Here is a 72089-nt window from a genome sequence, read left to right on the forward strand (position 1 = left end):
GACACAGAGGCATTCTGAACTCAGAACAAGCCATCCGCAAAAACTTTAAGAGGCACAGTGGTCCTGATGATCATTTGAAAAAGTGTAGTGTGAGAAAACAGGGCTGATTGCAGAGGCCCCATAACTTTCTTCCCCCATTTTCAACTTTTTGCTGGTGTTTTCCTGACTCTGATTGTGCTCTGGGTACTGCCAACCAGTCCCAGGGCCTGTGCCCGCTATAAAAAAAGTATGTCAATTAAGCGAATTATAATTGGCTATGTCAACCTACCTATAAGTTCCTGGTATATGGTAGGGCATGTATGTTTAGGGACCCCAGCATGGATAGTGCATCCATAGGTGCACTGCTGAGGTGCCCAGTGTTATGTTAAAGGCAGGCCTGCATTGCTGGCTGCTTTTAAATTAAAGTTATATGCAAATTCGACTTTGGAATTAGAAGTATTTCCAAAGCCTTAAACTACCTTATTTTTACATATAAGTCACCCCTAAGGTTTGTCCTATGTGCCCCTAGGGTTGGGTGCCATGTAACTATCAGTAGGCACCTTATAAAAATAGTTTTATAAGCCCTGGTGAGGTAAAACAGCCAAATTCATTTTTCCCTCATTGTAATGAATAGCCTCCATAGGCTAGAATAGGAAGATGTTATTTTAATTTATAAACTCCCCTTAAGTGTCAGATACATCAAGTTTGGTATCAAATTAATTGTTATACTAAATCCAACAACTTACAATTGCTGGATTTACTATAACTTGTTCAGGTAAAGAGTTTTAAACTCTACTTAAAAAGTTGCCAACTTCAGCTGTGTAGTGCTCTGCTCTGATTGGCCAGCCTCTAACCGCCTTGCCAGGCTGCCTTGATGAGGTGTGAAGTAGCCAGGGCTAAACACAAAGAGATGTGTCTGGGGAAGGAGAACTTCCTCCAGCAGATGGAGAAGCAGGAAGGGGTAGAGGGCTGCCAAACTGGTCTTCAGAGGCAGGGATGGACATTTGGAGCAAACCAGCACCTCCCTCACATCCTGCAACCCAGACAATTAGGTGCCCCCTTGATTAGATTAGGAGAGGGCAGGTGAAGGGTGTGTTTAAGATTTTTAGCCACACCAGTGGGTGGGCTCAGCCAGATGTAACCTCCAAAAATCAGTTTGATCCATGATGGATTTCTGGAGAATGTTGCTCCCTGGGATTGATTTTTGCCACACTTCCTAGGAAGTGGTCATCACAGGGGGGAGGACCCTGCATCTGATTGGAGAACAAGGACACTACTATTTTTCACCCAGGAGCAAGGATAAAACTGGCAAACCTGCACCCACACCTCTACCACATTCCAACAAGGAAGAACTACAGAAGAGAAAGGATTGCCCTGCTGGACCCCTAATCTGTACCTGACACTGCACTCTGGGGACTGCACCAGCTGCACACTTGGGCTTCACCACAAGAAGGACTTTGCCTGGCTTCAACTGGTTCAAGGAGGGACTCCCTGTTTGCTAAAGGTGAAAAATTGCTAACCAGAGACCCCTGCACAAACTCCTTGAAGAAACTGACCAGCTGAGCACAGTCCAGGGGCTGTTTTGGAGTTTGCACCAGTTGCATTCTGGGGGTTGTAGTCTGCACACTCAAGGAGCATCTCAGAGATTCTGGAACCTTGGAGTGAGCTGTGGACCTGGAAGAAAATCCAGAGGTCTGGAGAAGTTTGGAGAACTTTTGGAAAAAAGTTCCATAAAGGGACCGACTCACTGCAGCAGCTCTAGCCAGCTTGCCTCAACTGCGACCCAGCCTGACTTGCAGGTTCGTCCTGGTGAAAAAAATCTCCCAAAAACTGACTAAGTCTGAATGTAGCAGTATATCCGAAGAGGGCTCCAAGAACGCTGGATCAAGATTCAGGTCTGCCCCGGTCGCAGGATTTTCATCTCAAACAAATGACTAAGGGGGTCATTCTGACCCTGGCGGTAAAAGGCAGTTACCGCCGGTCAGAAGACCGCCATAACACCGCCGCGGTAACCCGCCAGGGTCATTCTGACCCACAACTGCCAAACCGCCAAAAACCGGACCTCCACTGAAGGCCGCCACATCAGCGGTCAGCGATAAACTGGAGATGACCAAACCTCCACCGTCACGCCAACAGAAATACACCAATGCCAATACGACCCACGAATCCACGCGGCGGTCTTTCAACCGCGGTATCCCATTGGCGGTACACACCGCCGCGGTCAAAATACACACACCTTTACAAAACACAGCCACATTGGATAATTCAAAATACACACACCTGATACACATACAAACACCACTCCCTCACAATCAATACAATATAAAACACACACCCACATCACCCACAAACCCCCACAAATCGAAATTCAGAGACAAGGCGCAATACACAGAGAGAGAGCACAGGGAACGCAAACCACAACACACACAGGAACCCAACATCATCCCCCACACTACATCTACGCACAAAACACCACACACCACTACACTCATCACCACAAACACCACCACACACCTCATCCACACCACCCCATGGGACCCCAAAGACACCCCAGGTTCTCGGACCAAGAACTCAGGGTCATGGTGGAGGAAATAATTAGGGTAGAGCCCCAGCTCTTCGGCACACAGGTGCAGCACACCACAATAGCCAGGAAGGCGGAGCTATGGCAAAGGATCGTCGACAAGTCAACGCTGTGGGACAGCATCCCAGAAATCGGGAAGACATCCGAAAGTGCTGGAACGACCTACGGGGGAAGGTGCGGGCGATGGTGTCAAGACACAACATCGCTGTGCAGAAGACTGGCGGCGGACCCCCACCCACTCCACCCGAATTCACAGCATGGGAGCAAGAGGTCTTGAACATCCTGCATCCTGAGGGCCTCGCTGGAGTAGGCGGAGGAATGGACTCTGGTAAGTCTAATCTCAACTACTTCCCCCCCCAACCACCAGCATGCCAACTCCCACCCCCACCCTCACCCCCAACCCCCGAGCACATATCCTCCCTGCTAATGTCTCACCAGCACAACCCACCCAAACCAACACCAACCCCTGAATGCCAACACAAACCATGGACACCCATCACCTAAGCATGACAACTGCACATACCCATCCCCCCCAAACCACCCTCACAACTCCTCCCACAAGGGAATGCCAGCACTGGGGGACAAGGGCACCCACAATTCGCACGCCATGGCACACACAGAAGCAATAACCATACTCTTTTACCTCTGCAGGGCCCGAACGCCAACACACCGGCCCGGAGGGTCCAGAAATGTCCATCCCACCCCCAGAACAGGCCCCCAGTGATGACAGCAGCTCTGTCGACCTAGAACCTGATGACCAGCCCGGACCATCGGGGACCTCTGGACAGTCGGGGCCCCTCAGGCAGCCACAGGCCACAGCAGACCTACCCCCCTCTGGAAACCCCAGCACAGCACCCACCCAGCGGGCCCATGCCTCTGTCTCCAGGACAGGTCAAGCAGCGGTGTGTCTACCACTACAGGGCACCCAGGGCAACCCACCACCCCAACAACAACAGGGACCTGGGGGCAGTGGTAGTGGGCACACCGTCCAGGGGACAGAGGCCCAGGAACAAAGGGGAACTGGGAGGGCTGCTGTGCGACAGAGGGAGGACAGGCCTAGGGAACCCACTGTCCAAGAGGCCCTCACCACCATCATGGGAGCGTACCACCACTCCCAAGAGACGATGGCGACGGTCCTGGCCAGGTTCCAGGAGATCCAGGCCATGCAGGAGGGCCAGTACATGGGGTTCCGGGAAGAACTGCGCAGCATCAGTTCTGCAATGGGTACAATCGTGGTGGCACTCAACCAGATTGTCACCACATTGCGGGACCATGTGCCCCCCAAAGGGCCCCTGCCACTAGCATGGAGGAAGAACAGCCCACCACCTCCGCCGGCGCTAGTGGTCAGGAGGCCCGACACAACAGCAACGGCCCACCCGGACCCAACCCCCTGCAGAACATGAACCACCCCGCAAGAAAGGCCTGAGATCGAGGAAGAAGACAGAGTAGGATGTCAAGACCCCCACCATGCACGGATCCCCCCGGATGTCATCCCACTGTCCCACTTGTTCACCCTGTCCAACCTTGAACTGCCCCTGCTCCACCTTCCACAGGCATATGGACAATGCACCTGTGCGAACGTGAGTCTGGACTCTGCCATGGACATGCCTCCACCATCACCCATCACCCTTTTTGAACTATACACCAATTTTTGCACTTCAATAAACACAATTATTGCACAAAAACCATCTGGATTCTGCTATTTATTTTTTTAAACCAAATGTATTCGATATAACCAACCAAAAATGTCCAAATACATTGTGATGACAACATACCAGTGTCACACAGCGGTAGTCCATGGGGAAATAAACCAGAGGGCACTCCGTGGGGACCACATCACTGAAATAGGAAGGCAAATTCACAACTAAGTTACCATACATTGGGGTGAAAGGTCAGACAGTAGAGAGCCAGTACTGTTACAGATATAATAAAATGCAGGAGTAGATTCTTACCTGTGTGTTACTTGAAATACTGCAGTATCACTCTGTCCCTGTTGTCTGCGTCGTCCTCTTCGTCTTCCTCCTCTTCACTCTCCGCAGGCTCCACAGTGGCCACAATACCACCATCTGGACCATCCTCCTTCAGGAAAGGCACCTGGCGTCGCAAAGCCAGATTGTGAAGCATGCAGCAGGCCACGATGATATGACACACCTTCTTTGGTGAGTACATTAGGGATCCACCTGTCATATGCAGGCACCTAAACCTGGCCTTCAGGAGGCCGAAGGTCCGCTCGATCACCCTCCTAGTACGCCCATGGGCCTCATTGTACCGTTCCTCTGCCCTTGTCCTGGGATTCCTCACTGGGGTCAATAGCCAAGGCAGGTTGGGGTAACCAGAGTCACCAATTAGCCACACACGCTGTCTCTGTAGCTGTTCCATCACATAAGGGATGCTGCTATTTCGCATGACGTACGCGTCATGCACTGACCCTGGGAACTTGGCATTTACATGGGAGATGTACTGGTCAGCCAAACAGACCACCTGGACATTCATGGAATGATAACTTTTTCGGTTCCTGTATACCTGTTCATTGTCTTTTGGGGGGACCAAAGCCACATGGGTACCATCAATGGCACCAATGATATTGGGAATGTGTCCAAGGGCATAGAAATCACCCTTCACTGTAGGCAAGTCACCCACATCAGGGAAAATGATGTAGCTCCGCATGTATTTCATCAGAGCAGACAACACTCTGGACAACACCCTTGAAAACATAGGCTGAGACATCCCAGATGAAATGGCCACTGTAGTTTGAAATGATCCACTAGCCAAAAAATGGAGTACTGACAGCACCTGCACTAGAGGCGGAATCCCTGTGGGTTGGCGGATGGGTGACATCAGGTCTGGCTCCAGCTGGGCACACAGTTCCTGTATAGTGGCACTGTTGAGTCTGTAGGTGAGTATGACATGCCGTTCTTCCATTGTCGACAGGTCCACCAGCGGTCTGTACACGGGAACATTCCTCCGTCTCCTCGCAAGTCCCAGCGGACGGTGCCTAGGAAGCACAACATGGAGCACAGAGTCAATCAACCCACAGGTAAGTTCCCACAGCCTGCACAGTACACGAATCTCTCTGGATTGAATAGCTTGTATGAGTGTCGATGCAAGGCCTAGCCATGTGTGACGCAGTAGGAATTAAGCCATGTGGGCCCTTGAAATGGCAGCTGCCTGACCTGTGAAGTGTGACAATGTGAAGTGAGGTCATTGCGCTGGCGTGGCACGCCGCGGCGGTAGGCGGTCGAAGACCGCGGTGCAAAGCAGCATTGGTTAACATTGAACCCTATGGGTTTCAGGAGCCAATGACGATGTGCGCCGGTGGTCGCGGTACGCACTGCCGCGGTACGCACCGCCGCGGGCGTGACCGCCATTTTCTCTCTGCTTAATCACACGAGACCTGAGCATCCACAGGAGAGGACCTATACTGCAAGTGCTGCTGTGACCTCGGTCTGGAAGTGACAATGGCTGCTGCGACTGGGGAAAGGGCCCCCGCCTTCAGTTCCGAAGACTTGGAGAAGCTCGTGGACGGGGTCCTCCCCCAGTATGCGCTACTCTACGGTCCTCCAGACCAACAGGTGAGTACACGGGGGCCAATGCATAGTGGGCAATGCCTGTGATGAGTGGGGTGGATGTACGATGGAGGGGAGGGGAGCGAATTACGAATGCATGGCACGACAGATGAGAGCATGTGCCACCTGGCAAGTTTGGGGAGGGGGGGCCACTCACATCGAGCATGCAGAAAAGTGATGATGTTTCTTTTCCCCCCCTGTACATGTCACATAGGTCAGCGCCCATCAAAAGATCGATATTTGGTGTGCCATTGCCAAGGACGTCCGGGCCCTGGGGGTCCATAACAGACGGGGCACCCACTGCCGCAAGAGGTGGGAGGACATCCGCCGCGGGAGCAGGAAGACCGCCGAGGCTCTGCTGGGGATGGCCTCCCAACCTAGGAGGGGTGCCAGTCGTACCTTGATCCCCCTGATATCCCGGATCCTGGCGGTGGCCTACCCCGATTTAGATGGGCGCTTGAGGACATTACAGCAGACACAAGGGGGTGAGTACCAGCACATTCAGCTATATTTTCACGCAGTGGAGGTGCCTGGGTGGGGGAGGAGGGCTGTGGGTATCCCTAGGCCAGGGTGATTTCTGTAGGCTAGGCCCCTCCGTGAGGTATGGTCCTGTGCCCCCGCCCCCCACCTCTGTAGGGTGCCTAGAAACGCTATTCATGGACCTGTGTATTCTGTGTGGGCAGTTGTCGCCCATAGGCTTGTAGGGCATGTCCCAGGGAATGAGTAGTGTACCCCAAGTGCGCAGCGTAGTGCAGGGGGCTTCTGTGTCTGTCCTCTCCGCCAACGGTGTCCCCAATGCATGCACTCAACTTGTCTTTATTTCTCCATCCCCCCCCCCCATTTTCTTTGTTTTTCGGTGAATGTGTGCATTAGCATCATCAGGCGGAGGAGAAGTGGCATCGGCGCAAGAGGGAGCTGCATCTCACATGGCCCCGGAGGGCCATGCAACGGACTACGACATGACCAGTGAGACGGAGGGCGAGGGGGGCTCCACCACGGGGACCCGTGCAGATGTCAGTGACACCAATACGTCCTCGGATGGGAGCTCCCTTGCGGTGGCGGCAACATCCGTGCCCACCGATACTAAAGGTACAGCCGCCACCCAGCGCACCAGCTCCGCCTTCCCAGCAGCCCCTCGGCCTTCGGCCCGTGCCCGCACGGCCAGGAAGGCGGCCTTCTCCTTCGCCCCAGGCACCTCAGGCCCTGCCCCAGTCACCCCTGCTGCCCTCAGTGAGGAGGTCATTGACCTCCTGAGGACCATCATTGTTGGGCAGTCTACCCTTTTGAATGCCATCCAGGGTGTGGAGAGGGAGGTGCATCAAAGCAATGGATACCTGGAGGGCCTTCATTCGGGTCAGGCTGCCCATCAGCGATCGTTCAACGCTCTGGCCTCAGCACTGACGGCAGCGATTGTCCCTGTCTCCAGCCTCCCTCTTCTAACTCCCTCCACCCAGTCCCACTCCCCTGTTCCTCTGCCTATCCCATCCACACCTACAGACCAGCCTGCACACACCTCAACACCCAAGGGAAGCTCATCCAGACATAAGCACCACAGAACACACAAGCATTCACACAAGCAACATACAGATGCAGACATGCCAACAGCCACTACCTCCTCTGTGTCCCCCACCTCCTTGTCTCCCTCCTTCCTCCCTGTGACGTCTACACTCACACCTGCATGCACACCACCATCAGCCAGTACACCCATCACCAGCACACCCTCCACACCAGTCCGCACACGTGCAGTCACCACCCCCACTGCCATGTACACGTCCCCTGTGTCCTCTCCCAGTGTGTCTGTCACCCCCGCTTCCAAACCACACAAACGCAGGCAGGCACCAAACCAACAGCCATCCACCTCACGTCAGCCTCCAGCCCAAGCACCTGCACCCAAAGACACCAGACTTCACTCTCCTACAACCACATCCTCTTCCTCAACTCCCATACCCACTCCAGCTACCCTTCCCATGGCTCCTGTAAAACGAATCCTCTATAAACTGGACCTCTTTTCCTCACCTGACCCACCCCCTTCATCTCGTAAGAGTTCCAAAAACACCTCAGCCACCACCAGCCCAGCAACTCCCAAGAACGTCGTGGCTGGTTTTTGGAGTCCGCCCTTTCCTTGTGCAGGGACATCGGCCAGCAGCAAAGGCACAGCCAGCCCCCCCGCTGGGAAGAGGAGCAAAAAACTGAAGGGCAGGCGCGACAGGCCTGATACGCCTGCCCCCAAGGAGGGAAGCCTTGCACCGTCACCTGCCACATCGGGTAAGGGAGCCAAGGGCCACGGAGAGTCTGCCAAGGAGGGCAAGGGCAGCAAAGCGCAAAAGGCAGGGAGCAGCCGACCTGGCCATGAGGGCCCCACCAGCCCCATCCCAGGGGTATCGGAGGAGACCCAGGGCCCCAGAACTCCATCACAGGAGGGCCCGCAACAGAAAGGTCCGATGCTGACTGAGCAGGAAGTATTGGCCAGGTGTGGTTCACTCGAAACACAAGACAGGCACCGCTGAACAGGGCCCCGCCAAGACAGGCACCGCTGAACAGGTCCCCGCCGTGAGAAGCACCGCTGAACAGGTCCCCGCCGTGAGGAGCACCGCTGAACAGGGCCCCGCCGTGAGGAGCACCGCTGAACAGGTCCCCGCCGTGAGAAGCACCGCTGAACAGGGCCCCGCCGTGAGGAGCACCGCTGAACAGGCCCCCCCGCTGTGAGAAGCACCGCTGAACAGGGCCCTGCCGTGAGAAGCACCGCTGAACAGGGCCCCACCAAGACAGGCACCGCTGAACAGGGCCCCGCCGTGAGAAGCACCGCTGATCAGGTCCCCGCCGTGAGAAGCACCGCTGAACAGGGCCCCGCCAAGACAGGCACCGCTGAACAGGGCCCCGCCGTGAGAAGCACCGCTGAACAGGGCCCTGCCAAGACAGGCACCGCTGAACAGGTCCCCGCCGTGAGAAGCACTGCTGAACAGGTCCCCGCCGTGAGGAGCACCGCTGAACAGGGCCCCGCCTTGAGGAGCACCACTGAACAGGGCCCCGCCGTGAGGAGCACCGCTGAACAGGTCCCCGCGGTGAGAAGCACCGCTGAACAGGGCCCCGCCGTGAGAAGCACCGCTGAACAGGGCCCGCCAAGACAGGCACCGCTGAACAGGGCCCCGCCGTGAGAAGCACCGCTGAACAGGGCCCCGCCAAGACAGGCACCGCTGAACAGGTCCCCGCCGTGAGAAGCACCGCTGAACAGGTCCCCGCCGTGAGGAGCACCGCTGAACAGGGCCCCACCGTGAGGAGCACCGCTGAACAGGTCCCCGCCGTGAGAAGCACCGCTGAACAGGGCCCCGCCGTGAGGAGCACCGCTGAACAGGGCCCCGCCGTGAGGAGCACCGCTGAACAGCGCCCGCCGTGAGAAGCACCGCTGAACAGGGCCCCGCCAAGACAGGCACCGCTGAACAGGGCCCCGCCGTGAGAAGCACCGCTGAACAGGTCCCCGCCGTGAGAAGCACCGCTGAACAGGGCCCTGCCAAGACAGGCACTGCTGAACAGGGCCCGCCGTGAGAAGCACCGCTGAACAGGTCCCCGCCGTGAGAAGCACCGCTGAACAGGTCCCCGCCGTGAGAAGCACCGCTGAACAGGGCCCCGCCAAGACAGGCACCGCTGAACAGGGCCCTCCTGTCAAGCACCGCTCCGCTGGGCCCTCCTGTCAAGCACTGCTCCGCTGGGCCCTCCTGTCAAGCACCGCTCTGCTGGGCCCTCATCTCAAGCACCCCTCTGCTGGGCCCTCCTGTCAAGCACCGCTCCGCTGGGCCCTCCTGTCAAGCACCGCTCCGCTGGGGCCTCCTGTCAAGCACCGCTCCGCTGGGCCCTCATCTCAAGCACCGCTCCGCTGGGCCCTCCTGTCAAGCACCGCTCCGCTGGGCCCTTCATCTCAAGCACCGCTCTGCTGGGCCCTCCTGTCAAGCACCGCTCCGCTGGGCCCTCCTGTCAAGCACCGCTCCGCTGGGGCCTCCTGTCAAGCACCGCTCCGCTGGGCCCTCATCTCAAGCACCGCTCCGCTGGGGCCTCCTGTCAAGCACCGCTCCGCTGGGCCCTTCATCTCAAGCACCGCTCCGCTGGGCCCTTCATCTCAAGCACAGCTCCGCTGGGCCCTCCTGTCAAGCACCGCTCCGCTGGGCCCTCCTGTCAAGCACCGCTCCGCTGGGCCCTCCTGTCAAGCACCGCTGGCCCATTGGCAGGCCCGGTTCTGTGTCGGGCAGGGCTTCAAGAGGCACTCTGCCCACTATGCCTCCTCCATGACCAGTGGACTCTGTAATCCACCTGATGGACTGTGGCTTTGCACCCCCCAGGATGGCACAGTGGGCAATCCACCCACTGTAGAGACTTGAGAGACTGTGGCTTTGCACTCCCCAGGATGGCACAGTGGGCATGGAGGCCCTTCGTGGATCTGGCGTCGTGGACTCATGTGGCTGAGGTGCCCCCACTTCCCTTCCCCCTGAGGTGCCAGTATTTTATTTTTGTGATGCCCAAGCAGTGTTCTCTCCAATGGACTCGATCTCGTGTGTGGGCTTTGCCCATGTGTTGCTGCACATTGGCCCACGGACATTTGGACTTTGCAAAACTGTGCCGGACTTTTGCTACTTGTATATATATAGCTCTAGATGTGTAATAATTCTTTATATATTGCTAAGTTCGCTATACTTAATTATTGCTATAATATAGTTCTATTTTTACAATCATTGCCTTTTGTCTTTGCATTTTTGTTTTGGGGGTTTGGGGGTGTCACTCTGACTTTTCAATCTGCATTGGTGTGTAGGTATTTCGGTGGGGGTGAGGGTGGGGGTGGGTGTGTGGCGTATGTGTGTGCCCGTAACCTTTCCTCCTCCCCTCTCCCCTGTGTCGTAGGTGCAGTACTCACCGTTGTCGTCTGCGGCGACGTTCGTGATCCTGGAAGAAGAGCAGGAAGGCAATGGCTGGGAGGATGTGGAGTCCCGGTTCCATGCTGTCCCGATTCCGCGTGGAGTGTGTCGAGGTGAGCGTTTTCCATTGGAAATGTCTATTTCCGCCGTGTTTTTATCGGCGGGGCTCCCGCCCCGGAAAAGGTGGCGGATTGGTGAGTCGTGATAGGGTGGGCGTTACATTGTCTGCCGTCTGGCTGTTGGCAGTGACCGCCGCGCTGTTTGTTTGTGCCGCCGTGGCGGTCGGAGTGTTAAAGCGGCGGCCTGTGTTGACGGTTTCCACCAGGGTCAGGATTCAATTTTTTGGACCGCCAGTCTGTTGGCGGGTTGGCCGCCGCTTTAACACTGACCGCCAGGGTCAGAATGACCCCCTAAGTCTGAAAGTAAAAATTTCCACCGAGGGCTCCTGCAACGTGTATCCAGGGAAGAGTTCCAGGAGGTCGGATTGGACTGGCGACTTGGCCCTGCTGAAGAAAATCTTCAAGAAAACAACTAAGTCCAGAGGCAAACTTTTGATCGAGGCCTCCTGCGGGCTGTAGCCGAGCAGGGCTCCATCGTGGTCGGCCTTAAACTCGACATTGCCCCGGCTGAGGTGCGACCAGATGACCAAATTGGCGCTATTAGTTTCTAAGCGCCAAAAAGCATTAATTCTTTAAAAATATATATCTCCGTTTCCCCTTCTCTGATTTTAATTATTTTGGTGTCATTTTAAAGATAAAAATATAATCCATTTTTATAAATTTGTGTTGGATTTTTATTGTGTTTTGTAGTTTACTTTTTGACTGTTTTGTGATTTTTAAATGCTTCACACATATGTCTCCTAAGTTAAGCCTTGTCGCTCATTGCCAAGCTACCATGGGTTGAGCTGGGTTTAATTTATTGAGACCTACCTTGACCTAAGTGGAGGTTAGTGGCCTATTGCTAAGTGTATGTACCTACCTGCCCTTACCAATAATCAATTTTCCAACATGCAATAAATTAATGTAAAGACTCCCTGGTAAGTAGTATTGAGCCAGAGAAGGGTAGGAAAACTGGTAAATGTGGTAATATTTGCCAACATTAACATGACTATTCATATTAAATAGGTAAGCCCAATGCTTGAGAGTAATCACTTGACACTAATTTCAGATCCATTGGGGAGCTCTGAAGAAGATACCCGGGTGACTGAAATAATTGAGATGATTTATTGAGAGGACACTGGTTATCTCTTTCTTTCTCTTTCCATTCCCTTTGCTTTCTAAAAGAACTGCCACTGCTTGATTTACTGACCAGACAGACGTGTTGAGAGCTGTTCTTAAAGAGGTAGGATGGATAATCATTGCTCCTCTGAATGTTCTGTACATCAGTTGCAGGACAGGCATAACACTGATGATGTGTTTTTCATTATCACAGCCTGCTATATTACTATTCCAGTTTTTTTCTAATAAATAGATTATAATGTTAAAGTTTCTCGATACATTCTACACATAAATACAGCTAGTTTCTTTTTGTTAAATGTATATTGTACTCTAAATATGTAGAATAATAATTGTATTATATGGAGAACAGAGAAACATAAACATTTTGGAATTGTGTTTTCAAATAGTACTAAGGATAACGTTTCTCTTAATGGTAAATATATAATCTAAAAAAATAGAGAAAAAATTATTAATATTCATATTTACATATGATATGATAGGGGGAAATTGCATCTATAATAATGGTTGTTGTTCCACAAATATTATACATACTTTTTTATTCAACTTCACAATTATCAACAGTTTACAACAAATGTATATGAATTATAAAACTCCAAGGATTGTATTTAGTAAGTTTCAAATATACAAAACCAATGATGAAATGACATTCCAGATTTTGATAAATACCATAATTTTTTTATAACTAAGGGCCTCATTATGAGTCTGCTGTTCTGAAACCACTAATTCGTATGAATTCCATACGTTGATCGGAAGTGCTACCGCGTAGAGACTCTGCAAGAGAACAAATAGATATTGGAATTTTTGTTTTGGAATATGGTAACAAATATTCCTAGTGATTTATGAAGGCAAGTAGTGGATTTGAGCCTTAAGGAAGTCAATGCGAGTACTGTTGGCTGGATTTTCTGGAATTTCAAGAAAACATTGAATAAAACAAGCGGATTTGCTGTATTACAAGATACGGACAATGGCCATGCTTACTTGACATTTGTGCCTTGAATTGTGTATTGCTTTATCTCATTTGAGGTTATGTAGAGGAGTGGGGTAGGTCCTCCTTCCGAGAGCACGGTGGGGATACTCTCTTTATTTCTTAGTGACGAGTGGTGGAATAGTTGTGAGCGCCATTCCTATAAACACACCCCTCTGATAAACTATGACCATAACAGGACTCTGAAAGGTCTAGCAGTATCAACAGCATTTGATAACTGATGGGACATTTTAGAATTATTAGCTCAAAGCTGGATGCAGTCTTCTACTCGCTCATAAAACTGCAAATCTCCCCAATGGGGGCCACATATTCTTTTCTCCTAGGAAACTGCTGGCTCATAGTATTCATCAGCCGTAGTATCCTGGTCCATCGTTAGTCTGCGACCTTCCAGTCACAGGTGGGCTCTGCTAAAGAGACCTGCACTAAATGGACATTCCCTGACATCCTCCTATGAGAAGAGGAGATACAGACTGTTCACATCTGGTTATTATCTATTGCCAAGGATCACTGCTCACTGGCCCAGGATAGTATCCGGGAAAACCACAAGGCACCTACGCATGACATATGTGGTCTCCCAATCTAAATCTTTGTTGCCTCAGCAAGGATCTTCGTAGACCATAAAGGACCTGATCGTCAAGGAGATACCTTTTGTGGATCACAGCTTGGAGATGATGGATGCAAAAATGACTGACCTCATCACTGAGACAAAGTCAGTTTGTGCTGAAATATCTGGTTTTCATGACAAGGTGGAGAAGTTGGATTACTGCTGGTCTTCTCTTGAATCCCGTGTCGAGCTCCATCCAGTTAGAGACCTGGAAATTCATGCAGTGCATGACAAAATAGTGGAGCTTGAAGACCAATGGCATAGGAAAAAGGTACACTTCTTTGGGATCCCTGAAAAAGCAGAAGGCTCAGATGTTAGATATTTTCTTTGTGACTTTTTGCCAACCTTCCTAGGGATTGACTTTTCACCACCACTTGCGATGCAAAGAGCACATAGAGTAAGACTGTGGTAAGCCACGGCCTCATCTGACCCAAGACCTATTATTGCCTGTTTCCTGTAGCATGCCAGACCCTGATGGCAGCTGAAACTCATGGACCCCATGAGTTTGATGGCCACAAGATACAGATGGTAGCAGATATTTCAAAGGAAATGAGTGATAGCAGAAAGGCTTTTCTCTCCTTACAAACACTCTTTATTAAATTGGACATCAAATTTGATCTCTTCAAACAGGCACACATGTGGATAACAATGGATGGACAATTGAAGAACTTACTTTTATCCAGGGGAACTGCAGGCCTTTCTAGATGGACTACATGAAGGGGCCATAAACACACCACAATGCCTTCGTGATCTCCCTGCCATTGAGGGGTACTCTCTTAACCAGAGGAATTCTGAAACTCATGAGAGCAGGCCCCAACATCAAGACAAAAATCATTGAATACAGCATGATAAGGTGAAAGTACTAGAGGCAGTGGCAGAACACACTCAGGACAGAGAGTGAGACAAGTCCTGATCACTGCTTAAGCTGAATTCATCCTCACTCTGATCGCTGATGAATTGAACGTAATACTGGTCCTGCAGAATTTCCCCAACCTGCAGACTGAGAGTCTGATCTAGATTTTGGCAGATGGAATATTTTGTTACAAACATGACGGATATCTTATCCACAGTATTACGATCTCTAAAGAATATGATGGTAAGTAATAAAGCGGACAGGCTATCCAACACATTTATGACATAGCATTCCCACTCCGTCAAGATCTAAATCAGGGCCTTAGTATAGGAGACTGCATATTTGTCACTGGTGGGATCACCTCTCTCCTTTTCTGTCCTTGACACATTGTTCATTGTAGCTCATTATCTACATTTTTGATATCAGGGTCTAACTGTTGGTGTTCCGTCAAAAACAAACATTAATTTCTCTTTGAACTTCCCTCCCATAGAATAACATTCAAAGCCATGCTCCATTTTGTTGCACTTTCCATGGATTAGAACACGAAAAACATTGTGCACATGCCTCTCTCTCCTTCTCCTCCTTTTACTCCTGAAATATACATTGTATGGAGTAATAACTCATATGGAGCATTGTATCGTCGAACGCCGAGACACAGAGGCCCTCATTATGACATTGGGGGTAATTCCCACATACCGCCGCGCTGACGGCCACCAACTTACTGCCACTGCAGCGGATATCCGTTCACCATATTATGACACACACACACACGACTCCGTCAGAATTCAGCCACATACACAAACCCGCACACCAAACGTCAGTGATGAAGTGGCGGTATCAAAACCTACTCTGTTATGCCATCAGAACTACACCCACTACATCATGACCCATGAATCACCACGGCGCACATTAAACAGTGGTAAACCATTGGTGGTACATACCGCCCGCTCACAATGGACACTCACATACAAAATAACACCACATCGGACAATTCAAACAACACACACCTGACACCTATACACACACCACACCCACACCACTATAAAACACACCGCCATGTTACCCACAACCCTTTACAAACAACAATTACTGCCAGGAGATTGACACCAAGACCACTGACACAACTAGAGCCACACACTATTCATGTCTATACACCACTCGCACACTACACATCACACACTCCAACACATTACCCAACACACCCTCACCAACACACTTCACAGAACACCCATGGCACCACAAAGACACCCCCGTTTCACAGAGGACGAGCTAAGGGTCATAGTGAAGGAAATTGTCAGGGTAGAGCCACAGCTGTTTGGAGCACAGGTGCAGCAGATATCTATAGCTAGGAAGATGGAGCTATGGTGGAGAATCGTGGACTGGGTCAACGCCATGGGACAGCACCCAAGAACTAGGGATGACATCAGGAAGAGGTGGAACGACCTACCAGGGAAGATACGTTCCATTGCAGCAAAACACCAGCTCGCGATCCAAAGGACTGGCTGTGGACCCCCACCTCCTCCCCCACAAGTCACAGCATGGGAGGAGCAAGTCATGGCAATACTGCATCCTGAGAGCGTGGCAGGAGTCAGAGGAGGACTGGACTCCGGTAAGTCAACTCTCTACTACTACTACTACTACCCCCCTACCTGCATGCCATCACATACCCTCACCCCCACCCTCACTCCCATCACTCTATCACTTCCCACACACCCCACCATAACATCTCACTCATCCCAATGCCAAGCCCTGCATGCTGTACCAATGCATGGACACCACTCATAGCCCTGCATAGGCACTCATCACTAAAGCATGCACACTATAGGGAATTAACTATTCCACCATACACTAACATACACAAGTGAAAGCTGCCATGGCAAATCCAACCAAAGAGGGGAAGCCATTGATGTAAAATATGTCAGACACAGAAACCATAACACATCACTACATCCCCACAGGTACCCCAGCCAATATCAGTGGAGAGGAGGTGCCAGCAATATCCAGTCCCCCAACTGAAGAGGCCTGCGGTGATGACAGCAACTCTGGTCTTCAGGACCTGGATGACCTACCTGGCACATCAAGGACCACTGGACATCCGGTTACCCAGACCCAGTCACACACCACCACAGAGCCTCCCCCATCAGGAAACACCACCGCAGCACCCACCCAGCAGACCCATACCTCTGTCCCCCAGGACACATCAATCAGCAGTGTGTCCACCTCCACAGGGACCCCAGGCCACACCTCGCACACCAGACAATCAGGGACCTGGGGTCAGTGGCAGTGGGCACACGATTCAGGGGAGAGAGGCACAGGCAAACAGGGACACTGGGAGGACTGCTGAGCACCAGGGGGAGGACAGGCCCAAGGAACAGACTCTCCAAGAGGCACTCGCAGAGATCCTGGGAGCTAATCAACATTACCAGGGCACGATGGGCCAGATCCTGGACAATGCGCAGGAGAACAGGCGGCTGTAGGAGGGACAGTACCAGGGGATCAGGGAGGACTTGCAGGCCATCAACAACACCCTGATCTCCATTGCAGGGTTGCTGGCAGACCCGGCCAATATTATGAGGGAGACAGTCTCACAGAAGCTGGCCCCGGCCACTAGCCAGACATCTGAACAGCCTTCCACTTCCGCTGCCGCTAGTGGCCAGGAGGCCCCACCACAGGACTCACAGGCCACCAGCACCCCTCCCCCTGCAAAAGGTGAACCACTCCACAAATGTTCCCTGCATTCTAGACAGAAGCCAGAGACACTTGCCAAGACCCCCGCCAGGAAATGAGACTCTCCTGATTGTCATCCTTGTCTCCCACTCTGTCACCCTGTCCACCTTGAACTGCCATTGCTTCCCTTCCTATATCCCCATGGACAATGTACCTCTGCTACAAACAGACTGGAACAATACCCTGGACTTTCCTCCACCATCACCCCATGCCATTGCACTTGCCCCTCCATATATTAGCACTTCAATAAACACCCTTTGAAAAAAAAAAAAACTATTTTGGAGTATGTCATATATTTCAAATATGTATTAATTGTAACAGGTACACACATTGCAAATCAACTGTACAGAGAATGAGCATAGATAGATTACCTGTAGCTGGCTGTACTGATCACACCAGGAGTATATGTCAGGTCACTAACATCTGCAAAATGAATTGTCAGAGGGAACAGTAAGTGGGCAGAGAAATTAAAAATATCAGCATGCCATTGCCATAGAAATTAAAACAAATGTAATTGAAATGTGAAATAACACTGTCCTATCTGGGTGTCATTGGAAGTATTGTCAGATCACATATGTTCTGTCCACAGGGTCTACTGCTGGCACACGGGCATCTCCAGCCTACTCCTCCTGCAGAAATGGGACATGGCGTCTGAGAGCCAGGTTATGCCACATGCCGCATGCCACTACTATCTGGCAGACCTTCTTTGGTGAGTAGCACAGGAATACACCTGTTAGTTGGAGGCACTGGGACCTGGCCTTCTGGAGACCAAAGGTCCTTTCAATTATCCTTCTGGTTTGCCCATGTGCCTCTTTATAACATTCTTCTGCCCTTGTACTGGCATTCCTCACAGGGGTCAGCAGCCATGATAGGTTTGGGTTACCAGAGTCACCTTCAAATACTGAGTGACAATATTTAGCCGCACACTATCCAATATGGCCCACACCATACCCATACACCAACATATACTGGGTGGGAACCAGGGCTCACCTATTAGCCACACCCTGTGCCTCTGTACTTGGGCCATCACATTTGGGATGCTGCTATTCCTTAGGACAAAGGCATCATGCACCCACCCAGGATACTTAACAGTGACTTGAGAGATGTACTGGTCTACCAAGCACACCATCTGCACATTCATAGAGTGGAAACTCTTACGATTTCTGAACAGCTGTTCATTCTGCTGGGGGGGGGGACAAATGCAATATGCGTTCCATCAGTCACCCCTATTATATTGGGGATATGTCCCATTGCTTAAAACTCGGCCTTCACTGTGGCAAAATCTTCAACCTGGGGGAAACTAATGTAGCTGCACATGTGGTTTATCAGGGCAGACAACACTCTTGTCAGAACTATAGAGAACACTGGCTGTGACTTTCCTGCTGCCAAGCCCACTGTCACTTGGAAAGAACCAGTTGCCAGGAAATGGAGTACAGACAGCACTTGCACAAGAGGGGGGATCCCAGTGGGGTGACAGATAGCAGATATCAGATCAGGCTCCAATTGGGCACACAGCTCTGTGATTGTGGCCCTGTTCAGTCTATAGGAGAGGATAATGTGCCTGTCCTCCAGTGTTGCCAAGTCCACCAGGGGTCTGTACAAGGGGGTATGTCTCCATCTCCTATTCATCCACAGCAGTAGGAATCTCAGGGACACAAGAGTGAGGATCCGGTTACAAACTGAACAACGGAGTAACAACAGAACTTTGCATCTTGTAAACATGTAATGGGTCATTGTGATTTGACTAGTATGTGCTAATATCTCCTGTTTCGCAGCATTATTCCAGGGCCTGCCCCCCCCACCCTGAAATGGCACCCGCATGTCCTGTGTGGAGGAACAGGTGGAAGTGAGGTAATTCCACTGACATTGTGCGTCGTTGGGGGAGATGGTCGGGAACCACCATGCAACTCCTCATTGGCTAACATTGGGTTACAGCGGCCAATGGTGATCTACGCCGTCAGTGACGGTATGCACCGCCGCGGACATGACTGCCATTTTCTATCTGAATCCTCATAAGTTTCCTGACCTTTTATAGGAGAGGACCTACACTGCATGTTCTGCTGTGACCTGTGTCTGGAACCTACCATGGCCCGTGTGACCGGGGAAAGGGCCCCAGCCTTCACTTCGGAGGAGTTGGAGCGACTGGTGGATGGGGTCCAACCCCACTATAGACTGCTGTATGGGCCTCCATACCAACAGGTGACTAGACTGTTAGCACAATGCATGTGGCATGAATGTGTGGAGTTGTGTGTGTGAAGGCCTCATGTAAGGGGGGTGGGTGGATGTCCTCTTGGATGTCCTCTTGGTGGCATACTGGTTGTGTGCTGGGCCAGGTGTCTGTAAATGGTGATGTGAAGGGGTATGGTGGGGCATATGTGTAACAGGCAGGACTGTTTGTCTAATTCTGTTTTCCTGTGTGTATTGCCTCTGCAGGTCAGTGCCCATCAAAAGAAGGCTATGTGGCATGCCATCGTCAAGGAGGTGCGGACCCTTGGGTTTATGCCAGGCAGAACACCCACTGTCGCAAACGGTGGGAGGACCTGAGACGCTGTGCATGGAAGACGGCGGAGGCCCAACTGGGGATGGCTTTCCAATGAGGAATGGGTGCCCATCGAACCCTGACCCCCCTAATGGCCCGCATATCGGTGGTGGCCTATCCTGAGCTGGATGGGTGCTTGAGGGCATCACAGCAGCCAAAAGGGGGTGAGTACAGTGCCCATCATTATAACTTACGCATGGTAGGGTTGTATCTGCGTGGAGGATATCTGTTAGTGGGTGCCCCTAGGCCAGGCCTGACATTGCAGCATAGGTCCCCTGGTGGCTAGGGTTCCAAAGGGAAAATCTTGCTACCTAGCTCTTAGGAATCCACTACTGGTCAGGGCTGCATGGGTCCCAGGTGTGCCATTTGGCAATGTGTGCCCCTCCCCATGCCTGGCTAACTATTTCTCTGGTAGTGCAATGCACATTGAGTATGCCTGTTCCCTGTGTGTGAGGGTGCTGTGTATGCCAACGGTGGTGTTGGTGTAGCCATTGACCCAGTGTATCCTTTGTCTCTTCCCCCATGTTTTGTTTTGTCATCCTGTCCTTCTGGGCATTAGCATCATCTGGTGGAGGAGCAGAGGCACCGGCGACGGAGGGAGCTGCATCCCACAGGACCCAGAAGGCAGAGTTCACTGACGATGAGGGCACCAGTGGGACAGAGGGCGAGGGGAGCACCACAGCGGAGAACTGGAGGGGACAGTTCTGACACAGATACCTCCTCCGATAGAAGCTTCCTGGTGGTGGTGGACACTTCTGTGACCACCCTAGCTACAGATACAGTTCCACACCCTCCCAGCAGACCCTCAGCAAGTTGCCCGTCCCCGCTAACCCAGGAGGGTGGGCATCTCCTTCACCCCAGGCAACTCAGGCCCTGTACCAGCTCGCCCTGCTGCCCTGAGTGAGGAGGCTATTGACCTCCTGAGATCATCTCTGTAGGGCAGTCAATCATTGTGAATGCCATCCAGGGACTGGCAGCCCAGATGCAACAATCTAATGCATTCCTGGAGGGCATTCACACTGGATTGGTGGCCCAACAGAGATCGATTCAGGCTCTGGCCTCCTCTCTGATGGCAACCATTGTCCCAGTTTCTACCGTCCCCCCTCCAACTTCCGCTGCCCAGTCCCGTTCCCCTCAACCCCAATCTATCCCAAGCACACATACAGACAAGCATGCACACAAGACAACACCCAAAAGTGTCACTGGCAAACACAAGTACCACACTTCATCCCACAGGCACTCACACAAATACCATCCAGTTGCTGACACAACGACATCGACTATTTCCCTAGTCTTCCCCTCCTCCCCCCACCACCTCCCTCCCAGCCACGTCTACACTCACACCTGCATGCACTACATCATCATCCACTACCAGCATCATCACCACACCAAGCAGAACACACACCTCACTGGCAGACACCTCCACAACAGCCTTGCACACGTCCCCTGTGTCCTCTCCCACTGTGGCTGTCCCCTCCTCCTAAAGTACACAAACGCAAACACTCAGGCACCCAACAGCCATCCACCTCACAACAGCAAACAGCCCATGCACCTGCACCCAAAAGCAGCAGACAGACATCTCCAACAACCACTCATTCATCCTCCACTCCCATTCCTTCTCCCTCTTCCCGCCTCAATGTCCCTAAAAAGCTGTTACTGTCAACGTATGGGCAGGGTATCACGAACCCAGCCAAGCACCTCAGCCACACGGTCCTCAGGCCCAGTCCTATCCGCACCCACGCGTGGTGGAAAGGGATCCAGGCCACATGTACTTGAGGAGAAGGAGCCTACATCAGCCAGCCTAAAGGGGAGGGAGACTGCCCCAGCAGGCAAGAAGGGCAAGGAGTCTGCATCTGCCACCCAAAAGACCAAGGAGCCTCCACCAACAGGCAGGAGGGGCAAGGAGTCTGCCCCAGCAGGCAGGAAGAGCAAGGAGCCTGCACCAGCAGGCAGGAAGAGCAAGGAGTCTACACCAGCAGACAGGAAGGACAAGGAGCCTGGACCAGGAACTGTGACGGAGCCCCCAGCATCAACCATGGTTGTGCATCCATCCGAGGGTGCAGGGGATGGGCAGGAGCCTCCCCAACCACCAGCAGCAGCACCACCACTGTGCAGCCGCCACAGCCGGCTGATGGAATGTAATCCTGCCTCCATGGGCTGCTGGGAGGCCTTTCCACTCCAGATCCAGTGGGGAAGACACCCACTCGAGAGACTGTGACCTTGTACTCCCCAGAACCAAGCACAGAGCATGTTGCCCCCTCTATAACCAGTGGGTAAGACACCCACATGAGAGACTGTGGCCCATCACTCCCCAGGATCAAGCACAAGGCACGTTGCCCCCTCCAGAAACAGTGGGTAAGACACCCACATGAGAGACTGTGGCCCATCACTCCCCAGGATCAAGCACAAGGCACGTTGCCCCCTCCAGAAACAGTGGGTAAGACACCCACATGAGAGACTGTGGCCCATCACTCCCCAGGATCAAGCACAGGGCACGTTGCCCCCTCCAGAACCAGTGTGTAAGACACTCACATGAGAGACTGTGGCCCATCACTCCCCAGGATCAGGCACAGGGCACGTTGCCCCCTCCAGAACCAGTGGTCTTGTTACATCTCCCGGCTGAGGTGCCCCCGTCCTCCTGAGGTGCATGCCTATTTACCAACTGATGCCCCTGCAGTGTTCTCTCCATGTTGAAGTAGGTGACATGTATATCTTTGGACTTTGGCCTATTTCCATGTGGCCCATGCAAATTGAGGACTGGGCTGTGTCCCTTTTTCTGTAAATATGTATGTATCTATTATCTTGCATAACGTAATATTTCTACTGTGTTGATCTTATTACAAACACTTTGGCGAAATCGTTTTGTCATTGCATTACTCAGCAGAGTTAAGTGGTCAAATTGTTTTTCAATGCATATGGCTGTGTGTATGGTGTGTGTGTGGGGTGTGTGTTGTGCGTGTGTGTGTCACTCTCTTTTTCCTCCCTCCCCTCCCTTGTGTGCTAGGCAGCTGTACTCACCGTCTCCTTCGCTGGCGTTGGTGATCGTGGTGGAGCAGAACATAGAATATCATCGGGAAAACATGCAGTTCTGGTTCCATGGCGGTGTGGTGCTGCCTTGTGTCCCCAATGGTGAGTCCAATTAGAGCTCAGTTTCCGCCTGGCTTTTGTTGTCATTGATACTGCCCCAGAAAAGGTATTAATATGGTGGGTGGAACATTGACTTCTGCCTGGCTGTAGGCGGCTACCGCCGTGGTGGCTGTTATTTCCACTCTGGCAGTGGGTGTGGTACATTGGCTGTCTTTCTGAGATCTTTCCGCCATTGTAATAATTTGGCAGTAGTTACTGCCAGCGTGTTGGCAGTGTTACCGTCGCGTTATCTCTGACCGCCAGGGTCGTAATGAGGGCCATTATGTCCTGTTTCCCATCAATTGCCATTCCACCCAGCTTGCAAACATAAGAACAAGTTTTGTTTCCTTTCTTTTCCATGTCATTGCTCACTCAATATCTGATTTTTGTCATTACCAATATCCTGAACACTTTGTTGAGCCTATCCTCCCATCAACCTAGTTTTTGTCTTCTGGATCACTGAGACCCGCTGACTACAGTTAATAGGATGCAGCGATTATACTGATTATATATTTGATTTCTGACTCGCAAAATATTGTGTTTTTGTTGGACTTTTTTGCTTATGCAGGGTCATCCCCAATCTTTTTGCCTCCTGCCTCCTATTTAGTCTGAACTGTTGATGTTGGCTTTTGAACTCTGTGCACTTTACCACTGCTAACCAGTGCTAAAGTGCATATGCTATCGGTGTAAATTGTATGTAATTGGTTTATCCATGATTGGCATATTTGATTTACTAATAAGTCCCTAGTAAAGTGCACCACTAGAGGTGCCAGGGCCTGTAAACCAAATTCTACTAGTGGGCCTGCAGCCCTGGTTGTGCCACCCACATAAGTAGCTCTGTGATCATGTCTCAGACCTGCCATTGTAGTGTCTGTGTGTGCACTTTTAACTGTACATTTGACTTGGCAAGTGTACCCACTTGCCAGGCCTAAACCTTTCATTTTCTTACATGTAAGGCACCCTTAAGGTAGGCCCTAGGTAGCCCCAATGGCAGGGTGCAGTGTATGGTTAAGGTGGGACATATAGTAATGTGTTTTATATGTCCTGACAGTGAAATATTGCTAAATTCGTTTTTCACTGTTGCAAGGCCTGTCCCTCTCATAGGTTAACATGGGGACTACCTTTAAATCTGATTAAAGTGTAGATTCCCTTCAGGAGCAGATGGGCATGTGGAGTTTGGGGTCTCTGAGCTCACAATTTAAAAATACATCTTTTAGTAAAGTTGATTTTAAGATTGTGTGTTTGAAAATGCCACTTTTAGAAAGTGAGCATTTTCTTGCTTATACCATTTTTGTGACTCTTCCTGTTTGTGGATTCCATGTCTGGGCCAGTTTGACAGTTGGGCTGGTTGCACCTCACACTAGACAGTGACACAAAGGGAGCTGGGGTGTAGTCTGCATTTCCTTATGAGCCATCTGTGCTAGGAGGGAGGGGAGAAGTGGTCACTTACACCTGAAAGGGCTTTCACAAACAGTTAGGAGCACACCTGCCTAACATCCCAGCAAATAATCTGCCCCATTGCATCATGATAAATGTAGTTTCCTCAAAAAACGAACTCAGTTACTTTTAAATATTTCACCTCTAAATAGGTGCAGCCTTTGCTGTGCATCTCTGGACACATGTGTTTCTGGGTTAATCCCTTCTTCAGCAGAGAACAAGTTTGCGGGGTGCTGGAAATGCTGCCATTAATCATCCGGTTTCAATACCTCTTCACTGGCATGCTCCAGAGCTCGTCAGCCCAGTGGCTCAAGGGAGCCTTTTTAAAGTCACAAACAGTTAGGAGCACACCTGCCTAACATCCCATCAAATAATCTGCCCCATTGCATCATGATAAATGTAGTTTCCTCAAAAAACGAACTCAGTTACTTTTAAATATTTCACCTCTAAATAGGTGCAGCCTTTGCTGTGCATCTCTGGACACATGTGTTTCTGGGTTAATCCCTTCTTCAGCAGAGAACAAGTTTGCGGGGTGCTGGAAATGCTGCCATTAATCATCCGGTTTCAATACCTCTTCACTGGCATGCTCCAGAGCTCGTCAGCCCAGTGGCTCAAGGGAGCCTTTTTAAAGTCACAAACAGTTAGGAGCACACCTGCCTAACATCCCAGCAAATAATCTGCCCCATTGCATCATGATAAATGTAGTTTCCTCAAAAAACGAACTCAGTTACTTTTAAATATTTCACCTCTAAATAGGTGCAGCCTTTGCTGTGCATCTCTGGACACATGTGTTTCTGGGTTAATCCCTTCTTCAGCAGAGAACAAGTTTGCGGGGTGCTGGAAATGCTGCCATTAATCATCCGGTTTCAATACCTCTTCACTGGCATGCTCCAGAGCTCGTCAGCCCAGTGGCTCAAGGGAGCCTTTTTAAAGTCACAAACAGTTAGGAGCACACCTGCCTAACATCCCAGCAAATAATCTGCCCCATTGCATCATGATAAATGTAGTTTCCTCAAAAAACGAACTCAGTTACTTTTAAATATTTCACCTCTAAATAGGTGCAGCCTTTGCTGTGCATCTCTGGACACATGTGTTTCTGGGTTAATCCCTTCTTCAGCAGAGAACAAGTTTGCGGGGTGCTGGAAATGCTGCCATTAATCATCCGGTTTCAATATAGCCTTAGAACCCGGCGTAGCGGGCTCTACTGGCTATTAAAGGCCCGCTCACCGCGTTAAATGCCCGAGCCGAAGGCGAGGGCATTTAACAAGGGAGAGGGACTTTAATAGCCGGTAGAGCCCGCTACGGCGGGTTCTAAGGCTATTAGAACATTCTGCCACTCAGGGCAGAATGTTCTATTAAAAAAAAAAAAATGTTCATGGAGCCCGAGGGGATTAAAATCCCCTCGGGCTCCGTGAGGCTTTGTTCACAGCTGCTGCTGTGAACAAAGCGAACATTGGAATGTTGGTGCTGCGGGCTTTTACCGGCCAGTAAAAGCCCGCAGCACTCCATTGTTTTCAATGGAGCCCCCAGCATTCCAATGTTCTAATACCTCTTCACTGGCATGCTCCAGAGCTCGTCAGCCCAGTGGCTCAAGGGAGCCTTTTTAAAGTCACAAACAGTTAGGAGCACACCTGCCTAACATCCCAGCAAATAATCTGCCCCATTGCATCATGATAAATGTAGTTTCCTCAAAAAACGAACTCAGTTACTTTTAAATATTTCACCTCTAAATAGGTGCAGCCTTTGCTGTGCATCTCTGGACACATGTGTTTCTGGGTTAATCCCTTCTTCAGCAGAGAACAAGTTTGCGGGGTGCTGGAAATGCTGCCATTAATCATCCGGTTTCAATACCTCTTCACTGGCATGCTCCAGAGCTCGTCAGCCCAGTGGCTCAAGGGAGCCTTTTTAAAGTCACAAACAGTTAGGATCACACCTGCCTAACATCCCAGCAAATAATCTGCCCCATTGCATCATGATAAATGTAGTTTCCTCAAAAAACTAACTCAGTTACTTTTAAATATTTCACCTCTAAATAGGTGCAGCCTTTGCAGTGCATCTCTGGACACATGTGTTTCTGGGTTAATCCCTTCTTCAGCAGAGAACAAGTTTGCGGGTTGCTGGAAATGCTGCCATTAATCATCCGGTTTCAATACCTCTTCACTGGCATGCTCCAGAGCTCGTCAGCCCAGTGGCTCAAGGGAGCCTTTTTAAAGTCACAAACTTTAAAAAGGCTCCCTTTTTGAGCTCTGGAGCATGCCAGTGAAGAGGCTCTGCCAAGCTATCAAGGGGGTAAGCAGGGGTTAGCTGAGGGGGATTCTCATTTACCCTGACTATAGTGAAGGGTCCTTGCTTGAACAGAGGGTAACCTGACTGTCAACCAAAGACCCCAGTTCTAACAGTTTTGTTTGTGCATTGTTCTTTTACTTTCTTTCACCACCCTAATTCTTCCTTCCCTCCTTCTGTTTTATCTCTTCTGTTCTCAATTAAACCACCTTTTCCATTCCTTTTTTTGCACATTTTCTTTATTGCTGTCCCCTGTTTCCCCTTTTCTGTTCTGGTCTACCCCTTCAACCATAACCGGTAGACAACCAAAAGGATCTGACTAACATTCCTTCACACTTACAACCATCTGACTCTCTCTTTTAATTTTGGGATTTCCATAACCATAAACAGACCCTTGCTGGAATGTCAATGGTCTTATGCATTACATCAAGTGCAAAAAAGTGCTCTCCTATCTCAGTTCCAAACATGCTGACATAGCCTTTCTCCACGAGATGCATCAAACTATGAAAGAAGCGGAGAAGCTTTAGCAGGATTGAGTGGGCAAAAATATACACAGTTGTTGTCCTCTGAGAGCAGAAGATGACTAACGAACCCCACGGAAACATGGTGTATCCATCCTGATTGGGAAAACATTATCCCATGCAGTGCTTAAGACTTGGGTCGATCAAGGTGGTTGCTATGTATCTGCCAAGTTAAAGATTAACAACAAGGTTTTATGCATAAGTTCAGTGAATGCACCCACAGGTTTGTAATGTGCCTTCCTTCTTCAACTCACAGGAGTATTGACAGAGATAGATACCGTCAACACCCTGACAGGTGGAGAATGGGATTTCGGCTGGGATGCAGTCTTAGACCGCACCAGTTCAATTGATGTATCTAATAATGCAGACAGAGCTCTCCTAAAAATTCTAGAGGATGATTATGGCCCCCAACACATATGACGTCTTTTGTCTCCGATGGATTGGGAATACACATATTTGCCCCAGTCCATGGTATGCAATCACAGTTGGATTTTTTCCCAATTGCCCTCCATTTACTCCCTGTTCTCTGCAAGACCTCAATATTAGAGGGTGCACTTTCTGACCATTTACTCATTACCCCGGAGGCTGATCTGGGTCTGTTATGGCCAGTACGCAAGCCGTGGCATCTCAACTTTTCCCAATACTACCACTCGGTAGCAAGACACAGCTTATAGCCCATGTGCATACTTACCGGGATTACAATAATGGTTCAGTCAATTCTGCCCTGATGTTTTCAGCTACGAAGGCTACCATCAGGAGACAGCTGATGAGGGATATAGCCCTGTCCAATAAGCAGAGGGAAGACCATCAGACAGTATTAGATGCGGATATAGCCCACCTCATGTGTGCTTATGCGGGCACCCCTTCCACTAACACCATACGCAGCCGTGAGAATGGTGTGCATGGACCTCGATGCCCTTTTTACCTCTAAAGCCACGTTTGCGCTATATAAGTTGAAATACCTGCACTATGAATAAGGAGAGAAGGCAGGACATCTTCTATTGGCGCAGCTCAAAAAGAGGCAGGACTGGCCGTTCCTGCTATTATTACCGACTCAGGTGTGTTGGTCCCCAAGCCAAAGGAAATTGCAGATGTGTTTGCATCCTATTACAAGACTTCTACTCCTTGGAAACTGTTCAAGAAACAGATAAGATAAATTCCTTCCTATAAGGCACTCTCTTACCTGGCCTCTCAAAGGACAGCAGGCAGCTACTTCAGGGTGAGATCACCAAGGAGTAGATAGAGCAGGCCATCTCAGATTTACCCTATCACAAAGCCCCAGATGAGGACAGTTTCCCAGCAGAGTTCCATAAATGGACCAAATCCGTGGTAGTGGATCTTCTCTACGAGGCCTTCGCTGAGGCTGATGGCTTAGGCTCCTTGGGTATACTGTCCAACAAGGCATTGATTTTGGTCCTACCATAACTAGTAAAAGATCCTCTCCTTCATGGAAGTTATTGCCCAATATCTCCATTAAATGGGGATGTTAAGATATTGTCAGCATTCTAGCAACCTGCGTTAAGCGAGTACTTCCTTTTCTCATTCAACATTCGCAAGTGGGGTTTGTCCCAGGATGCTCGTGACACATTCATCTCCGCACACTAGCTCATGCGGTTTGGCTAACAGCAGACCTTCAGCAAGCCTTGGCACTGTTGTTAGATGCATAAAAGGCCTTTGATAGGATAGAATGGGACTAGTTGGTTGCCACATTTCAGAAATTTGGTCCCGGGGAGGACTTCATCTCCAGAGTGAGATGGCTTTATGATTCCCCTTCGGCACAGGACAACTGTGGTGGCTTTCTTTCTTACCCTTTCCCAGTCCATAGGGGTACCCACCAAGGTTGCCTACTCTCCCCGCTGTTATTTCTCCTTGCAGTGGAACCTTTAGCGGCGTCCATGCGCCAATCATATCAGAATAGCTATTCCAACACCCAGAGGTGCCTTGACATTGTATCTATATGCAGATGACATTTTACTTACCTTGTCAGCCTTATCCTCCTCCATCCTTGCTCCTCAGATGAAAATATCAGTCCCACAAGCAGAGAGCTGCTATTTAGAGCTCCTGGCTCCTGCAGGAGTTTGGGAGCCGGCTAGGAATGCATGGGCCTTCAGGCTCCCCACGTGGTCCTGTCACTCTCTCTCTTCCATCCCATAATAGGTTGGAAGAGAGAGCGAGGGAGAGGTTAAATGTAATAGCTAAGTCTGGACGCTGCACACTAAGGACTCACCTCTGGCCTTGTGGTTAAGGTCTCAGACATGCACACCAAAAGATAAGGGTTCTAGTTTAGGTGAGTCTATGGTCATTTTCTTCTTTAATTTGTTTTTTAGCTATAGATATTTGTTACACAATGAAAGGAGATCTCATTCTTTTCAATTGACAAAACAATTTTCTTTTCAATTTGTCTGGAAATATATCATTCAACCAAGCCTAAATCACACTTTCTCTCTGAGGGAAAACTGGGCTGATTGCAGAAGCCCCCAATCTTTTTTCCCCATTTTTCACTTATGCTGGCATTTTCCTGACTCCGGTGGGGCCCGGCACTGCTAAACAGTCCCAGGGCCGGTGCTCTGATTAGAATGGTTATGCAAATTAGGCTAATTACAATTGGTTGTACCAACCAACCTATAAGTCCTTAATATATGATAGGGCATGTAGTTGTAGGGACCTCAGCATAGGTAGTACACCCATAGGTGCACTGCTGTGGTGCCCAGTGTCACTTTAAGAGCAGGCCTGCCTTGCTAGCTGCTTTTAAGTTACAGTTAACCCCAAATTCAACTTTGGAATTAAAAGTACTTCCAAAGTACTAAGCTACCTTATTGTTTTCATATAAGTCACCCTAAGGTACACCCTAAGTGCCTCCAGGGTTTAGTGCAGTGTAACTATTAGCAGGGACTATATAAAATATGTCTTATAAGCCCTGGTGAGGGAAAAATAGCTACATTTGTTGTTTCTCTTTGTAGTGAATAGGCTCCATAGGCTAACATGGGGAGACCTTACTTTAAAATAATAAAGTCTTATTTTTCATAGGAAGGAGCTAAGTATGGTGTGTTCAGTGTCAAATTAAAAGTTATAATAAATCCAACAACTTGTCACTGTTGAATTTTAAATACCATGTACCAAGAAATAATTTTAGAACTTATTCTATAAATTATCAGTTTCAGCTCTGTAGTGCCCTGCTCTGATTGGTCACCCTCTGGCAGCCTGAGTCAGGCTGCTTTGATGAGGTGTTAAGTGGCCTGGGCTGACACAAAGGAAGCATCTGGTGGGAGGAGATCTGCCTCAGCAGGTGGTAGAACAGGATGGGGGAGAGGAGCCAAACTGATATTCAAAGGAGGGAAGGACATTTGGTACAGCCACTGTGCCTCCTCTATTTCCTGCAAACCCAGACAGCCAGGTGCCCCCTGATTAGATTAAGGAAGATGTGCGTTAAGGGAACACTTAGCCACACCAGTGAGTTGGCTCAGCGAGACCTAAACTCTAAGACTGAATTTTTGCCATCTTGGATTTTGGAGGAATGTTGCTCCTTGGGGTTGCTTTTTGCCACACTTCCCAGGAAGTGGTCACTCAAGAGGCTCGTGGCCTGCATGTGATTGGACACAGGCCCCCTCTTCTTTCCACCCCAGGAACAAGGATGCAATTGGTAGAACTGCAACCCACCTGTTGAAGTTTAGTAGTGATTAGATTAAGCATTAGCAGAAGACATCTTGTATTTAGCAACTATTGTGAACATTTCACGGAATCAAATGTGTATTCATGGCAGCCATTTTCTCTGCCACATGCTGCCATGTGCTCGCCATGTGCCCTGTCCTACCTTCCTGTTAACTACTCTTGAAAATCTGTCTAGTGACAAGTTATATTTAGCATCTCCCACTTTCGCACATGCCCAGTAAGGTCTGAAGCTGTTAGTCCTTGAAAACTGTTAGCCCCTCCTACCTGTCGACTGTGCATTTCCATATGACCTTACATGTATGTAAGTCTTGCTTCTATAATTGTACCACCTTCTTTTAGCCCCTGCGTGGGTATAAAAGGAGCATGCTCTCTTAGTTCAGTGTGCTACTTCAAACATTACCAAAGGGTGCTGTTTGAACTGTAGTATCACCTCATGAGGTTTAATAAACTTTGTCTTTTATTTCAGTTTCTGTGCCAACTTCTTCCAATATGGTCTGAGGACTTTGTGCAGTGAAGGGTGAACCCCTTGCACGAGTACGCCTTGCTGAGGCTTACTTCAACACACCTCAGATTCTTACAGGAACAAGACAAGAAGAAGGACTGCCCCGATGGATCCCTGGCCTGCACCTGGACCCTGCACTCAGAAGGACTTGACCAGCGGCACACTTGGGCTTCACCACTAAAAGGACTTTGCTTCACTTGTATTGCTTCAAGAAGGGACTCCCTGTTTGCTAAAGGTAGTAAATAGCTGACCAGAGTCTCCTCTATCAAGCCCTGAAGAAACTGACCAGCTGACCAGTGACCAGTGGTCATTTTTGGATTTGAGCCAGGTGCATTCTGGGTGTTGGAGTCCTAACCCTCAAGGAGCAACTCAAAGTTTCTGGAAACTTGGGGTGAATTTTGGACTCCTAAAAAACCTTGGAGGAACTTCTGGAAGAAGTTTGGAGACGATACGACCATCTTTTGAAAAAAGCTCCATAAGTGGACCGACCCAACGTTGTGAGTCAAGCTGACTTGCATTGACCGCGACCTGGCCTGACTTGCAGGTTCATCCCACTGAAAAGCTCCGGAGTCCCAGACTTCCAGGATTTCACCGGGGGCTCATGGAAAGGCAATCCAACAAAGTCGACTCAAGATTGGCTTAATGTGGAGGGTCGTTCAACGTCAGAGAGAAAAAGCTCCCAAAAGGTTTCTAAGTCTGAATGTGAAAAATTGACTTTGGCTTCCCGCGCATTTGATCCAAGGAGGGCTCCAGGGAGGTCGGCTTCAATTTAAAGTTGGTCCCAGATGAAGATTTCTGTCACAAAAATCATCGAAGTCTGAACGTAGAACCATTGACCGAGGTCTGCGACGTGTATCCGAAGAGGGATCCAGACAGGTCGGAATCAACTTGTGACTTCGTCCCGGTCCAGAAAATCTTCAAAAAATAGACTAAGGGCCTCATTACGAGTTTGCCGGTCCAAAGACTGCCATGTTGGCACTTGTATCGTCAACAGACTGGGGTGGAAGACCGAAAAATTATGACCATGACGGTATTCCCAACAGAATATAGTCAATGCACCGCTGGCACTGCCACTGTGGTCAGACTGCCACGGACATCAGAAGGAACCTTCAGGGTGGCATAGACCCTGTTAATGGCAGAAAAATTACAAGGTTGCACACCGCCAACGTTCCCGCTGCGGTCAACCACCACGCAAATCCAGGTGGAAACAAACCGCATAAAAGGAGACACTCACCTTCAGGAAGCCATACTAGTCGGAAGCTGCCATGGAACCAAAACCAGACGTCATCCAGCTACTCCTACTCTTCAAGAGACTCTGTAATCAACACCGAAGATGATGACAGCAACCATAATTACACACACTCCCCTGTCACAGCTGTGTATTGTCAAAGTCCATATGCTCACACATAATATCATCGGGAACGGGGGACAAGAACGATAAACCCATGTGACCTGACACTGACACGCACACTCACAGGTAGCCACATACAAACCCACACATACACAGGACACACACTACGACCATCACACACACGTCAAAAACATGCACCAATTCAAGGAAACACAGCACATGCCCAGTCACACACAATAATACCCAACACCATAACACGTCACAACAACACCACAACTGCAACATCATCAATGCTTTGGCAAGCACCCACAATAGACACTACCCAGTGACAAATCACACATACCACAAACAGGGAATGAACGCACATAATTACACAACTATACAACGCAGCAATTGGCATACACAGCAAACACACAGTATATCATATCTGACAAACCATGCACCAAGCATGCACACACACACAGAGTCAAAGCACACAAAGCCACACAACACTGCAAAAAACACATGTCAACACAAACACCACTCAATACCATGACAACCATACACACACCCATCACTGGGGGACAAAAGTACTGCACACAACCCCACATGCTGCCCAGACAAAACAGGTAGCACAAGCACCACTTACACACAAATACTCACAAACAAACAAAGTTAGCACTTAACAAATGTGCCCTAAGAAAATAAATGAAGGAAAAATATGTAACATCGAAACCAACAACTGGTTGGTCCAAATATGTATTAAAATATATAAATATTATTGAAGTGTCCAAGGCCATAGAGCAGTCCAATAGGAAAATAGGCAACATGCACACAGCGCACATCTGTGTGCCCCAAACTTGACTCCTGACTGCCATGTAACCTCCACAGGTAGGGGTGTCAAGGGGGCAAGCAGACACCTCAGGGATCATAGGGGGGATGGAGGTTCATTTGGGCTTAGGCTTTGGAAGGGGTCCTTTGAGATTGTGCTTGGTAGGGTTTTTTTTTTTAGGTCTAGCTCTAAGTGAGGGTTGGGTTCTCTTGGGAGGAGTAGACTTCTTGGTGGGGGGAGGGATATGGATACTTGCAGGGGGGTAGGGGAGGGCTTTCGAGGTGGAAGAGACAGACTTAGGGAGGGAAACAGAGCATTTAGGGGTCTCACTGGGGAGGAAGAGGAGTAGGGATGAGGTCAAAACATGAAAGGAAAGCTTTTTTGACACACAGAGATGGTCATCAGAAGGGGTTTTGGTGTAGAAGATGGGGGAGTGGTCATCTGATGTGTATGTGTGGGTGTCGTGGGTACCCGCTTGTGGGAGGTATGCTTGTGGGTGTTGGGTATCTGTTGGGTGGGTGAGTGAGTCCATTTATGTGTACAGGACTGAGAAGGGGTGGAGGTGCTGGAGGATACTGTGGTGGGTAGGTGACTGTCTGTTGGGGTGGTGACTGCAGGTATGGTTCATGTGCTGCATTTAGGAGTGTCAGTGGCTGTGGTGTCTACAGGTCTGGTCAGTGGGGTGGATGTCTAAGGGTCTGCTGTTGGGCTGATTGTGAATAGGATAGGTATAGTTGCTGGATCTGTGAATGTTGGTGTGGTGTCTGAAGGTGTGTTAGGTGTAGTGTCAGTGATGCATGGGGTGGTGGGGGTGTCATATAAGGTTGTGACTGTTGCTGTGTTTGCATGTGTATGTTGCTTGTGTGCATACCAGTGTTGTGACTTGTAGTACCTATGATTGTCTGAGCTACTCTTGGATGTTGAGGTGGATGCATGCCAGTCTGTCTCTGTGCTTTGGCTGGGTCAGGGATGGGGGATTTGGGTTTGAGAAGAGGAAGGTGGAAAGGAGATGGTAAGCAATGGGTGACTGGCTGCCTTCAGTATGAAGGAGAGAGCCTGAAAGGATCTCTGTAGACCACCCAGTGCACCGGACATGCCCTCCAGGAATGAATTACTCTGCTGGTCTTGAGTTGCCAGTCCCTGGATGACATTCACAATGGTCGACTGACCCACAGAGATGGCCCTCAGGAGGTCAATAGCCATTCTTACTGAGGGCAGCAGGGCAAACACGGCCTGGGGCAGAGGTGTCTGGGGCCAAGGAGATGCCCACCCTCTTGAGTGAGCAGGCACAGCCAACTGAGTGGGGAGCTACAGGAAGGGCAGTGGTAGAAAGGGAGGTGGTGGACAGAGATGGTGCTGGGGTGGTTACAGATGGAGTCACCACGGCCAGGGAGAGTTCACTACAGGAGGATTCCAAAGATGATGAACTAGATCCTGTCTCCACCATGGCACTCCACTCACCCTCTGGGCCACTGGGTCCCTCGGTGTCAGTGGTATCATGACTTGAGGTCCTGTGGACAGCAGCATCCCTGTGCCCCGTCTCCTTTGCCTGCCAATATTGATCCTGGGAAATAGAAAGAGAGGTAGGGTCATCTCTGTTTTTCCAAAGACTTATATCACACTGTACACATCAATCACATGACAACTATTTGTATTACACCCCCAGGTAGAACTAGGTAATTTCCAAAATCATGTCATAGCTAGGTACTACTACACCCCTACATTACAACAATGTGACACACCATCCAAGCCACCTATTGCACACCTACTACACCATCATACCAGTAGAGCAATCACAATAGCCATTCCATGACAACCTGACTTGCCAAAGTGAATCTGAGTCCTTATCCACCAACATAGTTAACCAACAAGCAAGCAATGGGAAATAGTGGTAACATTCATTTCTACATATCACACACATAAAATCCACACATACCTACATTAGTAGCAGATGTAATGTACCAGGAAAGGAAGCACATCATGTGCCTAACACAAGACAGCATTTTGTATACATGCCAAAACCATTTCATGTCACAGAGTCCACAGCCTTCACTATTGACATAAGCAAATTGCAACAAATGTCAATACCTGACATTTCAATGATTGGAGTATGATTAAGTCTAAACACATGTCAACAACACAGGACACAATAGCCATGTAGGAAAAAATGATACATACTTTGTGGAACTACTCATCTAAGTCATCCTCCACCTGTAAATCAAGTCATGTACACTTATAGGGGCCAACTTAGCTCACAGGATTTAGCCACAATCAAGGCCAGGTACTATACCATCACCTTATATTCAATGTATATCTGTCATGTGCATGAAGGCCACATACAATACAACCAATAATGATGATTGGCAACATCAATTTCCCATTATTCAAGTGGCCACATCACTTTCCAGACCTCAGACAAGAGGAATCTTAAATCTGTACATGACCATTGCAATCCCACAACACACTTCTGAGCTGAACATGATAGAGACATACACCCTGAGGCAAGTCAAATGACTGATACAATTCCATTCTAACAACATGTGAAGGTGAAAAGCCACATCTGCAACACAATTCAGTTGGTACAAACTCTAGGATTCCGTACTAAGAACCATCAAAACATATCCACAATAGCAAAAGTCAGTATGTTTAAGTAGCATCATAATGTTGATATATGTCTGGGCCTAACAATGGACACATAATGGTGACAAAAACCAGTTTAAATTGCACCATTTACTAAGAAGTAGTTGCCTATTTATCATGCCCACAACACATTGTAAATTACTGTGTAGCCATTTACCATCCAAAGAACATGTACTTGGTACTAAAAATCTGAACACTCATATCAATGATATGGCTTGCACTAGGAGTCTGGTACCACCACCATGGTTTAGTACATGCAGGATGTGCATTCTGAGGAAGCATCACATGTGCCAGTGTTTAGTCCTTACTTATCAACGGGGCCACCTCCTAACAGATCTGAGTAAGTGGAGCAAGTGTGGCATGTGAAATGTCAGATTGAGATCACAGCCTCACAACAAGTTGACACTCATAGGAAACCTCAGGAATATTAGGCATATACTCAACTTGTCTGATTCAATGTTGCACATAGAGCTGGGTCAAGAGGCATTTAAATCGACCGAGGGCAAAGATCAGGACAACTTACCATCAGCTTGTTGGGGGTATGGATCTGTAGATGGCAAGGAGCAACCAGCAGGGTACTAAGAGCAGTATAGTGGTACACATATGACACAATCACATGTGCATCATTATATGCTACTCCACAGAAGGGATGGCATAGGTGAGTAATATGTCCATATACACAATACATTGTTCACACCTATGTACCAATGTTGAGTACTCCACATATCGGTTTGCCTAGGACACATTTTACGTTTTGAACTTACCACATTGTCACAGCTTAGAGTCTTTCACATTATACAATGACCTTGCAGAGGAATGTAAATGACTTCAGTCAGTACCCATCCCCTTGTGGCTGCTGTGCTGCCTTCAAATGCCAATCTAACTCAGGGTAGGCCACTGCCATTAAGCAGGCCATTAGGTGGGGGCAAGGTCCCACAGGCACCCCTTCGTCCTTGGGAGGACATCCCCAGCTGGGCCTCAGCAATCTTACAGGCCCAGCATCGCAGGTCCTCCCACTGCTTTTGACAGCGGGTGTTCTGCCGTCTGGGGACCCACAGGACCTGCAATTTATTGGCAATGGTACACCAGATCCCCTTTCCCTGATGAGCGTTGACCTGCATGGATGACACAGACAAGAGGGGAAAGTCATGTATACATGCTCCATTCCTTAACAAGTAGGATGAAGAATCAATTAAGTGCAAGTGGCCATACATAACATTCCTCACACTTCAAAATCTTTTGCAAGTCACCCTCTGCAGTCAGGCCATGTGTGAAGTGGAGTAAGACATACAGCATGCATACCCAGCACCAGGTTTTGGCGTTAAACATAGGACCAGACCACAAGTATGTCCTTTAATTGGTACATCTCAACAACTATTTGTTTCAGCAAGATAAATGCTGTCATGTACATATGTGGATCAGGGTACATACATCACACAATCCCTACTATGCATCAGGGCTAACAGTATTCCTTTGTACCTGTGCACATAACCGTCTACCCACACATGTTAGCTCAATCCTTCATTCATGCACCTTTAATCTACCTCATCATACACTCTACCTTTCACACATGGTGTTGCATTGAACTCATCTGCTCCTTTGGTGCATCATATTGCTGTCCATACAGGGGTTGGAACTCCTCCACAAGCTTGGCCAGCTGTTCGGGAGAGAAGGCAGGGACCCTATCACCTGCAGGACGTGGCATAATTGCTCCCAGAGATAGAACACAGCTGCTCAGATCAAGGAAGTCTTGCTGGCAGCAGTGTCAGGAGTAAAGTGAGGGATGTGCAGAAGATGGCGATCACGCCCGCCACATACAGGACCATCACTGCCGGCAGACTTTGCTTTTGACCCAAGTCCACCAAAGGCAGCAATGTGTTCCATTGACAATGTCCACCACAGTTGTAACTGCCTACCGCCATGACGACTTCTACCAGCGGTGTCAGGTCATTTCCTGATGTCCAATACAATAGGTCAGCCAGCTGCCATTTTAGGGCTCTAATATGTATGATGAAGCAATGAAAGTTGTGTCATCTGCAGAAACCTCATATCTATGACAATGTGTGAATTGCAGGATTACTGTTTACAAGTATTAATGTGCATGTAATTAGTATAGGGAGTGAAATTAGGTATTTTGGATTAGGTACATGAAACAGTGTTGCCACCATTCCAATGGCATTCAGAAGATGGCATAGGTGGAAAAGTATATGTGTGGCATGTCTACAGGGTTGATGTAACTTTCCTGTCAGTGAGATGTATCTCCATGTAGAGTGCATGCAATGATTTAGGGGATTTGAATCCGGTACACTTTCATATTTTGGCTGGCTATGTGCTGAATACCACATATTCACTGTTTCATGTGACATGATTTCGATATGTGTGTGACGTTGTTTTGATCATACTTATGATGGATGGGTTGAGTCATCCACATTCATTCTGGTGTTTTCCCACATATTTACCCTGGTCTGAGGAGAGCAAGACAACCTCCTATATACCGTCCACTAGTAGACCTGCAGATAATGGAGGCCCAACATGTAATCCAAATATGTTGCCTGGAGAGGTATATAATTATGGATCTATGTCGTTAGTTGGAGCCAGATTTGATGCCTGCCATTTGCAATCCTTATAGCATACCTACCATCAATCAAGTCATGTCAGTGCTGCTCTTCTTTTCCCCTGGGTCCTTTCAGAATACAGTGGCCCTTACTGCAGGGATGTCTCGGTCCATGATCAGTCTAGTTTTGAAGGCTGTACTGTGTGCATTGTTAAAACTACTGGACAGCCACACCAGATTTACCCAATGTGAGGATCTGGCCATTGTGAAGGCTGATTTATATGCTTTGGGACACATTCCACATGTGATTGGAGGTATAGATGGCACCCATGTAGCCTTGGTCCCACCCAAGCGAAAATGAACAGGTATATAAGAACAGGAAAATCTTTCACTCCATGAACATTCAAGTGGTCTGTTTGCTGACCTCTGTATTTTACAAGTATGTGCAAGGTATCCGGGATCAGTTCATGATTCCTTCATCATACAGAACAGCAATATCCCACTGCTGATGACATGACTATACGCAGAGAGGGCCTGGCTGGTTGGTAAGTCATGTATGTCATGTGGGTCTGTATCTTATTTGCTGCTACCACATATGTGGTTTTCCAAGATTAAAGATTGGATTGTTGTAACTATAATTTACAGGGGACTCTGGCTACCCAAACTGTCCTTGGTTATTGACACCAGTGAAATACCCAATCATGCCAGGGGAAGTCCGCTTCATTGAGACCCACTGAAGGACAAGACATGTCATGGAGCGGACTTTTGGGCTCATGAAGACAAGATTTAGCTGCATAAACAAATCTGAAGGAGCCCTACCAGGTCTTTCAATTAATTGTTGCATGCGGCATGCTCCACAACCTTGCCCTGAGACTTCAGATACAATTCATACCAGATGAGGGGGAGCCTTCAGACCCTGTGGGTGAAAATGCAGATATGCCAAGTGAGGATGAAGCTGGAGACATCAGGGCAGATGTCATCAATCAGTACTTTCAGTGACTCAAGGTATGTGATGTGATGTTAGTAATGAGATTCCATGGGGCATCGTAGAGGTAATGCATGCCATATAATATGCTTCTTGCCACCATCAGTGTGGTCTTAAGTGGCTCCAATGCTCATGACTCAGATATGCATGCTGGATTTTCCTTTGAGTTGAGTACCGATATGTAATGTACATGGTCAATTGTTCAGCAAATGAACAATCAAAGTAACTTTTGTAATTATGCATGGACAATTTAACGCTTGTGTTCCGCTCTGACCTATACCTTATCTTTGTCAATCACAAATTTGGAGATTGGCTGTTTGGTACACCCTCATTTGGCATTATCAGACAGTGTCACAGGCAGATGGGATTTGTTGACTGACACAAGCAGCGGACATGGATTAGACCAGGTACTGTTTAGCATCTGATTTGTGGTGTGTGAATTCTATGTCCAGACTGTCAGGACAGTGGTTTGGAAGTGTTGTTTTCCACAAAATAGTCCTCTGTTGTACTGGAGGTGGCTCAAATGGTGGCATGTGTGTGCCCATTTGTGTCTGGCACATGTCACAATGTGGTATCCAGACCCTCCACAATCATTATGGTTTATATTATATGTGACCTAACATGCATAGCTGTCAGTGTGTTTCCTCATTGCAGACCAATGTGCATGTGTCTGAAGACTGACATAGGTGACTGGCACGCCTACAGATACCTGACCATGGTAAGTGAAAGGTTCCTAGACTGGGTAGCTTAGAACAGACTTCTGTCTGTTTGAAGGGGGATGTTGACTTATGAGGATGAGGTATGGGTATGTGATAAGGCTTCTGCTAATGATACTTTGAACCAATCTGTCTGCCTCCTGGGATGGTGACAGACTGACATGTCCATAACTGCTGTATTCTGTGAGTTGGCAGCGTGTGACACCTATGCTGAAACACTGAAGTCCACGGCATTACTTCACAAAGAGCTGATTACTATTCTCCTAATAAATATGTGGGGATGTACACTACAGGTCATTTATGTAATGTGTATGTTACAATATCAATGCAATGTGTATCCTGTTGTCCGGCGTATGTGTGGTGACCATAACAGAGGTAGAACATTGGAGAGGAACATTTTGGTACAAAAGGTTTCATACATGTCAGTTGTCAATGGTTGACACATCACAATTACACAGGATCTCAGGATCTGTGATTAAGTGGTTTATGGGGAAGTGAACATCAAAATGAGTAAATTGAAATAAAAATGAAATGTAAATAACAGTGAAGGTTTCAGTCATGGTGGATTAAATCACCAGTGTAGCAGCTACACAGTTGGAAACACAATCCCAGTGTCCTTGCACCATAGGAAAATGGAGTTAGGTTCCAGAACAGCCAACAGGGTGTATCAGTCATACACAAGCAGACCAATCAGAAGAGGTTCACTTCCTGGCAGTGGGTTTGGTCTTGGCATCTGCTCCTCCTGGATGTCTGGGTGGATGTCCACGTTTGTCGGGTGGGGGTTCTTCGGCTACAGAGGTTGAGGTATTCCCTTCCCCTGACAGGCCCTCAATTCCACTAGCATCAACAGATGTTGAGGGGCCTGATGTCTCATGGCTAGTGAAAGAGGCCTGATGTTGGGTGCCAGGCTACTCAGGGTGGTAGTGCAGTTGTCCCTCAGCATCTCAGCAATTGAAGCCAGGATGGCATGTTGTGCCTGCCACTGCTGCATAGCTTTCTGGTTATTGTCCCTCTGCAGCTGTCTGATATCCCCATCATGGTCAGTGTAGGAAAGTACCATCTTGCCTGGCATGTTACCCCCATTTTTCACTGTATATATGTTGTTTTAGTTGTATGTGTCACTGGGACCCTGGTAACCCAGGGCCCCAGTGCTCATAAGTGTGCCTGAATGTGTTACCTGTGTAGTGACTAACTGTCTCACTGAGGCTCTGCTAATCAGAACCTCAGTGGTTATGCTCTCTCATTTCTTTCCAAATTGTCACTGACAGGCTAGTGACCATTTTTACCAATTTACATTGGCTTACTGGAACACCCTTATAATTCCCTAGTATATGGTACTGAGGTACCCAGGGTATTGGGGTTCCAGGAGATCCCTATGGGCTGCAGCATTTCTTTTGCCACCCATAAGGAGCTCTGACAATTCTTACACAGGCCTGCCACTGCAGCCTGAGTGAAATAACGTCCACGTTATTTCACAGCCATTTTACACTGCACTTAAGTAACTTATAAGTCACCTATATGTCTAACCTTTACCTGGTAAAGGTTAGGTGCAAAGTTACTTAGTGTGAGGGCACCCTGGCACTAGCCAAGGTGCCCCCACATTGTTCAGAGCCAATTCCCTGAACTTTGTGAGTGCGGGGACACCATTACACGCGTGCACTACATATAGGTCACTACCTATATGTAGCTTCACCATGGTAACTCCGAATATGGCCATGTAACATGTCTATGATCATGGAATTGCCCCCTCTATGCCATCCTGGCATAGTTGGCACAACCCCATGATCCCAGTGGTCTGTAGCACAGACCCTGGTACTGCCAAACTGCCCTTCCTGGGGTTCACTGCAGCTGCTGCTGCTGCCAACCCCTCAGACAGGCAGCTGCCCTCCTGGGGTCCAGCCAGGCCTGGCCCAGGATGGCAGAACAAAGAACTTCCTCTGAGAGAGAGTGTGACACCCTCTCCCTTTGGAAAATGGTGTGAAGGCAGGGGAGGAGTAGCCTCCCCCAGCCTCTGGAAATGCTTTGTTGGGCACAGATGTGCCCAATTCTGCATAAGCCAGTCTACACCGGTTCAGGGGACCCCTTAGCCCTGCTCTGGCGCAAAACTGGACAAAGGAAAGGGGAGTGACCACTCCCCTGACCTGCACCTCCCCTGGGAGGTGTCCAGAGCTCCTCCAGTGTGCTCCAGACCTCTGCCATCTTGGAAACAGAGGTGCTGCTGGCACACTGGACTGCTCTGAGTGGCCAGTGCCACCAGGTGACGTCAGAGACTCCTTGTGATAGGCTCCTTCAGGTGTTGCTAGCCTATCCTCTCTCCTAGGTAGCCAAGCCCTCTTTTCTGGCTATTTAGGGTCTCTGTCTCTGGGGAAACTTTAGATAACGAATGCAAGAGCTCATCCGAGTTCCTCTGCATCTCTCTCTTCACCTTCTGATAAGGAATCGACTGCTGACCGCGCTGGAAGCCTGCAAACCTGCAACATAGTAGCAAAGACGACTACTGCAACTCTGTAACGCTGATCCTGCCGCCTTCTCGACTGTTTTCCTGCTTGTGCATGCTGTGGGGGTAGTCTGCCTCCTCTCTGCACCAGAAGCTCCGAAGAAATCTCCCGTGGGTCGACGGAATCTTCCCCCTGCAACCGCAGGCACCAAAAAGCTGCATTACTGGTCCCTTGGGTCTCCTCTCAGCACAACGAGCGAGGTCCTTCGAATCCAGAAACTCTGTCCAAGTGACCCCCACAGTCCAGTGACTCTTCAGTCCAAGTTTGGTGGAGGTAAGTCCTTGCCTCACCTCGCTGGGCTGCATTGCTGGGAACCGCGACTTTGCAGCTACTCCGGCCCCTGTGCACTTCCGGCAGAAATCCTTTGTGCACAGCCAAGCCTGGGTCCACGGCACTCTAACCTGCATTGCACGACTTTCTAAGTTGGTCTCCGGCGACGTGGGACTCCTTTGTGCAACTTCGGCGAGCACCGTTTCACGCATCTTCGTAGTGCCTGTTTCTGGCACTTTTCCGGGTGCTACCGGCTTCAGAGAGGGCTCCTTGTCTTGCTCGACGTCCCCTCTCTCTGCTGGTCCAATTTGCGACCTCCTGATCCCTCCTGGGCCTCAGCAGCGTCCAAAAATGCTAACCGCACGATTTGCAGCTAGCAAGGCTTGTTGGCATTCTTTCGGCGGGAAAACACTTCTGCACGACTCTCCACGGCGAGAGGGATCCGTCCACCAAAGGGGAAGTCTCTAGCCCTTTTCGTTCCTGCAGAAACCTCAGCTTCTTCTGTCCAGTAGAAGCTACTTTGCACCCGCAGCTGGCATTTCCTGGGAATCTGCCCATCTCCGACTTGCTTGTGACTTTTGGACTTGGTCCCCTTGTTCCACAGGTACCCTAGATTGGAAATCCACAGTTGTTGCATTGCTGGTTTGTGTCTTTCCTGCATTATTCCTCTAACACGACTTCTTTGTCCTTAGGGGAACTTTAATGCAATTTGCACTCACTTTTCAGGGTCTTGGGGAGGGTTATTTTTCTAACTCTCACTATTTTCTAATAGTCCCAGCGACCCTCTACAAGGTCACATAGGTTTGGGGTCCATTCGTGGTTCGCATTCCACTTTTGGAGTATATGGTTTGTGTTGCCCCTATCCCTATGTTTCCCCATTGCATCCTATTGTAACTATACATTGTTTGCACTGTTTTCTAAGACTATACTGCATATTTTTGCTATTGTGTATATATATCTTGTGTATATTTCCTATCCTCTCACTGAGGGTACACTCTAAGATACTTTGGCATATTGTCATAAAAATAAAGTACCTTTATTTTTAGTATAACTGTGTATTGTGTTTTCTTATGATATTGTGCATATGACACTAAGTGGTACTGTAGTAGCTTCACACGTCTCCTAGTTCAGCCTAAGCTGCTCTGCTAAGCTACCATTATCTATCAGCCTAAGCTGCTAGACACCCTATACACTAATAAGGGATAACTGGGCCTGGTGCAAGGTGCAAGTACCCCTTGGTACTCACTACAAGCCAGTCCAGCCTCCTACATTGGTTGTGCAGTGGTGGGATAAGTGCTTTGAGACTACTTACCACTCTTGTCATTGTACTTTTCATAAGAGAAAAATATACAAAACAAGGTCAGTGTATATACACATAGCCAAAAAGTTTTGCATTTCCTCTTTTCACTCTTTTCTAAGTGCTGAAAAGTACTTCTAACTTTCTAAAAAGTTCTAAAAAGTTTAAAAAGTTTTTTTCTCTGTCTTTCTAAAAGCTCTGACAAACTTTTTATCTTTTACTATCACTTTAACTCTCTCTAAAAATGTCTGGCACAGGCCAAAATGTTGATCTGTCCAAACTTGCATATGACAACCTTAGCTGGAAAAGAGCAAGGAGTCTCTGTATAGAGAGAGGTTTGAGTGTAGGGAAGAATCCTTCCTTGGAACTGTTACTTAACATGCTTAGAGAACAGGATAAGGCCATAGGTGCCTCATCTGTTGAAAAAGTACCTAATAGTTCCCAATCTGATTCAGAGACTCCCCCAGGAAAAGATTCAGGAAATAAACTTCCTAGCCTGCCCATTACTAGACAGTCTAGCATAGTTGGTAATGATGATGAGCCACACCATACAAATAGTGTTGTCTCACATCATAGCAAAAGCATTTATTCTCACCATACTGGTAGTAATGTTTCTGTCAGCCAAGCTGTTAGGGTGGCTTCTGTAAGGGACAGATCTCCTTCTGTTCATTCCTATCATACCTCTGTTTCTAGGAATGTCCCTCCCACCAACCCTGATGACAGAATGTTAGAGAGGGAACTCAATAAGTTGAGGGTGGAACAAACCAGACTGAAGCTTAAAAAGCAACAGCTGGATTTGGATAGACAGGCCCATATTTATACTTTTTGACGCTAAACTGCGCTAACGCAGTTTAGCGTCAAAAAATTTAGCGCCGTCTAACGCCATTCTGAAGCGCCATGCGGGCGCCGTATTTATGGAATGGCATTAGCCGGCGCAAGCAGACCGGCGCTGCCTGGTTTGCGTGGAAAAAAACCACGTAGACCAGGCAGCGCCGGCGTTGGGAAAAAATGACGTTAGGGCGTCTTAAAATGGGGCAAGTCAGGTTGAGGCAAAAAAATCGCCTCAACCCGATTTGCGCCATTTTTTTACGACGCCCAGACGCCATTTCATGACTCCTGTCTTAGTAAAGACAGGAGTCATGCCCCCTTGCCCAATGGCCATGCCCAGGGGACTTGTGTCCCCTGGGCATGGTCATTGGGCATAGTGGCATGTAGGGGGGCACAAATAAGGCCCCCCTATGCCACCCAAAAAAAAGTAAAAAAATATAAAAAATAATACTTACCTGAACTTACCTTAATGTCCCTGGGATGGGTCCCTCCGTCCTTGGGTGTCCTCCAGGGGTGGGCAAGGGTGGCAGGGGGGGTCCCTGGGGGCAGGGGAGGGCACTGTGGGCTCATTTTGAGCCCACTTGTCCCTTAACGCCATCCCTGACCCAGGCGTTAAAAAGCGGCGCAAATGCGCCGTTTTTGGCCACGCCCACTCCCGGGCGTCATTTTTGCCCGGGTGTATAAATACCACGTAAAGGCCTGGGAGTCATTTTTTAAGACGGGAACGCCTCCCTTGCATCTCATTAACGCAAGGAAGGGGTTCACGCTAAAAAATGACGCACACTCCGGGCACTTTGGCGCCCGAAGCGTCTAACGCCATAGTATAAATATGGCGTTAGTTGGCGTTGGTTTTGCGTCGAATTTGCGTCGAAAAAAACGACGCAAATTCGGCGCAACCAGAGTATAAATATGGCCCGAAGCGTCTAACGCCACAGTATAAATATGGCGTTAGTTGGCGTTGGTTTTGCGTCGAATTTGCGTCGAAAAAAACAACGCAAATTCGGCGCAACCAGAGTATAAATATGGCCCACAGTCTTTTGAACTAGAGAAGGAAAGACAGAAGTTGGGTTTAGAAACCCATGGTGGCAGCAGCAGTATTCCCCATAGTCATCCTGCAAAAGAGCATGATTCCAGGAATCTGCACAAGATAGTTCCCCCTTATAAGGAGGGGGATGACATTAACAAGTGGTTTGCTGCACTTGAGATGGCCTGTGTTGTTCAGGATGTCCCTCAAAGGCAGTGGGCTGCTATCCTATGGCTATCATTTAGTGGAAAAGGTAGGGATAGGCTCCTTACTGTGAAAGAAAATGATGCTAATAATTTCCAAGTTCTTAAGAATGCACTCCTGGATGGTTATGGCTTAACCACTGAACAGTACAGGATAAAGTTCAGAGAGACCAAAAAGGAGTCTTCACAAGACTGGGTTGATATCATTGACCATTCAGTGAAGGCCTTGGAGGGGTGGTTACATGGCAGTAAAGTTACTGATTATGACAGCCTGTATAACTTAATCCTGAGAGAGCATATTCTTAATAATTGTGTGTCTGATTTGTTGCACCAGTACTTGGTGGACTCTGATCTGACCTCTCCCCAAGAATTGGGAAAGAAGGCAGACAAATGGGTCAGAACAAGAGTGAACAGAAAAGTTCATACAGGGGGTGACAAAGATGGCAACAAAAAGAAGGATGGTAAGTCTTCAGACAAGGGTGGGGACAAATCTAAAAATGAGTCTTCATCAGGCCCACAAAAACACTCTGGTGGGGGTGGTGGGTCCAAATCCTCTTTTAATCAGAACAAGGAAAAGAAACCATGGTGCTATTTATGTAAAATAAAAGGCCATTGGACAACAGATCCCAGTTGTCCAAAGAAAGGCACCAATGCTCCTACCACTACAACCCCTACTGCTACACCTAGTGTCCCTACTAATAGCAGTGGTGGTGGGAAGAAACCTACTAATAGCCAATCCAAGGGAGTAGCTGGGCTCACTTTTGGTAATTTAGTTGGGGTTGGCCTTGTTAGGGAGGCCACAGAGGCTGTGTTAGTCTCTGAGGGGGCTATTGATTTAGCCACCTTAGTTGCTTGTCCCCTTAATATGGATAAGTACAAGCAGCTACCCCTAATAAATGGTGTTGAGGTTCAGGCCTACAGGGACACTGGTGCCAGTGTGACTATGGTCATAGAGAAACTGGTCCACCCTGAACAACACCTACTTGGTCACCAGTACCAAGTAACCGATGCTCACAACAACACACTTAGCCACCCCATGGCTGTTGTAAATCTCAACTGGGGGGGGGTTACTGGTCCAAAGAAAGTTGTGGTAGCTTCAGATTTACCTGTAGACTGTCTATTAGGGAATGATTTGGAGACATCAGCTTGGTCAGATGTGGAGTTGGAGGCCCATGCAGCAATGCTGGGCATCCCAGGGCATATTTTTGCTTTGACAAGGGCTCAGGCCAAAAAGCAAAAAGGACAGGGAAGCTTGGATCCTGGAACAATGGACCAAGTGCTCCCTAAAGCTAGGGCTAGTAGAAGCAAACCACTTCCTACTATCCCTCCCTCTACAGTGGATTCTACTTCTGAGGAAGAAGAATTCCCTCCCTGTGCAGAACCTACACCAGAGGAGCTGGAAGCAGACACTGCTGAGCTTTTGGGTGAAGGGGGGCCTGCCAGAGAGGAGCTGAGTGTGGCACAGCAAACCTGTCCCACATTAGAGGGTCTCAGACAGCAAGCTGTCAAACAGGCTAATGGGGATGTCAGTGACTCTCACAGAGTTTACTGGGAGGACAACCTCTTGTACACTGAGCATAGGTTTCCTAAACCTGGAGCTGCCAGGAGATTAGTGATTCCTCAGGAGTACAGAAAGTTCCTCCTAACACTGGCACATGACATTCCCTTAGCTGGGCATCTAGGACAAATGAAAACTTGGGACAGGCTTGTTCCCCTGTTTCATTGGCCTAAAATGTCTGACGACACAAAGGAATTTTGTAAGTCCTGTGAAACCTGTCAAGCCAGTGGCAAGACAGGTGGCACCCCAAAGGCACCCCTTATCCCACTGCCTGTGGTTGGGGTTCCCTTTGAAAGGGTAGGGGTTGACATAGTTGGCCCCCTTGACCCTCCTACTGCTTCAGGCAATAGATTTATCTTGGTGGTAGTGGACCATGCCACAAGATATCCTGAAGCTATTCCTTTAAGGACCACTACAGCACCTGCAGTGGCAAAGGCCCTCCTGGGAATATTTTCCAGGGTGGGCTTCCCAAAGGAAGTGGTATCAGACAGGGGAAGCAATTTCATGTCTGCATACTTAAAGGCCATGTGGAAGGAGTGTGGTGTAACATACAAGTTCACAACACCCTATCATCCACAAACAAATGGACTGGTTGAGAGATTTAATAAAACTCTCAAAGGCATGATTATGGGTCTCCCTGAAAAACTCCGCAGGAGATGGGATATCCTTCTACCATGCCTCCTTTTTGCCTACAGGGAGGTACCCCAGAAAGGAGTGGGCTTCAGCCCCTTTGAACTTCTTTTTGGACACCCTGTTAGGGGTCCACTCACACTTGTAAAGGAGGGTTGGGAACAACCTTTAAAAGCTCCTAAGCAGGACATTGTGGATTATGTACTTGGCCTCAGATCAAGGATGGCTGAGTACATGAAAAAGGCCAGTAAAAACCTTCAGGCCAGCCAAGAGCTCCAGAAGCAATGGCATGATCAGAAGGCTGTTTTGGTTCAGTACCAACCAGGGCAGAAAGTGTGGGTCTTGGAGCCTGTGGCCCCAAGAGCACTCCAAGATAAATGGAGTGGTCCCCACACAATTGTTGAAAAGAAGGGAGAAGTCACCTATTTAGTTGACTTAGGCACTGCCAAAAGTCCCCTTAGGGTGCTCCATGTCAACCGCCTGAAACCCTACTATGACAGGGCTGATCTCACCCTGCTCATGGCAACTGATGAGGGACAGGAAGAAGACAGTGATCCTCTACCTGATCTCTTCTCTTCCACAGATCAAGATGCTCTTGTGGAAGGTGTAGTTTTGGCTGATTGTCTTACTGCTGAGCAGAAAGACAATTGCATAAATCTCCTAGATCAATTCTCTGAACTCTTCTCTACTGTGCCAGGTACCACTTCTTGGTGTGAGCACACTATAGATACTGGAGACAGTTTACCTGTCAAAAGTAAGATCTATAGGCAGCCTGACCATGTCAGGGACTGCATAAAGCAAGAGGTCCAGAAAATGTTAGAACTAGGAGTGGTTGAGCACTCTGACAGTCCATGGGCTTCTCCTGTGGTACTGGTACCAAAACCCCATTCCAAAGATGGAAAGAAGGAAATGCGGTTTTGTGTAGACTATAGAGGTCTCAACTTGGTAACCAAAACTGATGCTCACCCTATACCCAGGGCAGATGAGCTCATAGATACACTGGCATCTGCCAAGTATCTAAGCACTTTTGATTTGACTGCAGGGTATTGGCAGATCAAATTGTCAGAAGATGCTAAACCTAAGACTGCATTTTCTACCATTGGAGGACATTACCAGTTTACTGTAATGCCTTTTGGTTTGAAAAATGCACCTGCCACTTTTCAGAGGTTGGTGAACACAGTCCTGCAAGGGCTGGAAGCTTTCAGTGCAGCATATTTGGACGATATAGCTGTCTTTAGCTCCAGCTGTGATTGATCACCTGGTCCACCTATGGAAAGTTTTGGAGGCCCTGCAAAAGGCAGGCCTCACTATCAAGGCTTCAAAGTGCCAGATAGGGCAGGGTAAGGTGGTTTATCTGGGACACCTTGTTGGTGGGGAACAGATTGCACCACTTCAGGGGAAAATCCAAACTATTATTGATTGGGTTCCCCCTACCACTCAGACTCAGGTGAGAGCCTTCCTAGGCCTCACTGGGTATTACAGGAGGTTCATTAAGAACTATGGCTCCATTGCAGCCCCTCTTAATGACCTCACATCCAAGAAAATGCCTAAAAAGGTATTATGGACAGCAAACTGTCAGAAAGCTTTTGAGGAGCTGAAGCAGGCCATGTGCTCTGCACCTGTCCTGAAAAGCCCTTGTTACTCTAAAAAATTCTATGTCCAAACTGATGCATCTGAATTAGGAGTAGGGGCAGTCCTATCACAACTTAATTCTGAGGGCCAGGATCAACCTGTTGCTTTTATTAGTAGGAGGTTGACCCCTAGAGAAAAGCGTTGGTCTGCCATAGAGAGGGAGGCCTTTGCTGTGGTCTGGGCACTGAAGAAGTTGAGGCCATACCTGTTTGGCACTCACTTCATTGTTCAGACAGACCACAAACCTCTACTTTGGCTAAAACAAATGAAAGGTGAAAATCCTAAATTGTTGAGGTGGTCCATATCCCTACAGGGAATGGACTAGACAGTGGAACATAGACCTGGGAGTAGCCACTCCAATGCAGATGGACTCTCCAGATATTTCCACTTAGACAATGAAGACTCATCAGGTCATGGCTAGTCTTATTGTCCTTCGTTTGGGGGGGGGTTGTGTAGGAAAGTACCATCTTGCCTGGCATGTTACCCCATTTTTCACTGTATATATGTTGTTTTAGTTGTATGTGTCACTGGGACCCTGGTAACCCAGGGCCCCAGTGCTCATAAGTGTGCCTGAATGTGTTACCTGTGTAGTGACTAACTGTCTCACTGAGGCTCTGCTAATCAGAACCTCAGTGGTTATGCTCTCTCATTTCTTTCCAAATTGTCACTGACAGGCTAGTGACCATTTTTACCAATTTACATTGGCTTACTGGAACACCCTTATAATTCCCTAGTATATGGTACTGAGGTACCCAGGGTATTGGGGTTCCAGGAGATCCCTATGGGCTGCAGCATTTCTTTTGCCACCCATAGGGAGCTCTGACAATTCTTACACAGGCCTGCCACTGCAGCCTGAGTGAAATAACGTCCACGTTATTTCACAGCCATTTTACACTGCACTTAAGTAACTTATAAGTCACCTATATGTCTAACCTTTACCTGGTAAAGGTTAAGTGCAAAGTTACTTAGTGTGAGGGCACCCTGGCACTAGCCAAGGTGCCCCCACATTGTTCAGAGCCAATTCCCTGAACTTTGTGAGTGCGGGGACACCATTACACGCGTGCACTACATATAGGTCACTACCTATATGTAGCTTCACCATGGTAACTCCGAATATGGCCATGTAACATGTCTATGATCATGGAATTGCCCCCTCTATGCCATCCTGGCATAGTTGGCACAATCCCATGATCCCAGTGGTCTGTAGCACAGACCCTGGTACTGCCAAACTGCCCTTCCTGGGGTTCACTGCAGCTGCTGCTGCTGCCAACCCCTCAGACAGGCAGCTGCCCTCCTGGGGTCCAGCCAGGCCTGGCCCAGGATGGCAGAACAAAGAACTTCCTCTGAGAGAGGGTGTGACACCCTCTCCCTTTGGAAAATGGTGTGAAGGCAGGGGAGGAGTAGCCTCCCCCAGCCTCTGGAAATGCTTTGTTGGGCACAGATGTGCCCAATTCTGCATAAGCCAGTCTACACCGGTTCAGGGGACCCCTTAGCCCTGCTCTGGCGCGAAACTGGACAAAGGAAAGGGGAGTGACCACTCCCCTGACCTGCACCTCCCCTGGGAGATGTCCAGAGCTCCTCCAGTGTGCTCCAGACCTCTGCCATCTTGGAAACAGAGGTGCTGCTGGCACACTGGACTGCTCTGAGTGGCCAGTGCCACCAGGTGACGTCAGAGACTCCTTGTGATAGGCTCCTTCAGGTGTTGCTAGCCTATCCTCTCTCCTAGGTAGCCAAACCCTCTTTTCTGGCTATTTAGGGTCTCTGTCTCTGGGGAAACTTTAGATAACGAATGCAAAAGCTCATCCGAGTTCCTCTGCATCTCTCTCTTCACCTTCTGATAAGGAATCGACTGCTGACCGCGCTGGAAGCCTGCAAACCTGCAACATAGTAGCAAAGACGACTACTGCAACTCTGTAACGCTGATCCTGCCGCCTTCTCGACTGTTTTCCTGCTTGTGCATGCTGTGGGGGTAGTCTGCCTCCTCTCTGCACCAGAAGCTCCGAAGAAATCTCCCGTGGGTCGACGGAATCTTCCCCCTGCAACCGCAGGCACCAAAAAGCTGCATTACCCGTCCCTTGGGTCTCCTCTCAGCACGACGAGCGAGGTCCCTCGAATCCAGAAACTCTGTCCAAGTGACCCCCACAGTCCAGTGACTCTTCAGTCCAAGTTTGGTGGAGGTATGTCCTTGCCTCACCTCGCTGGGCTGCATTGCTGGGAACCGCGACTTTGCAGCTACTCCGGCCCCTGTGCACTTACGGCGTAAATCCTTTGTGCACAGCCAAGCCTGGGCCCACGGCACTCTAACCTGCATTGCATGACTTTCTAAGTTGGTCTCCGGCGACGTGGGACTCCTTTGTGCAACTTCAGCGAGCACCATTTCACGCATCCTTGTAGTGCTTGTTTCTGGCACTTCTTTGGGTGCTACCGGCTTCAGAGAGAGCTCCTTGTCTTGCTCGACGTCCCCTCTCTCTGCTGGTCCAATTTGCGACCTCCTGGTCCCTCCTGGGCCTCAGCAGCGTCCAAAAACGCTAACCACATGATTTGCAGCTAGCAAGGCTTGTTGGCGTTTTTTCGGCCGGAAAACACTTTTGCACGACTCTCCTCGGCGAGAGGGATCCGTCCACCAAAGGGGAAGTCTCTAGCCCTTTTCGTTCCTGCAGAAACCTCAGCTTCTTCTGTCCAGTAGAAGCTTCTTTGCACCCGCAGCTGGCATTTCCTGGGCATCTGCCCATCTCCGACTTGCTTGTGACTTTTGGACTTGGTCCCCTTGTTCCACAGGTACCCTAGATTGGAAATCCACAGTTGTTGCATTGCTGGTTTGTGTCTTTCCTGCATTATTCCTCTAACACGACTTCTTTGTCCTTAGGGGAACTTTAGTGCACTTTGCACTCACTTTTCAGGGTCTTGGGGAGGGTTATTTTTCTAACTCTCACTATTTTCTAATAGTCCCAGCGACCCTCTACAAGGTCACATAGGTTTGGGGTCCATTCGTGGTTCGCATTCCACTTTTGGAGTATATGGTTTGTGTTGCCCCTATCCCTATGTTTCCCCATTGCATCCTATTGTAACTATACATTGTTTGCACTGTTTTCTAAGACTATACTGCATATTTTTGCTATTGTGTATATATATCTTGTGTATATTTCCTATCCTCTCACTGAGGGTACACTCTAAGATACTTTGGCATATTGTCATAAAAATAAAGTACCTTTATTTTTAGTATAACTGTGTATTGTGTTTTCTTATGATATTGTGCATATGACACTAAGTGGTACTGTAGTAGCTTCACACTTCTCCTAGTTCAGCCTAAGCTGCTCTGCTAAGCTATCATTATCTATCAGCCTAAGCTGCTAGACACCCTATACACTAATAAGGGATAACTGGGCCTGGTGCAAGGTGCAAGTACCCCTTGGTACTCACTACAAGCCAGTCCAGCCTCCTACAGTCAGTACCTGGCACATCAGGCATTGGGAGTTTTGGTAGGCTTCCAAGACTTGGGAGATTGTCTCCTGGTCAGTTTTGTCCCTTAAAGCCCCCATCCTCTGGCCCACACATCCCTCACACGTACCCTACCCCACGTACCTGTGCCCCTGGCACAGTGTGCCCACTCCCACTGGTGGCAGGAACATTATTGTCAGTGGTGCCATAAGGAGACTCAGGTACCTGTACTGAGGGAACATGATGGAAGAGACACAGTTTTGGGGGTGAATGGTGGCTTGTGATGCAGTTGCAACAGGACTGGGAGGAGTCATTGTGGGCAGGGTGAGGCTGACAGTTGTTGACTGACCAGGTGCCCCTGATGGGCCAGCTTCGTCCTCAGTGTCCAGGCATCCAGAGCTTTTTTTCACTCACTGGGGCCTTCATCCAGAGGGGTAGTGTCTGTCTCTGGTAGCCTCTTCATGCTGGGGATGGGAAGGTTACCTGTAGGAGATGTTGAACACACAGTTGGTGTAGGTGATGCAACAAGTAATGTATTGATTAGACAACTAAACATGGTATATGAGATGCACACACTGCCTTTTCAAGATCCTCTTGAGTGCAAACATTACATAGTACATTTCTCTCCTAGTAAGGCGAATGGCATAATTGAGCCAACTAGTAGCAGAGCAATGCACAATGGTTTCACAGCTAGCACACAAAATGTGTGTTACAATTTCCCCTGGCCCTCTGTCTGGATGTACTGCAAGTGCATCCAGTTTGCCATTTAGGTGCTCCACCAGGTGATTATATGACATTATCAGGGGTCTTTTCTCTGAGTCCAGTTTGGTATGGGTCACAGCTGTAGCTGTGATTTGCTTGTAAAGGTCCTGTTAGTGGCCCATTGCGTAACTGTCTTTGCCATGAACTGTTACATGGTGGACCATTCAGATTGGTTTGCTTAGATTTTTCGTTTCACATGCAAGACATTTCACATTTAGTGCACCGTTCTGGTTTTGTTAAGGTTGTAACAGTGCCTTCTGGGAGCTGTAGTGCTGTCAGTTCCCAGAACTTCACATGCCCTTCCCAAACACTATGGCCCAAGGTGAGTTTAGGTTACATGAGGCATGGCAGTGAGGAGGATTTGGAGATTTGGACATGGGGTGGTGGGTGGTTTGATCATTGGAGTGGGGAAAGGTGATGAGTGAGTATGCAAGACATAACTGTTTGGTGACATGGATGTTGTTGTTGCTTACCCGACTCCACTCCCCTTGTATTCATGTCAGGCCCTCCGGATGCCCAAGACCTTTTTCTTCCATGATGTAAACTGTGGGGAAGGAGCTGGGGGCCCACCGCCAGCCTTGTGTACCACCAGCTAGTGCCTGGATGCCATGGAATGTACCTTCCCCCCTGAGGTTGTTCCACCTCTTTCTGATGTCCTCACTTGTGTGTGGGTAATTGCATACAACATTGACCCTGTCAACTATCCTTTCCCACAGCTCAATTTTCCTGGTTATTGATATTTGCTAGACCTGTGCTCCGAATAGATATGGCTCCACCCTGATGATTTTATCCACCATAACCCTCAACTCATCATCAGTGAGACATGGGTGTTTTTGTGGGGCCAAGATAGTGATGCTAAAGATGGTGAGGTACTGAAAAGAAGGATGAATGATGTTTATGATGAGGTGTGGGTGCTGTGATGTGAGTGGGTGACTGTTGTGTATTATGTGGGTTTGTAAATGGTGTGTTGGGTCTGTTGTGCAAATGTAGGATATGTGCTGAGTGTTATGTGAGGCTGTGCCTATTGTTTGCTTTGATAGTTTGTTTGATTTATCCTACTCTTTGGGTGTGAGTGGCCTTCTGGTTGCAAAGGATTGTGGGTTGTGTAGGGGTGTGTTTCATTGTACAGTGTGTAGGTGTTTCGGGTGTGGGAATGTGTGTCTAGTGTGGAGTGGTGTTCCCATTGATGTGAGTTCAGACCGCTGCGGTTCACACCACCAACGGTTTTCCGGCATGGAAGAACCGCTCTTGTGATTAATGAATCGTAATTATATCGGTTGATTTTTGTTGGCTTGGCAGTGCTGGTGGTCTGACTGCGTTTTTTCAGCCCATCGGTGTCCTGGCCGATTTGGGCAATTAGCTGTTTTTTGCTGGGTATCTCTTAATACGGCAGTTGGATGACCGCCAACATGGCAGTCTTTTGGCGGCCGCAACCGCAACAGTCTTATGGTCAGACCGCCAAACTCGTAATGAGGCCCTGAGGGCATCATTACGAATTTGGCGGTCTTACAACCGCCAACTAACAACCCTGATGGTCTGACTGCCAGGGAACCGCCAGCTCTGCCAGAATCTTGGATACTGCCAGTCTGACAGTGGCAGAGTTCTAAATCCATGAGGGCAGCGCTGCATGCGGATTATGACCTTGTTGTCCACAGGGCCTTTTCAGGGCAGTAACATGCCATGAAATGGCTGGTGGAGAACAGGTGCAGGGGGCCACCGGGGGGCCACTGCACTGCTCAGGCACTTGGCAAGGGCAGTGCAGGGGCACCCCTGCCCAGCACTGTTGCAATGTTCACTATCTGCTGAACATTTCGATGGTGCTGATGCGCCCTGCTGACTACAGCATTGCCGCCGGCGACAACGCTGCAGGCTAGGTTTCTGCCCACCAGCCTAGTGGGAAACTTTTAATGGGTAGCTAGTGTGGCGGCAACCTCCCCGTCGAAAGTTCAGAGGACAGTGAAAAACATCTGCTGAATTCCGAATAGGCTCTAAAACTGAAGGTAAAACTTCAACCGAGGCCTCATGCTCACTGTAGCCATGCAGGGCTCCATCGCGGTCAGCCTCAAATTTTGACTTTGCCGCAGTCGAGTGCGACCAGATGTCCAGCTTGGTGCTTTTAGTTTCTATGCACTAAAAAACATTTATTCTTTGAAAAATCTTATGTCCAGTTTGCTTTATTTGATTTTGTCATTTTAGTGTCATGTTAAATATAATTTATTTTTTATAAGTTGCTGTTGGATTTTAATTGTGTTTTGTGTTTTACTTATTTACTGTTTTGTGATTTGATTTTGAAATGCTTTACACACCTGTCTCCTGTCTTTGCCAAGCTACCAAAAGTTAAGCTGGGATTAATTTATTGAGAGCCTGACTGGAACTAGTAGGGGGTTGTGGCCTATTCCTAAGTGTAAGTAATTACCTGCTCTTACCTATAATCCACTTTCCAACACTCGCAATCTCTCACTTCCTCTCTCTCTCTGTCTCTCTCTCTTCCTCTCTCTCTCTCTCAGGGTTGGGTGGTTAGAGGGGTTGGCTGCCGCCAACCCCTCTGTGCACAGCCTTTGTCCATGTGAGCGGTGGTTGGATTACCGTATAGTCATGAAATTTACTGTAAGTTAAAAAATCATAGAAATTAACGGAAAAAAAACAACGGTTACAGTGATGTTATAGTTAGGAAATGGATTTTTAAAAAAAACATAGAAATTCACTTTAAAAAAAAAAAAACAGGGATGTTATAGTTAGGCTCACATTTTAAACATACAAAACCATAGAAGTTCATCTGTTAGAGTTATCTCAAGTAACTATAACTCATGCACTATTACCAAGCATGTTATCATAGTTGTCAGGGATGCAGTAATTTGTGGGATAATTAGCAGTGCAAGGCGAGGGCACGAGTTATAGTGACCTTAGTGCACAAGTTATAGTTGCTTGAGGTAACTCCCACTATAACTGCTGAATTTCTATACTTTTATACACTTGAAATGTGAGTCTAGCTATAACGTCCCTCTAACCTTAGGTTTTCTCACTGAATTTCTATGTTTTTCTTTAAATCTATTTCCAAACTATAACGCCCCTGTAACCTTTGGATTTTCAGTGAATTTTTATTTTATTTAGCATATAGTAATTGTTATTACTATATGTTAATCCAACCTCCGTCGTATGGCCGGCCAGGCCCTGAGGCCAACCCCCAAGAAGCACCCACACTTGCACCATGTACAGCCTTCACCCTTGCGCAGGGGAGGTTACCCCCAAGACCTGGCCTGCATCCAGAGCCTGCAGCCAACTCCCCCTGACCACTCAACCCCATCCTGTACACGACCTTTGGCCATGTGAGGCACTTGTTTGTTGCAGCCTCTCTGGGTGTGAGAATAGATGCGGGACAGTGTATCTAGGATGAGAGTGCCTGTCAGATTATCTGACTGGTGTGAGATTGCAAACATCAGTGTTTTAGTGAATGCGTCAGTGTGTGGACTGGTCTGTCAGCGGGTGCGTGAGGGTGTGAGTGGGTCTGTGAGTGGGTGCCTGAGTGTCTGAGTGAGTGTGAGTGGCTGCGAAAGTGTTGGAGTTGGAGAAATTCATTGAAGGAGAGAAAGAGAGAAAGAAAGCGAGAGGGAAAGAGATAGAGTTTTTTTTAGGCTTTAATATCTGATATAGTTAGAATGAGAAATTTGTGTTCAATTTAAAATAAAAAATGTATTTATTATTTACAAAAAAAAATTTTTAACGAGTCCAGCTGGATTCGCGCCCAAAAGCTCAGTGTGAAGGTCTAGCAACCTTCACACTGAGCTACAAGGTTTTTTTTTTTTTCATTTTTTTTTTAGCCCTGTATGGGCTTTCTGCGACCCTGAGGGAGCCTTTAAGGGCTCCCCTGGGGGTCCCACCTTATTTATTTATGTATTTATTCTTTGTTTTACTTTTAATAGAATGCCCTTTATGGACTCCCTGCACTGCCATTTCTTCAGCAAGCACAGAGCTGCTTTGACAGCAGCTCCGTGCTTGCTGAAGCATTTCATAGATGGAAGCTCTGCTGTTTGACAGTGGGACCTGCTTTAAAGGTCCCACTGTCAAACAGAACAGTGTTTGCTCTTGCTTGGCTGTAGCTGCAGCATTGCAGCTATGCCACAGCAAACAGCTATGTCCCAGGGTGGACACCCCAGGACATAGCAGGTGCCGGCCCTGGGGGGGGGGGTGATGTTCCCCAGGGCCATCAAAGCCTCCAAGAGTGGGTACTCCCAGAGTCAGGGGGGTCCAAAATGGACCACCTTGCTATTGTTTTTTGTTTTTCCTGAGGTGGAGGTGGTCCCCAGGGCATAGGAGGGCCATAGGCCCCCCTGCAGAAATCCAAACAGAAGTCCCAGGGGTGGTGGTCCCCAGGACTTGGGGGTATCATAGGGACGCCCTTTTATAAAAAGGTTTGTCCTGGGAAGGTGGTGGTCCCCATGGCATGGGGGGGCCGAAAGAGACCCATTTTTCTTTTTTTTTAAATATTTGCCCCAGGGGTGCTGGTCCCGGGGGCACAGGAGGCCACAGGTCTCCATGCATATCATTCTTTAAATGTTTCAGGAAGGTGGTGGTCCCTGGTGCAGCGGGAGGAGGCCCCCCTGCTTATCATAACAGCCCTGTAGAGGTGGCGGTCCCCTCGCATAAACAATACAAGCCCTAGTAAGGTGGCAGTCCCTGGGGAAGCGGGGGCAGGAGCCCCCCCCAATTAAAAAAAAAATGCCTCTGGGACTTGGCCCACCTGGGGGCTTTATTATAAGGAAGCACGGGAGACCGCACTTTGCTTTTTTTTTCTGCTGAGCTACAGATCCTCTGTGGACCCATCTGTAAAATCGAGATAAAATGCTTTTTAGTGCTCGGTGGGCCATTTGTGACCCCACTACCAGAGATAAGGGGTCAGGGTGTTCATACCTAGTCCCCTTTTGTATTTTTTCTTCAGTTGAGTCCTAAGATGGCTGACAATACTTCTGTTGTTGAAGTGCTATCAGCCAATCTCTGCACGATATACAAATTGGATTTTCTGAAACTTCTCAAAAACTACTGAACAGATGTGCAGCAAATAAAAATGAGGGCTCTTTCTGGAGTAAGAGTTACCTTTTTGCCAATTTGGTGTAATTCAGTCCAGTGTTTGTTACACTATTCTGTTCAATTTTTTCCTATAGAAATGAACCTTGGAAAAGCTCTAAATTTCACACCCACCCCGCCATTTATCTCGGCCCTGCTTGCCTCAGTAGCAAGTAAATGCACAACCACAGTCCTAAACTACAGATCAAGAAGAGGCCAGTACGGAATTCTAGTGTCTGCCGAACGTTGTACCCATTTCTAGAATAAAATTACTTTGGCAACTCTATTGTGGCCAGTAGCAGGCTGGAGTCTGTTATAGTCAGGAGCAGCAAGCTGCATCATTGACATTAACCTCTTAGCTGCTGGGCCTCCCCCCCCCCCAGTGCTGAGCCCTTTTTTGGCTATTTGGGGTAGTTTGCGCTTAGGCCTTCATAACTTTTTGTCCACATAAGCTATCCACGCCAAATTTGCGTCCTTTTTTTCCAACATCCTAGGAATTCTAATGGTACCCAGAGTTTGTGGTTTCCCCTGGAGCAGAACAAGAAAATAACCAAAATACAGTGAAAATTTTGTTTTTTCCAAAGAAATGGGAAAAAAGGGTTGTCAAAGAAGGCTTGTGGTTTTTTCCCTGAAAATGCCATCAACAAAGGGTTTCTGGTGCTGAAATCACTATCTTCCCACCTTTCAGGAACGGGCAGACTTGAATCAGAAAACCACATTTTTCAACACAAATTTGGCATTTTACTGGGACATACCCCATTTTTACAATTTTTGGTGCTTTCAGCCTCCTTCCAGTTAGTGACAGGAATGGGTGTAAAACCAATGCTGGATCCCGGAAAGCTAAACATTTCTGAAAACTAGATAAAATTCTGAATTCAGCAAGGGGTCATTTGTGTAGATCCTACAAGGTTTTCCTACAGAAAATAACAGCTGAAATAAAAAAATATTGAAATTGAGCTGGAAACAACAGCCATTTTTCTTTATGTTTTACTCTGTAACTTTTTCGTGCAATGTCAGATTTTTGAAAGCAATATACCGTTTTGTCTGCTGGACTCTTCTGGTTGCAGGGATATAAAGGGCCTGTAGGTTCATCAAGAACCCTAGGTACCCAGAGCCAATAAATGAGCTGCACCCTGCAGTTGGTTTTCATTCTATACTGGGTATACAGCAATTCATTTGCTGAAATATGAAAAGTGAAAAATAGATATCAAGAAAACCTTTGCATTTCCAAAATGGGCTCAAGATAAGGTTTTGAGGAGCAGTGGTTATTTGCACATCTCTGAATTCTGGGGTGCCCATACTAGCATGTGAACTGCAGGGCATTTCTCAAATAGACGTCTTTTTTACACACTCTCTTATATTTGGAAGGAAAAAATGTAGAGAAAGATAAGGGGCAATAACACTTGTTTTGCTATTCTATGTTCCCCCAAGTCTCCCGATAAAAATGATACCTCACTTGTGTGGGTAGGCCTAGCGCCCACGACAGGAAATGCCCCAAAACACAACGTGGACACATCCCATTTTTTTGACAGAAAACAGAGCTGTTTTTTGCAAAGTGCCTAGCTGTGGATTTTGGCCTCTAGCTCAGCCGGCACCTAGGGAAACCTACCACCGTGTGCATTTTTGAAAACTAGAGACCTAGGGGAATCCAAGATGGGGTGACCTGTGGGGCTCTGACCAGGTTCTGTTACCCAGAATCCTTTGCAAACCTCAAAATGTGGCTAAAAAAACACGTTTTCCTCTCATTTCTGTGACAGAAAGTTCTGGAATCTGAGAGGAGCCACAAATTTCCTTCCACCCAGCGTTCCCCCAAGTCTCCTGATAAAAATTATACTTCAATTGTGTGGGTAGGCCTAGCGCCCGCGACAGGAAATGCCCCAAAACACAACGTGGACACATCCCATTTTTTGACAGAAAACAGAGCTGTTTTTTTCAAAGTGCATACCTGTAGATTTTAGCCTCTAGCTCAGCCAGCACATAGGGAAACCTACCAACCCTGTGCATTTTTGAAAACTAGAGACGTAGGGGAATCCAAGATGGGGTGACTTGTGGGGCTCTGACCAGGTTCTGTTACACAGAATCCTTTCCAAACCTCACAATGTGGCTAAAAACACGTTTTCCTCACATTTCAGTGACAGAAAGTTCTGGAATCTGAGAGGAGCCACAAATTTCCTTCCACCCAGTGTTCCCCCAAGTCTCCCGATAAAAATGATACCTCACTTGTGTGGGTAGGCCTGGTGCCCGCAACAGGAATAGATCACACAACGGTCAATGTTGGTCCTTACATGAGGCAGCTGTTGACCCTGGGGTGATCCATTCCTGACGCAGGCACTAGGTGTAGGCACTCAAGTTGGGTAGTGTTTTTATCAGGACAGGTGAGGAGTCACTGGGTGGTAGGAATTTTGTGGATCCCAGCATATTCCTGTAGTTTGTGTGACAGAAATGCGAGAAAAATAGAGTTTTTATTCAACATTTCAGCTTTGCAGGGTATTCTGGGTAAGAAAACTTTGGGGAATCCACACAAGACACACCTCTGTGGACTCCCTCGAATGTCTAGTTTCCAGAAATGTTTGGGTTCAGTGTGTTTCTCTATATGGCCGCCGAACCCAGGACCAAAAACACAGGTGCCTGCCTTACAACCCAGTTTGTTTTGCCATAGATAATTTTGATGTCTCCACAATAAGATTTGGGTGGTGGAATTTGGGGCTGAACTAAATTGGGGAGCTCCCAAGAGAGCACTCTCTCTCTCTCTCTGCTTGCCGCCGCATTCACCTGCTCTCTGGGTTGGGCTAACCCACTATTACCCAGTTGCACAAATCTTGCGAAGGGACAGCAGGACTGTCCTCATCACCTCCCTCATAATGTACTGGAAGAGGAGTTATCGAATGGGACTCCTCTGACTCAAAAATCACTCCCAGAGTCTGCGCCATTGTCCTATCCCTCAGATGCTGTCTCAGTATCTGATGTCTCAGTCTCTGATCCTATGTCAGAGCTGTCCTCTATAACCCGAGTGCCGGCAGCAGTGATCCATCAAGATGCCATCTCTGCTATTGGCTAAACTGTTGCTCTAAAACACTAGCCTACGTTGACAGTCACAAAATCAATGGTGTGTGTGAGATACATGCAACAGTAGAGGCCACCTTACCTGCGCTTCTTCCCTCAATCAGCACGTTCTTTCAAGACACTCAAAAAACACCTTGTCACATACCATTCGTCACAGTCTTTAGCACCTCCTGCGCCCAGTCCAACAATCATTATTGGTGCTCCCACTCCCTCCTCCTCGGATTCCCTCATTACCACCCAGCAAAAGTGCCCTTCATCTCTCCATAGCCGCCCTCCACCCCGCACATACATTTCATTGGTATTATAGTGCAGGTAATGGCTGACTTTACTAATGTACTCAGCTATTTACATAAAATACAGATTTGCTCTTTGCAGTAGGCATATAAACCTTCTGCGCTTCTTTATGGCACTAATACTGCCACTAGACAAGTCTGACCCTTTTGTAGCAGAAACATAGTCACAATACTTAATTGACTTTTTTATTGCTGCCTAAAAGCTACAGTTGAAAAGCGTCAGTTGAAGTATGTGCATTGCTTTGAAGACGCAAGCTGCAACTGCAAGACAACTGGCGGCAAATCTATATATATATATACATATATATATATATATATATATATATATATATATATATATATATATATATATATATATATATATATATATATCACTTTTATATGTGGGTCTGGTTTTCCTGGGGGCCGATCGCAGCCCCCAGGGAAACCACACACATATTGACAAAAGTGATATATATATATGATAGCCAACCACCTGAAACTCAACTCAAGCAAAACCGAAATAATCCTCTTTGGCCCACACAAAAACACCTGGGACCCCTCATGGTGGCCCACCATGCTAGGCCCTGCACCCACCCCCACTAACCACGCACGCAACCTCAGCATCATCCTAGACTCCTCCCTCTCGATGACCCAACAAATCAACGCCCTCACCTCCTCATGCTTCAACACACTCTGTATACTGAAAAAAACATTCAAATGGATCCCCCCAGAGACCCGAAAAACTGTCACTCACGCACTCATCAGCAGCAGACTTGATTACGGAAACGCCCTCTACGCCGGCACCACTCTAAAACTCAAGCGCAAACTACAGCGCATCCTGAACTCAGCAGCACGACTCATCCTCGACCTCCCCGACACGAACACATCTCTCCACACCTCAAATCCCTCCACTGGCTCCCCATTGACAAAAGGATCACCTTCAAGATCCTCATCCTCGCACACAAATCTCTCCACAACACAGGCCCTGCCTACCTCAACGAGAGTCACCTTCCACACCCTCACGCGAAACCTCCGCTCAGCTGACCTCTCTCTCGCCTCTGTTCCCCGCATCAAACACACCACCACCGGGGGCATATCCTTCTCCTACCTTGGACCCAAAACCTGGAACACCCTCCCAACCCACCTTCGCAAGACCCAAAACCTACTTCTTTTCAGGAAGGGCCTCAAAACCTGGCTTTTCGAACAGTGATCCTTCCAGCCCCTTTTCCCCGCCCATCCCCCCCCCAGCGCCTTGAGACCCTCACAGGTGAGTAGCACACTTTATAAATCTCTTTGATTGATTGATTGATATATATATAGATCTATCTCTATATATATATCTATCTACATAGATATATCTATAGATAGATCTACATATATATGTACATATATCTATATATATATCTATAGATCTATCTATAGATATATCCATGTACATAGATATATCTACATAGATATATCTATCTATATATATATATAGATCTATATATATATATATTTTTTTTTTTTTGTTGTTGTATGGTTTCCTTGAGGGCCAAAATGGCCTCCAGGGAAACCCTACAACATCTAAAAAAAATATTGCACCCACAGGGGGCCGCCCTGCCCACGGGCGACCCCCTGTCCATTTATTTTTATTGTTATTTTTTTGGGGGAAAAAAAAATGTTTCCCCTGGGGGGGTGGCGCGATCGCGCTCCCCCCCCCCCCTCCAGGGGGCACCTACCTTTAAAAAAAAAAAAAAATGCCCCGGGGAGGGGGGGCGGCCCGTTTTCCGAGGGGGCCGACCCCCCCCAAGTGAAATCCCTGGCGTCTAGTGGTGTTTCCTGGCCCCCGATCGCAGCACAGCTGTGATCGGGGGCCAGGAAACACTTTCAGAAGGCCTCATAAGATGGGGAAATCAACTTTGTTACGTCAGCACGCCAAAGGGGCGGGTGGGGGTTGGGGGGGAGACACGGAAGATTCCGTGTCTCCCTGGGTTATAAACAAAATAAAAATAAATCCTTGGGTGCGATGCACCCGAGGATTTATTAACCCCCTCCCTGGTGTCGGCCACTGGTCGTGACCCGCACCAGGGAGGTAGTGCGGGCATCAGCCAGTGGCCGACGCCCGCAGTGAAGGGGTTAACATTGCTGAAGCCCATGATATTCTGACTTGAAGTAACAAAAAACCTAACATCTTCAAAGGTATTGATGGTACTCCACTTATCTCAGGAGAAGTGTGCAAAGAACCAGAAGATTTAGGCCCTCATTACAAACATGGCGAGCCAAACCGCCATATTCTGAACATGGTGAGGGCCACCATCGGCAGCCCTCACCCACTGCCAGGCTCCTGCTGTCAAGCAGCCTGGCGGTGATTTGAAACACTATCCGCCACGGTAGCGGCGCTACCCTGCGGATAATGTTTCATTTCCCGCCAGCCTTTTCCTGGCGGGATATCCCGCCAGTAAAAGACTGGCGGAGGGGGTGCCCCGGGGCACCCCTGCACTGCCCATGCACTTTGCATGGGCAGTGCAGGGGCCCCGGTGCAGAGCCCCGTTTCGCAGGTCGGGCAGTGATCTGTGCGAGGGGTGCAACTGCACCTGCCGCATAGAGGCATTGACGGGGCTCCATGTGGAGCCTCCGTCAATGTCCCGTCCAGGCCATTCTGTGAGCCGGCAGGCGGAAACAATGTTTCTGCCCGCTGGCACACAGAAATGTTTATAATGTGGCCGGCAGGGTTCGGGGGTCGCTGGCGGTCAGTGTTTTGACCACCTTAATCATTACTATGGATCTTGGACATGTGAGGTTATTTGGTTTGATTGTCTAGATACATGGTGTTAGGAACATCCTGGTTACAACAGCACAATACACAAGTGTGCTGGAAACTTCCACAGGTTTACTTTACTTCGCAGCCCCTCCCTTCCAAATGAACTACTAAAATATATTCCAGCATGTGTCACAGAAGAGATAGGAAAAGCAGAGGTCTCCGTATGTATGTTTGTTACTGGCATTGTGCAGCGCTTTAGTAATATTACTGTAGTACTCATTAACGTAAAATGCAGTTTGTGAATTGGGTCCAAAATGTTTTTTTAAGCCTAATCAAGATGCACGATGGCAACTCTTTTTTTCCCCAGGTGCCCCAAAGCACATGCTTTCAGCAACTTCAGACAATATAAAATGCTGCTGTTCTCTTTATGCTGGGCGCGTAGAAAAGGCTCCATAACTGCTCTATGTGAAAGTACCAGTCACGCTCCTCATTGCAAGTATACCGTGTTTCTGAAAGCCTTTCGTGTGACACTGTACTCAGGAACTGTACCCCTGTTTCAGGTGATGTCAGTCCAGGACGATGAAATCCAGGCAATCTGACAATGCCACATGTTAGGAGGGGCATTCTGTCCTGGTATTTCAACCAACAGCCCTAATCATGCTGCGACTTGTAATCCCATTCTTATAATGGGAAAAGTAAATCTATAAATCCGAGCACGATTAGCACTGAGGACCGACAAAAAGGACAAGCTGAAATTCACACTTGATTTTTTTATTTTATTTTTACGAACGGCGAGTAAAATGTACATCTTTTGTGTACCTTTTCACCTAAAACCTAACAAAGCAATAGAATAAATACATTCCTATTTATGTTTTGGTTATTCTTTACTGGATGTCTATGGGGGAGAAACATACCCGAGACTGAAGTTTACTTCTTACATGCTAGGCTGCATCTTTTACTTAGTGGTAGAGGCTGGAAAATCTATTTCACCGTCCTTCACAAACTAACTTGACAATCAAACTCTCATTGGATTCTATGTCAGGACCGGAGGCTCCGATTATGCTTCTCAATTCGATACTACTCAAAACAGCAGCAGATTAAAACAATAAACAATAAAGAGGCTTTGAACCCCGCCTCCCAAAACCACAGACCAACACAGTCTATAAACAGGGGAGGCACTAACTGACATCCTCTTTCTTTGCTGCTCCGCAGTCAGTTAAGTGCCTTCCCATTTGTGCTTTATTTTATCTTGGTTATTGGAATGGTGATTTTATTGTATTATTTTTCCTGCGCTTTGTTCTTTCAAGCGCGCTAGGGTGCGTGTTGCACCCGTAATTCATTTTATTATTGATGTATCGTGCGCCTTGTACGCATGCTTCAATTTCCTAGTCAGCGGTTTTGGTCTTTTGTATCTTTCACCGATGCGCCTCACTCGTGCGCAGCACATTCTGCTGTTAGCGGCCCCCCGGGTCTTCTTTTGTGTAGTTGCCTTTCTTCGCTGCATTCCGGCTGTTTTTTTAGCCTGGCCACATCGTGGCATTTTCTTTCCCTGCGCATAGCGCTCCTCTTGGCTGCTAGTGTCCGGAAGGTCAGGCAGGGCTTGCCTGACTTCCGGGTCGCGTTGTTCCTCGCACTTGGAGATGCGCGTATATAGCCCAATTGGGTTATTCACATGCACATACATCCCACAAGGGAGGGAAGTGACGTGTGTCAACTTCCCTCTCTTGTCGGAATACGGACGCCGGCCCTGGGCTTATTTAACAGGGGCAGTGATTTCCTAGCTTATTAACGCTATTATGCCTCGTTTTGTCTTCAGTAGCAGCTGCTATTGTTTTTCCTATCCAGGCACTCGTCTCCTAGTGCAACTCATTTATTTATATATTTATTTGGATTGTTGGAATTTCTGACGCCCCGTACCTGTGCAGGCTGTGGTTGGAACTGTTAACGCGTCCGTCTATGTCAATTTATACACATCAGGACTCGTTTTAGGTCGATGAACCTTTGGGCCCAGTGATGAGTCTCCGTAGGACGGGATTACTAACATCAAAATATATTTTCACAATAACCATTAATGATCCTTCGGCGCATTCATTAGTTCTTAGACTCAAATAACCACACCTTGAAGGAAGATTTTGTGAATTTATTCCCTATTGATTACAATCTAATAATAAAACGTATTAATCTCAAAACCAAGAAGCATAAGAACATAATCACAAAGTGGCAACTACATTGAATCTTTCAACAATGCAACGATCAGAACCATAGGATAGATACGTTAGTAAAGAATAGATCATAGTGCATGATAAACCATAGAATATCAGTTCAGCATAGCTACATGTCAGTCACGTCAGTTCCGTCCGTCAAATGAATATCTCATCTAACCACAAATTAGCATTGGCATGTTGGGCTTCATGCAAAACAATTTAGAACATCAATTTGGAAAACATCTAACTAAAATACCTAATTAAACATACAGCAGTTGGTAACTAGAAAGAAAGGCAAATAGATTCTGTTAGCATTAATAATTACCCTCCTCAAGATAGGTCAGCATACAGGATCAGTCTTCGTCTTCAGGACATCAGTTAGTTCACCGTCAATCTATCTAAATTATAAGCAAGGGACACTCTCCTCTTAAGGAGGAAAGTGTAATAGGGCAGTCTATGGACTAGAATAATTTTGTTTAAGTCTCAAATCACCAAATAGAGTGACAGAGTTTCTGGATGCAATTGATATCATTCCCTACCTAATGCTCCTCGTCTCTCGTGTCATTAGTTTTTATCCCCTTTTTGTAATACATTCCCCCAAAATTCTATTGGTTGAATAACTACACCCCACAATTGGTAACCAATCAAATTATACATTAAGTAATGCATTTGTAATTTCTTGATATTAACTTGTCTCCCGATTGGTCTTCATAATCAGCATTTTCGTAGGTGGTACGTCCGGGGTTACTTCACCATCTTGGCACACGTCTCAGGTCAAAAGTTCTCTTCCCCTCGTCTCATTGTCCTTGGAAGTGTCCATTAATGTTTCGAAGCACATAGCTTTATACTAAAAGCTGCTAGCATGCGGATGAGAAAATTCCTTCATGTTTCAAACTAGTACAGAAAGAACAATAGCTGGGTCATGTTTATTTGCAAGTCCGCACACTGGAGAAACAGAAAAATACGCTTTTAAATGAGAGATACACAGCTAGTTCGCGACTCATGCTAACTTAAGACATACGAGTTCTAATGAATACAATTTTGATCGTAATAATACATATAACTGAAGAATTATTATTAATTCAGCATTAGTGTTCATAAATGAGAAAATCTTTGCATTTATTAATACATTTTAATTATTAATAGTGTTTTAGTCAATTGTAAGCGTTTCACGTCTATAATATATGATATTTAAACTACGCTCTCTCAGTCCCTCCTCTGATGACGAACGTCATCACACAATTTTTGATCTTCAATTTTTCACCTTGCGCATAATGCGCATTTCAACATCTTGCCCCTTCTGTGAACTTTCCCATATTTCATTGAACATTTTCTCTCTTTCACTTTCTTCATTCTGTCTGGCTCTTTTGGACAGGTTTCTTTTAATTTTGTCATTAATTTTGCATGCTCCCCATAATCCTAATAGGCAAATCAAAACAATTAGTAAGCCTAACATGATTTTCGCAAGAACTCCATTCCAAATGTTGGTAAACCAGTTTCCTACCCGGGCAATTCCTTTTCCAAATTTTTCCCAAACTCCCGGTTCTTTTAGATCTTTCATATCTGTACTATCTCTAGACAGGTTAGTAAGCATGCTTCAAATTTTCTTACTGTTATCAGGTATATAAGAACAGCAGTGACGTTCATTAAACATTTTGCACACACCTCCATTCTTTGCTAAAAGAATGTCTAAAGCAAGCCGATTTTGAAGAGTCATAGCTCTTTCTGCAGCAAGTTCAGTATCCATCAATAATATTGCTCCTGTAAAATTTGTCAGCATGTTATCCACAATAGTAGACAACTTTTGAATTTTCATAGAATTTAAGATAACCCCAACTGATGGGATTATTGCTCCAAATATGTCACCAATGACAGCAGCCACTGATTCACGTTTCTGTCTAGAATGTTGTATTTCAGAAGATTTAGGTATTTGTTTTAAGTCATCAATCTGGTATATCTTTGGGAAAACTATTCCCAAATAACATGTCCCATACCATCCCTGGGAGACGATAATATGCATTTAACCCACAGATGTAATAGATTCCAGGAATCGCTGGGTCTTGTCCATTTAACATGAAGGTCCATTTACTCTGAAACAAAAACACATGTCTACATTCACTCGTACCCACAAACAAATTGTCTTGATCAGATTTTGGTCTGTATATACATAGTCTACCTACGTGTAATGCATCTATAGCTAATTTGCCTTGTGTTTTAATTGCAGTATAAGCGTAATCGTTTGCATAAGTGCGTTTTTCTAAACCTTTTTCTAACTTTTCCTTTAATGCTTTGCGTCTATCATCTGTATGATCTAAAAAGCTTTTTTCCACAGGAGACAGTAAGCATGTTAAATTATTGCGGTGTACATAAGCAGTTCCAAATGTTAGTGTTGGCTCAAAGAATCCTCTAACTAATTTTATATCATGCTCTTTAGCTAGTTTATTTAAGAATTCAATTACAGGCACAAAAGAAAATACAACATCCAGATTTGAATAAAAGTATTGTACATGCTCTTGATTATAAAATCTTGTTAGAAGCAAGCTGCAGCTAATCCCATAAGTAAGAGGGAGGCTATAATAAGTAACCCCCTCCTGCACAGATGAAGGAATTTTAGTACACACATAACAATCTTTCGTATCCATAGTTTCCACATACTCATTTAATAAGCGATAGAAAACATTAGTAGAAAGTTCCCCTTTTGTATCAGTTCCCTCATGTAGATGTCTAGCATCCTGTTCAAATTTCTCCCATGGTGATAGTTTATTAGTTGTAGTAGTAGTTTCAGGTTTTAAAGTTGCATTAATAGTTTCACTCTCTCTCCATGGCATTCCCACAATCACTCCCACAATCATTATTGCGCATACAACACATATCATAAGTCCTAACCGACCACACACCTTACTTCCTTTGTTACTATAAGCCATGTTTGTATAGAATCAGAATAGTAGATCGGCAATCAACTTAAGATGGCAAACTCTTTTCTGCGTATTTACAGTGTCTTCTCTCACTCCAGGACCCATTTTTGTCAGTTCAGGTTAGCAGCTTGCCGCAATCAGGTTTCTATAAGTCAAATCCAGGTTTATTTGTCTCTTTCCTTTTAATATATTTTTCCAAGATTTTCTGTTGTTGTCTTCCTTCAGGTACCGTAGTATTGGCCTGGCACTTCTCGATCAAAACAAAATGCTAAGAATTCTTGTTGCCATTCAGAGGTTGTAGCGTATGCCCATTCAGGACCTGTGTACCTTCGGTTTGCTATTCTCTTTCTTTTTAATCTTCGTTCACCTTGCTGTTCCCCGTCACTCAGATCATCCACCTGTGAAGTATCGCTTTCTTCTATTATTGTCTCGTTTGTTAATTCTCTTATTCTAAAAGGTGACTTTTCCGGCCATGTATCTCCTCTATGTGTCTTATTTCGGCATTTTCTTTCAGGACGCTGGACAGCACCCTCCTCTTGTGATATGGTGTTTTCTCCTGACAAGCTTGGAACTTGATCAGAAAATTCTGATTCGTTCTGATTTAAATTTACCACTTCTCCGTCTCTCTCTCTTTCCTGTTCGATACTGTATTCAGGCTCTGAATTGTATTCGTCTGCTTCTGGGAGAACCTCTCCTTGCCTTTGTTCTCCTGCTGCCTCCGCTGAGATTGGCACTCCGTCACCTCTCTCGAACTCTCTGATAGTGTGAGGGACGCGGCTGTTCTCAGCGGGCTCTCCTGTAGTCTCAGATCTTTCTTGGCTGATCTCTGACTCTGAGACTTCTCCTCTCGAAGTTGCTGTACTGGAATTTTCAAGTTCCTCTTCAACAGGACACATTACCTTTTTTGTATGGCTGGCATGTATCCAGTTGGGAACCCCGGCACACTTCACAGCAGTAGTGGTCGTCAATATCACTTGATATGGCCCTTTCCAACGCGGCTCAAGACACGATTTTCTTACGTGCTTCTTGACAACCACCCAATCTCCAGCTTGCAGAGAGTGTCCTGGTTCGCCGATTGGTGGTAACGTGTTAGCTTCCACCTGGTGAGAGAAAGAGCGTA

The sequence above is a fragment of the Pleurodeles waltl genome, chromosome 12 (genome assembly GCF_031143425.1).
Source record: "Pleurodeles waltl isolate 20211129_DDA chromosome 12, aPleWal1.hap1.20221129, whole genome shotgun sequence".
NCBI lineage: Eukaryota > Metazoa > Chordata > Amphibia > Caudata > Salamandridae > Pleurodeles > Pleurodeles waltl.